The sequence below is a fragment of the Pezoporus occidentalis genome, unplaced genomic scaffold, assembly GCF_034315485.1.
Source record: "Pezoporus occidentalis ecotype Australia unplaced genomic scaffold, CSIRO_AGI_Poc_V1 ctg81, whole genome shotgun sequence".
NCBI lineage: Eukaryota > Metazoa > Chordata > Aves > Psittaciformes > Psittacidae > Pezoporus > Pezoporus occidentalis.
In genome coordinates, this window is record NW_026916170.1 from 6,131,138 (window position 1) to 6,192,085 (window position 60,948).

The 60,948-nt window shown below is 41.7% G+C and overlaps 2 protein-coding genes across 2 annotated transcripts; one reads left to right on the forward strand and one right to left on the reverse strand.

The window, feature by feature from the left end:
• The first annotated feature begins 4,595 nt into the window (after window positions 1-4,595).
• On the forward strand, window positions 4,596-28,239 carry BMX (BMX non-receptor tyrosine kinase). Its single transcript, XM_062603760.1, is given in 13 exon segments — window positions 4,596-4,657; window positions 4,659-4,726; window positions 5,716-5,850; window positions 9,041-9,102; window positions 13,230-13,408; window positions 17,858-17,928; window positions 17,931-17,981; window positions 20,381-20,523; window positions 20,801-20,856; window positions 24,387-24,505; window positions 26,678-26,695; window positions 26,698-26,834; window positions 27,827-28,239. Coding segments are annotated over 13 exon segments (1,176 nt in total). The 3' UTR covers window positions 27,902-28,239.
• Window positions 28,240-31,247: 3,008 nt separating this feature from the next.
• ACE2 (angiotensin converting enzyme 2) lies at window positions 31,248-58,706 on the reverse strand. Its single transcript, XM_062603735.1, has 18 exons — window positions 58,318-58,706; window positions 55,806-55,964; window positions 53,844-53,937; window positions 53,119-53,262; window positions 52,201-52,313; window positions 51,554-51,662; window positions 50,726-50,823; window positions 49,047-49,216; window positions 47,817-48,043; window positions 46,854-46,998; window positions 41,493-41,591; window positions 40,749-40,871; window positions 40,222-40,394; window positions 39,320-39,378; window positions 35,139-35,239; window positions 34,096-34,212; window positions 32,652-32,846; window positions 31,248-32,013 (listed from the first exon to the last, which is right to left on the reverse strand). Exons 1-18 carry the CDS (start codon window positions 58,498-58,500, stop codon window positions 31,893-31,895), a joined length of 2,430 nt encoding a protein of 809 aa, XP_062459719.1. The 5' UTR covers window positions 58,501-58,706; the 3' UTR covers window positions 31,248-31,892.
• Between the last annotated feature and the right edge of the window lie 2,242 nt (window positions 58,707-60,948).

A 60,948-nucleotide genomic window follows, 5' to 3' on the forward strand; every position in this document is an offset into this window, starting at 1 on the left:
AGGTCCTGGTCCCATTGATGACTGGTGGTGCACCTTTCTGAGGACCAACCTGTAATCCCTCTGCTGTGTTGGAGGGCCCATGTCTTTCATTCACTCAACAAGCTCACATGTGTACATGAGGCTGCCTAGCTATAAGACACCTATAAGGCGCTCCTTAAAAGGTCAAATGGCCTTCCTGTCAGAAATGGAGAGCCAGGAAAGATCACCTTTAACACCAAACTAATGCTATGCTACCAGGAAGGCCTACCAATGTAGTGTAGTGTTAACATGGCTTGGGCACACACAACACACCTTCAATACAAAATTGACCACAAAATAAACTTCTTTTTAAAAAAAAAGCCTATGCTGAATACCCCTCTCTGAAGTAGAAGTGGTTCTTCCTGAGTCCTTTTTCTAAATAAACATGGTTTTTTTTCTATTCAGTGTGTAGCACACCTTACTGCTGCTTGCGGATTTTTAGTGCTGTTGAACCGTGCCATCTGCTGGCTCTCCTGAGAAAGAAAGACTGCTGAGAGCTCAAAACCACAGGATGCTTGCCGGGCTGAAAGGGACTTCCGGAGAGCCTGCTGCCCAAATTCCTGTGGGAAATGATGGCCTTGCATATGTCAGACTGAGTCTTGGCTATTTCTGGCAAAGAAGATCCACCATGATTTCAATATTAATTCTTATCACAGAGAAGTATTTTTTCCTTACATGCAGATGGAATTTCCTGAGACCTGTTGCTTCTTGCCCCATCATTATTCATCTTTGTGAAGAATGTCTCAATCTTCTCTATAAATACCTTTCATTATTTGATATTTAGTATTTGATTAATATTTGAAGGATGTAACTAGTTCCCTCCCCTTCCCTTTCCTCTATATCAGGAGGCAATGAGGTTGGTTATGCACTGTTTACTCTTGGTAAATCTGACTTAGCTTGTTCCAGCCACCTTCTTGCACTTCAAAAGTAAGCAAACAGCTTCCACGAGGACATGTTACATACTGTTCCCAGGGTGTGCTCACCAGCGTGCAGTTTCTTTCTGTGTAGTTCTTTCTTTTCACAGTTGGGAATAGTACTTTGTCCTCTTCCTGTTGTCCACAACCTTCCTCTGGTTTCTGTGACCTTTCAGAAATGGTAGAGTGGCTTTGCAATTACATCAGCTAGCTCTCTTAGAAACCTCAAATACACCCCCACATGTCCCACAGACCTTTTTAAATATATTTTTCTCTAGTTTGTACAGATTGTCCCCAGTCAACTTAATACTACTGTTGGTGGTGTGCCATGTCAGCCTTACACTTTGGCACAGAGGAAATGCTGGTGGCTACATGCACATGTAAGTCTGTTATGAAAGCCTTATTTAAAACCTGAGTAGAACAATGTCAAGGCACTTCGTGATTTGCTGAAGTCTTTGGCTACTGAAATCAGCCGTATATGTGAAAACAAGCAATTCTCACTGACAACAAAACTAGATTCCAAGTTTGTGTAAAAGAAATTAAAGTGACCTGAAGGTGATAAAAAAACCCTTCAATTCTATTTCTTTTCTTTTTAATTTCATGGTTATTTGATACCTGACTGGTACTTTGATTGCTTGGCAATAATATGAAGATATTACATCATACCTGATACATAAATTACAAATGTATATAATTTATATTGTTAGCTTTATTTGTCTAGATAAGTGATCACTGCTTAAGAAATACTGGAAAACATCAGCAATCAAAAAGATACTTTATCAGGGTAATGGACTGTGCTTTTTAAGTATATTAAGTCCATACTTCTTTCAGAGAAAGCTCAGGTCACAAAACTAGTAGAGTAGCACTCATGCAGTATGAGATCACTAGACTACTTCCTGAAACACTGTCTTATGTAAGCAAAGAAAATTTTAATATCCTCAGTACAACCGCAACTGTTCGGAACACAAAACACACATTTCAGCATGCAAAAGTAATCAAAGATCCCTAGATCCTTTACGTCTCTTCAACTTATATGGAACAAATGTTTACAGTTAATTCCGTATGGCTTTTTATTTTATTCCAGAGAGAAATTAGCTTTCACAGTTGAAGCACTTTAGCTCCACCCAGCAAAGTGGGAGGATACCATACCCTGCAATTCTGTAAGTAGGCAGAATTTTGTACACAGCACAGGCCACTCTCCGCACTTTCTCCACTGAAGGATTATCACTTCAGCACAACTGAGTGGTTAGAGCAAGCACATTCTGACTTGCTCGGAAGAGTCTGGTTACAGAGGAAGGGCAGCCTGGGCAGTGAAAAGGCAGTGCAAAACGAGCAAGTTTTATTCCTTCAACTGTAACCTTATTTTAAAAAAAAGTAAAAGAAAAAAACAAACCAAAACCAAATCCCAGAATGTTGATTTGACGTAATTTCAGCTATTACAATTTCTTGTCCACAAGAAGGCAAAGAAGAGTAAGCAGTGGATCTGCACAAGGATTAGCTTTGCTGTCAATATTTTTTTTGAGTTTGAAATTGTTTTCTATCTATCTTAAATTGTAATGAGAATTCAAAGTCTGGAAAACGTTTTTTTAAACTTGAATCAGAACACTCCAGTAATGAAGTGGCTTATATAAGCTGCAACATAAGCAGCTGCTCCCTCAAAGACTGAAAACAGTATTCTATTTCAGAGAAACCAAGGGATGTAATAAACTTACAGGCTATTTTACATTTTTCTTTTAATCTGTACCTTTAACCATCTATTGCACCCTTAGAAACAGGTCATGTGCTTGCCACAGATCCACAGATAACAAGATAGAAGGTTTACTATTAGATCACAAGGCAATCCAGGATGTCATATACTATGCAAGGACATATGCACAAACATCGTGTTCCTAAGTGGAACAGACTGTTATTTTCAGCTAATTGTTTCAGAAAGAAGAGTATGTGGGTTTGCCTATATTAAAAAAAATGAAAATAATATATATATTACAAGTATTTATATTTTTGTTTAAGAAATATGTTTAATAAATCTTTCAGGAGTTTAATATTTATTTCATATTTTGTATTTGATATATGTAATATTCCTGTATTTGTAATACCATTTATTAACAAATAGGTGTTACAAGTTATGATTTATAGAACGTAAGGTTCTAATACTTAAATGAAATTATAGACTGTGATAAATCCTTTTGTCTTTACCTTTTTCTTGGTATGCACTCATGGCACAACTTTGTCAAACCCAGAGGTTGTTTTGTTAGTTCTTCTACAAGTAGTAATGGAAGTACTTGTTCTTTTTTCTAAGCCACACCAAGTATAGACTGCAGTCACTCCATGTGACTTCAGCTGATATTCTCTGGGCTCTCAGTCTTTAGAGTCCTTACTTCTGAAAGTCTGACTTCTCTGAAATGTTTTCAATTAATTGTGATAGAATGTAGATCAAATCTTGTTTATTTATGCTCAAAGGTCTATCAGATATAGAGGATTAGAAACCTAATCTCACATGAATGATGTTATCAGTCCTGGCAGTTCAGGTAATTGCTCAGAGTAATTCAAGCAGCAGTTATTTAAGAAATTTTGTAAAGATCACAGAGTGACAACCCTGGAAAAAAAGAGCTACAAATAATGCTTTAAAATATGGTAGCTAAAATTCCACCTCACCTATCCTGTCTCTTAGCCTCCAGTAGGTTAGTAAAGCCCCCTCTTTTCCTCTTCAGACTGTTTCTACTAGATATTTGGTACTTTCTGGTGTTGGGTGGGATTCAGTGGAGAGATCAAGTGAGTATGATGAGCATCATGAAAATTTTCCTTTCCTGCTGGGCTCTCTGAAGTCAACATGGACAAAACTAAGTGGGTTGCTTAGCTCAGCACTCCCCCTTGGAGCTCCACAATGTACAGGGCAAAAGACGTGACCTACATTCTTCACATTTCAGTAAGATAACCTGAAACTGTATTAAACTTGTAGAAATATGGTGGATCTCATCCTTCTTGGCATTTTCCATTGTATGTTTATCAAGGCTAAGAAAAAAATACATAGCTGTAAATATATATGCATATACATACCTTGCAAGAACGTTTTTACTTTTTGATCTTTCTGTGTGTCACCATTCTATAAACATACATTTATTTCAGTTGAAAGAAAGGAATGAGAAATTTTTAGTTCAGGGAACACAATTGTCAGCACTAGGTATGTTTTTCTGGTCTGTAAATAGAACGGTTTTCTTTCTTGTCATTCTCTTTCCTGCTGTAATGACTTGCATGTTATGCTGCAGATGTAATACATTCGTGGATAAAGCAGACTATGCTCTTTGCCAGAAAGGGTGCATGGTCTTAAAAGCAGAGATCCTCAAGACAATAATATAACAGAGATTCTTTTTTTAGAACTACAGTATATCTGTAGCTTAATTTTTGTATACTATTATTGTACTATATAAATATAATAAAAGTATATTTTTGTATACTGTTATTTGCATACTATTAATACTGCTTAAACAAATAAGGTTATTTAGTTTATTCACTCAGTAAATTCATTTAAGCAGTATTAAACACATGCTTTGTAACCAGATATTAAGTAAAATTTTATAAAACATATAGAATACAATGATTCTTAATATATTCTTTACAGTTTCTATAGTTGATCTTGCAATGCTTATTTATAGTAGTAATACAATGGAGAAGAAAACAATTCTAAAAGAACCTCTTTTAAAGAAATCACAACAGAAGAAAAAATATCACTAATTAATTACAAGAAAAGTTTGTTCAGACAAAAGCAAACCTTTGTTACTATGAATATGACAAAGGGATAAGAAACATTTTTTACATAAACGTCTAAGATTTTCTAGTGTCACCTTACTCCTCTGTTTTTCTTCTGTGAAACTTAATTAGACATTATGTGTTGTAACAACAAGTGTACTTTGTTCTGAGTAGAATTATAGGGTATCAGATCCTAGTTTCAGTTCAGGAAAACACTTAGCTGCAGGCTTGAGAGTGTCTTCATTCAAAACAAATCTTACAGTGATTACCATTGAGCATCTGTTTGTGTCCTTCCAAAGAGAACGTAAGCAAGTAATTAACACTGGCATATGCTTATGTTGCCTTGAGTAGGATGTTTCCTTTTTCAGGCTTCCCTCTGAACTGATGTAAATAATGGGCTTCAGAAGTTACATGTATAAGGAATAATTAATTCAGAATCCCATCCGTCAGCTGCACAAAGCAAATGGTTGTCCCTTTTTTCCTAAGGAGTGACTGTATATCGTGAAAGAGTGGCTTTTTACTCAGAAGATCTCCCATGAGGAATGCAAGTGTATGTCCCAGGCAGCTTATCTTGAAGTTTTTGCTCCTTTAAACACATTTGGACTCCTCCTATGAGATACATCCCACTGCAAAACTGCAGGGAAGCTCAGTGAGAATAAGCTCCGTTACCTTAACAAAATTATGGATGCTGCTGCTAGGCTTCTGGTTTGCAATTAAAGTGTTTTCCTCCTAATTTCTCCTTCTTCTTTTCCTCCTAGTCCCTCCTTCTGCCCTGTACTCCTGCAGCTGCAGCAGATGCTTTCACAGATGTGTGGCTGTGTTCTGCAATTCTTGTAACTGACTTAAAAAGGAATTTGAATAACATTATATTATGGTACAAGGGAGGATTTTTACTACCTTTATTTTAAAGCTTAACAAAGCCAAAGCTGTGGCTTATACAGCTTGAAAAATGAAATTGAGTGAAATCATCAAAGTAGAACACTTTATACTGTGTTAATATTAGTTTACAGTCTGCTGTGTTTTTTCTCTCTTAGAAAAAAAAAAGAAGCAAAAAAGGGATCAATTGAGAAAACACAATGTGTTGAAACAATGAATCTTGAGGAAGCACCACCTCCTGCAAGACAATATCCTTTTCAGGTTAGCCATGAAATCTGTTTAATTTACATTTCATGTGCAAGATGACAGTCATCCTAAACGGTTGCACTTAGTGTTCCTGTCCTGCGTGGAAATAGCTGACATTGCTGAGTGCTAATGATACTTAATGGTTAGACTTGATGATTCGAAACGTCTTTTCCAACCTAACTGATTCCATGGTGTCCTGGGTTCAGCAGAAGCAGTCATTTTTCTCCTTCTTAGTAGCTGGTGCAGTGCTGTGGTTTTTACTTTCAGCCTGGGAACAGTGCTGATAACACCGATGGTTTTAGTTGTTGCTCAGTAATGTTTAGTCTGAATAAGGACTTTCCAAGTCTCATGCTCTGCCAGGGAGGAGGGGGAGCCAGGAGGAAGCAGAGACAGGACACCTGACCCAGACTGGCCAAAGAGGTATTCCATACCACAGCACATCATGCCCACTATATAAACTGGGGGCAGTTATTGGGAAGGGCTTAAGATCACTGCTTGGTCAGGCTGGGTGTCGGTCGGCAGGTGGTGAGCAGTTGTATTCTCTTCCCTTGTTATTTCCCTTATCGTTATTATTATTGGTGGTAGCAGTAGTGATCTGTGTTATACCTTAGTTACTGGACTGCTCTTATCTCAACCCGTGAGAGTTACATTCTTTCGATTCTCCTCCCCATCCCTCTGGGAGCAGGGGGAGTAAGTGGGGGGAGTGAGCAAACTGCTACGTGTTACTGAATTACTGGATGGGCTTAAACCACGACATATGGTTCTGACATTTTCAGCAAATAGAAAAGCAAACCCTATTACTGAAGTTATGACTTTGACGTAATATTTTTAATTGACTGTGATAGAATTTAGATCAAGTCTTGGTTCTATTAAGTTCAAAGGTCTATCAAATATTTGCCTTAATATTATCTGAAATATATAGATCACTATACTATGTGATTATCACTTTTTTGAGGCAGAATTAAGCACTTAAAAATTCTTATTTTGATTTTCACTGCCTCTTTCCACTTCTGTTTTGGCCTTAATACCAAGTGCAAGATTTTACTTCTGACTGCTCCATTATCATTCAGATGTGCCACAGTCACGAAAACCAAGCCTATGCCCTGTATCAGAAGATGGAGCTGCACAAAGCATTACACGTTCAAGAATTAAATGTGATGAGAAAACCATAACTTCAAATTTGCTGCCTTTCATCTGTTTCAGTTACCCAGTTCAGGTTCCTCCTAAAGACTCCATGAATCTCAGTTCTACAGTCAGTGAAACTAGAGTGCCACTGACAAACAGTACAAGTGCCATGTTTGGGAGAAGGAATGCCAGTTTATGAGTATTTGTGTTTCAGCCTTTTAAAGCTTGTTTATTTGAAACTGTGGAGCACTGGGAGATCCACTAATTTCAATCATGGTTGAACTTTGGTCTTACATATTTACAGTCACAATAAAAAAAATATGAACACAAAATTAGAAGTTAAATCTAAAAATGTAGGTGTGAGCAGTTAGGTACCTGATTTAGATCTGTGAGACTTCTTGTAATAGGCATTCATTTTTGAAAATTTAAATGAATTATACAGGCTTATCTACTATTACTACAGGTTTCATCATTATGGAACACTAAATAATGTAAAGAGTGGTCGGTTGATTTATATCAGTAATGTTAATAGCTTCATCTAGCTTCAAAATCACTTGTTTCAAAAGCAAATAAGGAGGCCATGAAACCCCCATCAATTACAAGGACAAGGCAATACCTCATTACCGGTCATGGATGATTTAACCAAGACAAGAATGATAAAGAGAGTTTTTTTATATTGAATGCTTCGTTTATGTCTGAGATAAAAAAGCATGCAGGATAATGTGCTGTATCTACTCTAAATTTGTTCCTAAATAAGTTCCTAAGGTTGTCAACAGAGATGTGCAGAGCACAGGGAGACTGTCTATGTAGAGATGACTCCAGATAGCCTCAGTATTGTAACCACTGGGTAGTTGAAAGTAGTTTTTATCATTGCTTCATAGACTAAAAATGTCAATGAAACAATTTCAAAGAACCAGAATAAAAATAAAGCATACATGTGTTTCCTTCTGAATGCAATCAAATCAATCACAAAGTGAGTTTTCAGTTCTTGGAGAAATAAAAAGAGGGGGGTTCAGCAAAACTGTTACATGCAGAGGGCTGAATTTGTCCTATTTAGAAGCCTGGTTGATAGCTCCTTGGGAAGCAGTCCCAAAGTGCAAAGAACTCTAGGAAAGCTGGAAATTCTTTAAGAAATAAATCTTAAAGGTGTAGGAATAGGCTGTCCCTATGTGCCAAAAGATGAGCCAGTGGAAAGAAGACCAGCCTGGCTGAACAGAGAGATGGAAATCAGGAAAAAAAAAGGGGAGTTTATGATGTTTGGAAGAAGGAAAGGGCCACTCAGGAGGACTACAATGATGTCGTGAGGTTATACAGGAAGAAAATTAGAAGGGGCAAAGCCCAATAGAGCTTAATCTGGCTACTGGCATAAAGGACAAAAAAAAAAAAAGTTTCTATAAATACATTAGGAACAAAAGGAGGCTAAGGAGAATCTCTATGCTTTATTGGATGTGAGGGGAAACATAATGACAAAGGATGAGCAAACGGCTGAGGTACTTAATGCCTACTTTGTGAGGTGTATGTTGATCTATTGTCCCAAGTAACAAGCAACAGGATGAGAGGAGGTGGCCTCAAGTTGCACCAGATGAGGTTTTGATTTGCTATTAGGAAAAAGTTCTTCACCTTCAAAGGGTTGTTGAGCATTGGAACAGGCTGTCCAGGGAAATGGTTGAGTCACCATCCCTGGAGGTATTTAAAGGATATGCAGGCATGGTTCTTAGGGACACGGTTTAGTGCTGGATTTGGCAGTGCTAGGTTAGAGAGCAGACTCAATGATCTTAAAGGTCTTTTCTAACCGAAGTGATTCTATTATTCCAACTAAGCTAACAGAACTGGGAAAAATACACAGCTAAATACAATAACAAATTTCTCTGAATTCACATTTTACCATAGATTAAAACAATGATTGATGAGTTTATTAAGGATATTGAGATGGTGCTTGAATTAAGAGAATGTTGAAAACACAGAGCTAGAGCATGTCAGAATATCAGGCAGATGAAATGTCAACTGTCATGATGCTGTTGCTACCACTATATAGATCTGGAAGTGAAGGAGCCCCAGGAGATGAAAACCCACTTAAATTTGTGGGGTTTATTTTAATTCTCCCTCTCTTCTAGATGTGACTCTGCGTTGTACAACTGGGTCTCTAAAACCACTGCCTCCAGTCCTTCAAATGCTGGTAGGTGAAAACATTTGATTATCTGGCTGGAGGGAAAGACCTGGTATCCAGGTGGTAGGAAGGGTGTGGGATGGAATGGAGAATTGAAATAGCACTCACTGGAAGTTGGTGTAAACTTCTAATCTGCAGTGCAGCTTCAGAATCTTTGTGTCCAGCAGTTTGTCAGACATAATGACTCATCTCCCTCCTCCATGTGGCAAACTGGGAAAGTATCGGCCACATTCGATTTAATATGCTGGTGGCAGTACTGGCTACAGCCCTTGTATTGTATATATCTTTTACTTTATATACTTATTTTCAGTGGGATCAGGGAATGACATCAAACTTAGCTCTCTAGTTTGTAGGTGGTCCCATTCCTACAGATGCCAAAAACTTCCCTCCACCACACTCCCCAGTGAAAATGGTGCTCACAGTACTTCGAGAAAATATTGTGACTGAAGACTTCAACAAATATACCTGCTTTGTGGGGGTGAGAAATGGTGGACGAACTACATTTATCTCAGGCAAGTCCCAAACTGTGCTCCTCTGGGGCTGGGTCAGGAGTACAGATGCCTTTTTAATCCAACTTTACAGAGGCAGCCTCTAAGTTAAGAAATTGCAAAGTTCATCTGAGCTTTTTATCTGCTCTTGCCTTTATCTTGACTTTGTATCAGACAAAAGCCCAAGAGTGTGGTGTCCCACCAGCACTCACTGGGCCTTACTGTCCATCTGAGAAAGGCAGGCTTTCACAGACCCAAAGAGACAAATATAACACTAAGATGCCAAAAGGTAATACTTGGGCTTCATTCATCCTGAGTCCCCTAGCACAGCAGTTGCTTGATGAAAAAGGTCAGCAGTTAGAAGGGTTAAAAAAAGTAAACTGGAATATCTGCTTCTATGCTTATTTCCTCATCTATCTCCTCCTGTAAAATACAAGAACAATAGTGATATCTTTGACCTTAATTTTACTGCCCAGCTAAATTACTGACCAAAGTGGCTTCAGTTATAATGTTTTTATCTCTTAAAGAAATGTCTAACAGTATGGTTGGACTGTGTATTCACACACTGTTACACAGCCTCCTCCAAATTTAACCAGTTTGGGTCTCAAATAATGAGATTTTAAAATCTGTATTTCCTGCTTTATTTTGTCTTCTGTTTTGTATCTTTAGATCTGGGTCTATATCTTAGCTTTTTCTGAAAGCTAGGGCTTTAAGAAACACATAGATTATCAAAAGACAGAAGATAAAACCATAAAAGCTGTAAAATGGAGTTTTACAAAAAATAATAATAAAGCCTTGTAAAGAAGCTATGAACAAAGAAGCTTTTGACATTTTTTCTGATAATGAGATTTTAAAGTAATAGCATTATGAACAGGCAGCAGCTTAACTTGTTTCGAATACTGAGGTCTGTTTTGCCTGACTTCTGTCAGGAGATGCTTTGCCTATCTGGAGAGATCACCAGTCATGCAAATCTGCTTCTGAACATACTGCCTTCTGCTAGGCTTTTATGATTTATTTTTATTATCTGCTTGAGTTCAGAGATGATATTTTGAAAAGGAAATTTAAAAAGCAGGAACATGACAGTTTTCAGATGGGTACTTCTAAATCAGGTTTAGTAAATGTAGGTATAATAACTACCATATTTGGTTAGAAAAATTTGATTTCATTTTCCCAAGCAGTACAATATAATCAGGTTAAGAAGGCTAATACTGACTTCTTATGGTAAGAAAGTCTATATTTAGTCACAGAGCTACTTCTATAAGATCTCAGCACATTTTCATACAGAGCTACTTCTATAAGATCTCAGCACATTTTCATTATGCTCTTTCATCTACTCAGTTAGGTCACCAGAGGTACTACTGTTATCCCTAACCTTCCTTCTGCCTACTTTTCAGTTCATGTTCCTCACCTATCCAGCCTTGTAAGTTTTGCTCCTTGCTTTCTTCCCAGCTGATCAGAGGCATCACTTCTGTGTGTGGCTAAAACTGAGTAGAGGCACTGCTTTTTGCATGAGGCATTACTTTTGTATGCTTACATCCTGCATCCTTGATGCCTCTGTCCCTTTCACCAGTTCAGTTATACCTCAAAGTCTCCCACAGTGGAGCTGGTTCCTAAAGAGCGATGGCATTACAAAGAATAGCGGGCACAAAGGTCCCTCCACAGGAACCCATAGGCACATCCCCTGTGCTTTGGTAACAGCTTCTTGCCTGAGAAACACTTTCACCTCTGCTGATGCCTGGCATCCACTGTCTTTGCAATAGGAAATGGTTCATGGTGGACAGACCAATAGTGCAGTAGATCAGATAGAAGTTCATTGAGTGCACACACACATCTTCTTATGATTATATATTGGACAGGTTTTATGGAAGCTGAAGTGCTCCAGGACATGCTTCCAGTTTTATGGCAGGGGTGCAGTTCTGCAGAAAGTAACCATTGCCTATATGGACATCACAGCCGAATCACAGACTGTCACCTGCATCTCTCTCTAGGTAAGAGTGTCACAGTCATCAATATGAAACCCACAATAATATCACTGCCAGCATAAAGGAAATAATAAGGTTCACCAAGTTACTGTTAGGAAATGCTCTGGACCTTTCTGCTAGTGCTGGAAATGGAAAGCTGCATATAGGGACACAAATGGGGACATTCATCTCTATCAGGTTACAGATGAAGTCTATCCAGAATACTGTAACAGACTATTGCAAACAGACATGTTCAGAAGGACACAAATGTCATGGGCTCATCTTTGGCTGTTTCTTTTCCCTGTCCCTGGTTGGACAAAGCAAAACTAATTTCTTTGATAATAATTCTTTCTACCATTTACTTTGGTCAGTGCTTTGAAATTTCTTCTGTTCACACAAAAAGATGAAAGCTCCATCAAAGAGTGACACTCTGGTCATTCCACAAGTGAAACACAGGAAATTAAGAAAGAACAATTTAATCTCAGAAAATTACTAAAGCCAAATACAGGAGGGGCACATCAGCTCATAAAAGCATGTATTGAGTATCAGCTTTCTCTAACATCATTAGATGCTTTAAAGAGAAAACAGTTCAATCTTTGCATTATAATTTTCTCCATCTTTCTGAAAACTACAGGAAACACTAGTTCTGTCATTATTCTACAAAACAAACAGCCAATCTAAAACCTGAATGATGCCTAACACATACCCTCAAGCTATAAGCATCTTTCCACCAAAGTCAGATATGACAAAAAAGGAACCACTCTTATTGGGTTCAAGTAGTAGTAGCTGATGAGTAACAGATCTTCTTCTGTTCAAATGAAGATGACTCTGCTGTGAGTGATATCTTTTAAAGAATGAGTATCTCCACTGGAGCTTAGTGGCATCAGATGAGGCTTTGTGTGTTTGCAGGAAGAGATCATGTGTGTCTTCTGGCTCAGTGGACTCAATCAGGCATTCACTTGGCTCTTTGGTTTCTCCTTGTTTAAATAAAATAAATAAATAAATGTCAGTGAAGAGAAAACAAGCAAACATACAATGCTATGTTCACTTGGACTTGATTTAAAGAAATCACAGCCTGGTTCAAGACACTTGGCGTTCTTCCCTGGTGTTTCATTGCAGTGGTTTTCAATAATAAATAGGTGTCATTTGGAACTTTTTCTCCTAAGTCTTTCTTATTTTCCCTCATCCTTTGCTGTCAGTGTAGTTATCTCTGCTCTTAAAGAATTGTGATGCCTGGATTTTCTCAGTTATGTCATTTCCCAAATTTCTAAATGCATTTCATTGCCTTAATTTTACATGCTCTTTTGCCTATGGTTTGGGTGATGTCCCATAACTTTAATGCTAGGCTTCTCCTTCAAGTAATTTGTATAGGCCTCTTCAACAATCAGTGATGAGTGATAGACATTTCTGTAGGATGACATATTCCACATGAAGTTAATTGCTTCTGTTGTCATTATCACAGAACTTGGTTCTGTTCTCACCTGTCTCACACGTATGGACAATATTTGGGACGTGCGTCTGCATGGATGAGGAAAGAGCTGCTTGTCTGTGGCCATCTTTTTAGCTTTAATTAATTTGACTAGTATCATTCTACATGTTGAATATATAAATGATCCTGTACATGACATGTTATTGCTGTACTCTATGCTGCATCCCTTTATAATTTTATTTCCTCTGTCTTCAGAAGTGGAAGCATAGAAGAGTGTCTCAAGTGCCATCACCACACAAGTCAGTCCTGAATATGGCTGTGGCCCAGTGCAACTATGAACTCAAAGAAAATTCAGCTATCCACCTTGTCAGAAGCAATAAATGCTATATATTGCAAGAGGAAGATTCTGACTCATGGAATGCAAAGGATTTGGAAAGGCAAGTGTGCCCTGCAGAATACTTTTGTTTCATGACCATGGTCTTCCACATACCTCATCTTCACAGACAACACTGCAGGCAGTCCTAGTACCTTTCAGGATCTATGTCAGAATTACCTTAGTAGTTTTAAATGTTGCTTTAGAAGCCTCATTGTCATCTGTACAACTCCATTTTCATTACCATCCTTGGCTGCCAGGTTGAGTAAGATTTACAACAGTCACTGCCTAGTACACTAGCAAAGGTGGTCTTAATTTTGACATGTGCCTGAAGAAGGGCTTATGTACACAGAAACTGTAATTTTTTTCCCAATTATTTAGTTTAAATGAATAAAAAGATAAAATCTCAGAGATGTTGCCTGTGTCATACACACAAACCATCTAGACCAACACCATTACTATTGCAGTAGCAGTAGGGGAGACCAGTGAGAACTGCTGAGGCATGAATTACTTATGACTCCAGTCTCTCCCCAGTGTTGGCAATACTTATTCATGAAGAAAGGGCACCCAATACCACACAGGGTTTAATTATTCTCTTTGAGGTTCACAAAATGAGGAATCCCCTTTAGCAACAGAAAAAAAGAAAAAAAAGAAAAGGTATTTTTCATTAATATCCAGCTGAGGCAGAAAAGAGTGTCTCTTCCCAAGTTATTAAATAAGAAACAGCTTTAGGAGTACACTGGAGGCAAAGGCAAGGCAACAAACAGAAGCTGCCTGGAAGAGATAAGATTCCTTGTCTGTCTCACGTTGGATGCTAGCTGAGTTTGATTTTATATAATTGATAGAAATGTGGAAGGGAAGAATTTTTGAGCTAAGGGATGCCCAAACTGGTTTGGAACAGAATAAAATTACTTAATCCACTCACAATTCATTTATTTGAGTTTACAACTGCAGGAAAATCAGCAACCTTAATTTAAGCTAAAGTGTCTGCATTTTATATCTCACAAGCTTAGCATACTGTTCTGGATGAAGAAAGCAGCACACAATGCCAGCAACTCAGAGATGTTGTAAGCTGAGATACACTCTTAGGTGTATTCACTGGACTGCTTATGGCTATGTAAAAGCATATGATAAAGGGAGCTCTGCTTATAAAGCCTGAATAGAGGGCTCTAAGATCAATGGAGGAGAAGGGAAAGGTCAAAAGAAAGGGAGGACATTTACAGTTTTTTCTTTGGCTTGAGAAACTTGAGAGTTTTGCATTACTGATTCTGTAAGGACAAATCACACATACATCATTAGAAAACCTTTAAATTCTGCTTGAAAAGAAAAGATATAATTTTGTTGAATGTAATAGAAATGAACAGCAGAAGTTACCTGTTTCGCCTGTTTTCATGCCTTTTCAGTTTTCTTTTCACTTCACTGAAATCTGTGCTAAAGAAACTCTTTCTATGTCTATCTATATTCAAAGGTACTATTTATTCCCCCTACTTGTTTTCCTCTTGGGCACAGCATATAGCCCACCCCTTACTACTACAGATGCCTGCTGCGCCCCATAACTTAGGTCTATCATGCCGTGCTGCCAGATGCTTTTAAGTGCTAGCTCAGCTGTCCATCTTCACTTAGCTTAGCTTCTCAATTGCATCTGTCATTGTGTCAGGAAGAGTGCTGAGCCTACCTATTGACTTTCTGCAGTCGACCTTGGATGCTCTGCTGGCACCCATTAATCACTGGCATCCTTCATCGCAGCAGCTGAGATGACATGTAATGATATTGTTGAACAGCTGCTCGCATCGTTCCATATGATGAAACCAATCACAGGGGAAGAAGCCATTTCAGTGGCTAGTGAAAAGACTATTTCATTGAAAGGTAACTTTCTAAAACAAATTACTTCTCTATTTTGCTATATGGTAAGTAAAAGCAGAAATGTTTTCACCATGATCATTTCAGCCAGTGACATTCTAAAAATTGACTTTCTGATTTACTTTCTGAATCCCTTTATTTATTTTAAATGACCAAATTTAAGATGCTAACTGTGAATTGTTTTTTTTTTTTTTGTGGAAATGAAGATTTTGCACTGAGCACTTACTTGAGAAAGACATCTCTGAGTGCTGATGAGCCAAGATGAATAAATATGCAGCCTTAATGTTTTCCTTAATGTTTAATGCTTAAATGTTTTAAATGTTTCCCTCCCCCCCCCAGTAAAGACAAGGCAATATTTTTGGAATATTTTTCTTTTTAAATAACACTGAGTTTCCTGAAATGTATAGAATCAGATACAGTTTGTGCTCCTGACTCATGCAAAAAAACCCATCAGTTGAAAATACTGATTTCATTTAAATCAATACAGTTTTGCCATTGACTTCAGCGATGCTGGCATTTCAATCTTTTTACTCATGGAAGTGCTAGCAAGGCACTAAATCAGCCTTGCTAGCACTTCCATGCCTTTGTATGTATGTGAGTAGTCCAGTACAGGATAAAGGGAGTCCAGGTCTGTCAAGGTGATACATCAGATTCCTCTTTCCCTTTTTAGTAACGTGACATGATGTTGTAAGCATTAAAGGTATGCCATAAATGTATGACAGATTATCTTACCATAAACCATACTGCACAAGATTCAGAGGTTTCCTTAAAAAAACCCTACTTTTACAGTATCCTGTAAAAGGCAAGCATAAATCAGTATTATTTTTGCATAAGAGGTTATTTTAGGCATCTCTTTTTCTGCCACTGTTTTCAGCCATACTAAGAACACTTTTTGGAAAGTCTAGCGCTTTATATGTCTGCCATGTAAATTTTGAAAAGGTAGATGCACTCTTCATAAGGTCACTAAAGTGATGTGTAGTTTCGTAGCCTGTTACAGTATGCAGAGAGAGTATTTGGCTTTCTGACACATTGCACAGTGGAGGGGAAAGTCTGTGTGTTTATCAAGTCCCCCAAAAAATCCAAACAACTAAACACGTCTCAACTTTTCAAAATATTCGCTGTAGACCATGGCATAACCATTCAAAAAACATACCTAGTATGGCTTTTAACCATAGTTATTTTTCGTAACTGATTTTTCATAATTTCAGCATGTTGTTTTGGTTTGCAGGGAAAACACCAGGGTCAGTGAACAAGCATTGGCAGAAACAGAGTATCATTAAGCATGAGTGAGTATATAGAATATGTCTTCATAAGAATCCAAAGGATTCTTTGGGCAGAGATTGCCTTTCCACTTTCAGTGTCTGCTATACATAGAACAATGGTATCCTACATATGGCTGTCATAAAAATTATCATAATTGCAGATATTGTTATCAGCAACATAACAGCCAGCAGACTTTCAAAGGCATGAATGTATTTGCTTTCAGACAAAGTCATTAGACGCATCAGTCTTGTATGATAAAGGGCTGCTTCATGAAAGTGAACTGCTATTTAAAAAGTTTCATTGAAGCTTCCAGAACTGATCTGACATAGCATGTTTGGCTTGTTTCCTCCATTTGGGATCTCTCAGTTTACTGAAATATTATGATAACTAGAAGGTTCAAGATTAGAAAAGAATCATGCACAGCCCAGCTTTTAGAGAGACAGCTATGTCATGGTCAGCAGGAGACAGAGTAAATTACTTCTGGTAGGGATCCTAGCAGAACTTTAGGGCAGCAGAGTCCTCCTCTAACAAGCTACTGTAAGTCAGAGTCACAGAGTGAGTTCAGATATTTCAGGGTGAGGAGAGCCATTGGAATAAAGGAAGCAGATGGGAACTAGCAATTTCTCTTTAATGTCCTAAAGCCACATATGCAGGACAAGTCCCAGGTCTACCCTCTGGCTTTTAAAAGCAGTTTTGAAAATACTTACAATGACTGGCATTTTTATGTGCCTGCTGTGCCTTTTTCAGAAATCAGCTGTGAATAACAAGCCCAATATTCCTCTTTGAAGTCGGTATGCTGGTAATATCTCCTGTGCCCAGTATGAGCAGCTGCTCCATCAGAAGGACCTACATATCCTTTATTCTTTATATATGAACAACCATGGAAATGTTTGTTGAACAACAATGAACATTGAACAACAGTGAACAACAGTGAACAACAGCAGCTCCAGCCAGTGACAATCACGGCAGTCAGGTGAAGTTCCCAACGACTGGAAAAAGGGGAATATAACCCCTATTTTCAAGAAGGGGAAAACAGATGACCTGGGGAATTACAGACCAGTCAGTCTCACCTCTGTGCCTGGCAAAATCTTGGAGCAAATTCTCCTGGAAGGCATGCCAAGGCACGTTTAAAACAATGAGGTAGTTTGTGACAGCCAGCAGAAATCAGATGAAGGGAAATGTAACAGTCTTCCTGGTAACATGTACTAGATTGTTATTTGGGCAGCTGGAATGTGGCAGTTCATTCAGTAACCAACTGATCTATTAGCATATGGGCTGGAGGGCACTTTCCAAGGTTTTGATATGTGCTACACTTTGGGGAGTTGGACTAGACGACTTTTGAAGGTCCCTTCCAACCCAAACTGTTCTATGATTCTATGCTTTTCTGAAGTAAAAAGGGAACAGTCAAACATTACCATGTGCATAAAACTCCTGAGAACAAGTATTACCTCACTAAAAATTACCGTTTGAATCAATTCCCAAGGTTATACACTACCATCAGCACAACTCAGATGGTAATCCCATATGCTCTTTCTAACTTAAGTTGCTTTGTCTTATGGTATTTCTCAGCATTATGGTGACTCTCTTCCAATATTGAATACTCTAAATATTGAAACACATTTTAGGAAAGTTTGGGTGGAACTTGATCTAACATCTTCACAATCAATACAGTTGCTTTCCTTTGATGTACTGAAGAATTGCACAGCTGCAGGCAGAGGTGACCCCACAGCTGCAGGCAGAGGTGCCCCCACTGCTGAGTGGACACAGCTGGCGGAGCTGCTTCATCCAGCTGTATCCAGCCAACACCACCCAGCCCCATTCTCACCACTGCTGCTGCTCCTGCTCTGCTGCCGGGTGGTACCAGCTGTTCTGAGCAGCGTGGAAGCACTCCCCAGGCTGGCAGCAGAGGGAAGAACTGGCTTGGGTCTCGCACAGCTCTTTCTATGCCCCTTCCCCATGCACAGACCACCTGAAGGAGTCACCCAGCTGCCCTCCATCAAGCTGGTGCTCAAGGAGCTGAGTAGCCGCAATTCTGTAAGTGTCCCTCCTGCCACTGCTCTGCCCCAGGGGCTGCCCCACCCCAGCATCAGCTGCATGGCTCCTCATCTTCTGCTCTTTTCCCATTGCCTAGGATTCAACACTGGATGCCAGCAGCCTGGAGAAGCTGCTCCAGCACCAGGCTCAGGTCAGGCTCACAGCCTCTCACACACAGCCAGGGCCTGATGCAGCTCACCAGGGGCCTGGTCTGCTGCAAGGCTGCTTGGTGAACGCAGCACATTTCTTGCAGGCTGGTGCCAAGCAGGAGCCACCTCCCATCACCTCCGGAAATTGAGGTGGATGTCTGGGAGCACTCTCCCGATGCTTCTCCTCCACGGCTCTTTGCTTTGTTCCCCTTGGCAGCAGTGGGATCCGTAGGAGCAGAAGGAGGCTGACCAAGCCATTTGTGTGGCCAGGGACCTCAGCTGCAGTAGAGGCACTGGGGCCGCCAGGCTCTGCTGGTGCAGAGGCTCTCTTTGGCTGGCACCTGGCAGCTCTCTGCAGACAGGAGAGCATACTGCCCCAACCCTTCCAGGTAAGCCAGCACGGCCAGGGGGTCCCCATCCCACCCCACCTCATCCCATCCCATCGCATCTCATCCCATCCCGCTGGCTCCTCCAGAGAAGGGCTGTCCCCAGCACCTACCTCAGGGCCTGTCTCCAGCCCAGCAACTCTCCTCTGTGCCCACAGGACCTGCTGGTTCTGCTGAAAAAGCATGGACCATCCACAGAGGGGATCTTTTGGTGGGCAGCGAGCGAGCATGCCTCCCGTGAGATCAGGGAGGCCCTCAACAGCGGGGTTGAGGTCCACCTTGAGAACTAGCCTGTGATGCTGCTGGCTGTCAGCTTCAAGGTGAGCCCTGCTGACCTGGAGCCCAGCAGCCCCCAGCTCTCTTGGTGCTGATGGGCACCTGCAGGAGCACAAGCAGAAACCCAGTCACCTGCTCATGAGCCAGAGGGCCTGGGGATGCTGCAGGTGCTCCTGGGGGCAGTGGCCAAAGCCTCACATGGAGCCCTTGGCATTGCAGGATCTCACCCGCAAGATCCCCTTCAAACTCCTTGATGTCCAGCTATATAAGGAGTGGATGAGTGCCCTTCAGAAGACCAGCAGGCAGGAGAGGCTGGCAGCACTGAAAGAGTAAGTGTGGCAGCAGCCTGCCTGCTCCTCAGGGACTGGCACAAGCCAGGACTCGTCTGCAAAGCAGTGGCCTGCCTGAAGTAGCCAAGGTTTATGCAAGCCACCTCTACTGATGTGGGGTTTGGATCTGGGGAGAAAGGGTGACAGAAAATCTTTTCTCTGTGGGAATCACTTTCTGCAGACATTGGAGCTTGCTCCAGCAAGGGCCTCTTTCAGAAGGGCAGGGAGGGAGGGAGGTGGCTGCATCTCAGGGAAGGCAGTCCCTCCACTATAAACCAGGTGGTGGCCTTGGGTGAGATCAGCCTGGGAGACCTGTGTTGTCAACACCAACTTCATGAAGGTTGTGCTTCTGTTCCCTCTGGGTGGCCAGCAAGTTATCTGAGGCCAACATGCTCCTGCTTCAGCACTTGCTGTCCCTGCTCCATAACATCACCACGAACCTGGCCATGAGCAAGTTGACAGCTAGGAACCTGGCCATCTGCCTGGGTCTAAACCTCATCAGCCCCCACCGTGAGCTCCCCCCGGATGTCCTGGCAGGAGACAGGGAAGGTACACTGTGTTCACCTCTCAGCTACAGCCTCCCCAGCTGACCTTAGCCTTGCTGCTCAGAGGGCCCTGGCTGCCTCCTCCCATCAGCAGCTGGGAAGAGCAGCCACACAGCTGCACCTTCCTGCACAGAAGTGTGGATCAGGCTGGAAAAGGCTGTTTGAGCCCTTATCAGCCTCCTTGGTGAAACCAGAGCTCTGCTGTGTGCAGGTGACGCAGCTTGTGCAGCTCTTTATTGAACACCAGGAAGAACTCCTTGGGGAGGAGGTGGCTGGGCCGGCTAGTGAGGGGGATGAGGAGCCACCAGCACCTCAGACGGCACCAGAAACAGCAGAGGTAAGTGAAGTGCACAAGCAGCATAACAAAAAACTCCCCCCTCAGAAGGTGGGGCTGCTGCTGCAGGGACAAGCACGGTCATCCACCAGCCTGCAGCTCTGCCAAAGCGCAAAGCAAGGCTGATGCAGGTTGGCCATCCCTCTTTGTGCTGTGATCCCACCACAGCTGGCTCACCTGACCTGAGCAAACCCACCCAAGGGATATGCCTTTCAGAGCTAGGGCAGCAATTGAGCAGGGAGGTCGTTGCCCCCTACTAACTTACACATTGCCATTGCAGGTGCCTCCCATTGCTCCCAAAAGCGAACACCTGAAGAGCTCTTCTGGGGAGAGAAAGTGAAATTACCTTGCTTTCCTGGGTTCAAGGTAATCATGGCTTCACCTGTCTAACTATGCTATTGAACAGAAAGGTTGCCTGGGTCTTCATGGGGCACCAGGAAGCGAAGAGCAACCTGTGAAGAGGGGAGCAACTGGCAACTGGTCATTAAGAAGAGAAGGCTGGCAACCGAGCTGCCAGAGATGGGCAACTGAGTAAATCCAAACAGGGGAAGGAGAACAAGGCACCTGGGTGTATAGCAGATCCTGTTTTCAACCTTTCAAAGCTCTGAGTATAGGAAACATCCCTGAAGTGAACAGGATGAGTCCTAGACAGGGGGCATGTACATGCCCCTGGGGGAACATGGATGTCAGGTGCCTCTCCCCTGTATCCCCTTTTACAGCATACTTCAAAAAAAAACAGGAGTCAAGTTCTGCCTGTTCTTGCCCTCATGGCTTCATCAGCACTTTCTGAGTCTGCCCTTGCAGGTGCCCATTTCCTTGTGCTGCTTGGATTCCCTGGATGAGCTCTGCCTCTTGGGCTTGCAGTTCCACCCTGCTGCCCCAGCACCACCCAGGCGGCAGCAAGGACAGCATCACCCTGTCCTTCTGCTCTGTCTGGAAAGTTCCACCAGCTCGCTTCAGAGTCAGAGCAGTGCCTTCAGACCCATTCCAGACTTTGCAGGAGGACTTGTTGGCTCACTTGTCAGCTCTGCCAGCAAATGCCACCCTCTGGCCCATCTCCCTGAGTGGGGAGCTGGCCTCTGAACTCCATCTCACACATGGCCTTGAAGATCATTTGAGTGGGACAGAGGGCACAACACTTATGCTGGGACACTTGTTTATTACTGTGTTCGCTACTGTGTTTGTTAATATGTTTATTACTGTGTTCATTACTATGCTTATTATTATGTTTATTACTATGTTTGTTACTATTATATATTACTGGTTTTTATTACTGTGTTTATTACTCCTTTGTTTCTGAAATAAATTTTAGGATATACTTTATCATATATTTAGGATATATTTTTAGAAACATGTCATAGGATATAGGATATATTTAGAGAGTAGTTTAGGAAACATGTTATAGGATAGTATTTATTTCATATTGTTTGAGTACACACTTCTAGAGTCATAGAATAGTTAGGGTTAGAATAGGGTAGTTAGGGTTGGAAAGGACTTCTAGGAATTTCATGTTATGTCACAAGACTACTCTTAGAGTGATTTTTCAGCTGTATTATTAAAAAAGAAGAAAGAACTACAAAAGTCATGTCTCTATCTTGCCATCTGCGTCCTGTAGAATGTAAAATGGAAAAGAAAGTATACTTTGATTGTCTATGTATTAGGAAAGAAATGACAGAAAGATATTTATGAAAGCAGAAGAAGAATGGTAACTTATCACATATCAGACTTGACACTTCTGAGTGGGTGTTAAGAAAGTGTATAATGCCAGCATAGCTACACTGCCTTTTGGTATGGGAACAAACCACTACACCTTGAAAAGGTTCAAAAAATTCATTCTAAGCAGAGAGATGCTGAACAAAAAAAAAACAGAAAACACACAAACAAAACACCTATCAAAGAAAAAAAACCAAACAAAACCCAAAAAACTGACCAAAAAAACTAAAAAAACCTGAAAAATCCCACAAAAAAGAAACCAAATAAAAAAAAACCCTAAATTATTTTTTGAAAATAATAATAATAAAAAAAATCCTTAGATCTCTCTGCACTCAAAAGTGAGAAACATCAGCTCTCAAGATCTCAGTGGGATCTACCATAGATGTCCAGTGTATATAGTGATACTTTATAAACAGAAGGCTATCTAAATGCCATTGGGAAATTACAGCAGGCATCCCATCCATCTTCAAACAAAGCTGTCTTAAATCTGAGTACCAATAGAGCGATTTGTTTGTAATAGGGCTGAGTGACAACTGCTACAGCATGGCATGGGAGAGAGGAAAAACTGACTTGAAACCTGCATCCATGGTTCAGGCTCTTCTGCTCTTTTTAGAGGAAGGTTTAGGGTGTGTTTTTCACATTTAGATGTAATTTCCACTGAAGTTTCAGAATGGACTGAAAACCACAAAGTTGGCAATATCATGATAGTCTTGCAAATACTTTGCAACAAAGGAAGCCTGAAAATATTAGAAAATCTAATTTCCAAAATTCTTGATTTAATACAATATTATTGGTACTCCTCAAACAGCTCAAACTCTCAACATTTCAGATCAACAAAAGGCGATAATTATTTTCTTCAGCCTGAAGTTCTGCAATTTATCTGATTTCCCAAAGATATGAAACTCACTATAGTGCTCTATGACCATCTGTGTATATATGTCACACGTGTGTGCGTATGTATTTTCCATTCTCACCATAATTATTTCAAATATTTTACCCAATTTTAACTCTATTTCATAAGTTTCTACATTTTTACAAGTGTTGAAGAAGTAAGTCATTATAGACATAGGTAGGGAGTTCCTATTCCTGCCCCAGAAGAGAGAAAGGCTTTTATGCAAGCGCTGACACTGCAGACAATTCACATAGGAGGTGAGCCTGAAGGTGTGAATTCATAACAAATGAAGTATCATCTACTCTGCTGATGGAAAATCTACCAGGTTTTGGAACTGCCTGAAAACCAATAGATTAGTTCTCTGAGAAACCAGTCTTGGCTATAAGTTATCTTGAGACCATTTTGTCTTTCCTGGACAGAGTTATCTTTACCATCCAGACCACCCTGAATGTTAACTGGGTTTAGCTTCCTTTTTGAACCTCTAAGATGTCCTTTGACATAGAAAAAAATCCCATTAGTGATGCTGAAGGGCTCAGTTCTTCCTTTCCCACCCCAGGACGTCTTTTTTTTAGTTCGACTCCCAGATGACCTTCTCCCACCTGTCCTGAATCCTATAAATATTTTTCTAAAGCCTGCTGGGTTTCTGCACCACTCCACAACCCAGTTCAGCAATACACAGTAACCTTAAGCTGCTGCACCGAAATCAATACTCACGTGCCTAAGTGCTTCACTGTAAAGGGGACTGGATAGCCATAAGGCCATTGCCTTGTCACTCCATGTAGAGTGATTACTCTGCTATGCAGTAGAACTCTGTAAATGTAATCTGTTCAGCACAGCAAATAAATACCTCTATTGGAACATTCACGTAGGGCTTATTTGTGACATGTGTGAATGTTATTTATTAGAAAAATTAAACATTATTGCAGCCAATTAGAAAAGCACTTTTTATTACTTGCAGCCTTTGCTGCTGCCAGTGCCTCATGTCTTCCCTCTTAACACCACTGTTATATACTGGCTCACTTAAAAGGCACAGGGAGCATGCCCAGCTCTGCAAAGGTTCTGTAATCTGAATTCCAGGTGTGATGGTAGTCTGATTTCAGCTATGCTGCTTGTGCTAAAACTCAAGCAGACATGAACACAACTATTTGCAGGATTCAAATCTCCACTTGGACATTTGAGCCATTGATCACTCTTTGGGTGCAACCATCCAGGCAATTCCTTATCAAGTTAGTCACAGCCAAGTTTGGTTCTTGCATTGTAGGTATGTTCTGGATGACTAGTATATAAGTTCACTAGGAACCAAGTTTCCAGTAAAGTGGTCAGCACCAGAAGTTTTTCATTACACTAAATTTAGCAGCAGGTCAGATGTTTGGGCCTTTGGTATGTATGGAATTTGACTTATAAATATACATGCATATATGCCACTATGTTTGGATTTCCTCAGCTTACTAAGCAGAAATGATAGACATTTACACACTTAAGGAATGTAAAAAACATTTACAGCTTATGTTCGTGTTTAATAGTTTTATGCATCCAAGCCCCATACTCTTCAGATTTTTCTAACTATACTGTTTTTCTTCTAGGCACATTAAAACTGCCTACTCCCCATTTACCATTTATGTGTTTTAATATGGTAAACTAAACTGTTGGCAGTGGAGATCAAACAGTATCTTTGGTGTATCTAGACAACAAATCAATGCTGCTCAACTCAAAGAAGCTTTTCTGTTAATCACAGAGGTCAGAGTGGACTGCGTGCATGAGCCAGCTGTGGAAGAGAGTGGGTGAGCTAGGACTGTGTATCTCAGCAAAAATAAAATATGTTTGCAGATCACTTTCTATCCAGGAATTTCAAACATTTGAACTTCTACTTCAGTGCGTTTCAAGCTATGATTTACAAATCCCTGGAGCCTGTTCCCTGTTTCTAAAAGTCTGCAAAAGGTATCAAAGGGAGCCTTTTGTGAATGTGATTAAATTCTGCTTACATCCTCCTAAAGCAGGAATTTTTTTTTTGCAGCTGTCAAGTTGATGAAAGATTGGCAATCCACTTTTCTTGACATTGAACAATGGTGAATAAAGCAGATGAAACTATTTCCAAATACTGGGCTTCTTCTTATCTTTAACTTCAGCTAGTCTCCCAGTATTAACAGCTGCAAGAGAAACAGCTCATTCATGCCCTTTACAGGTTATTTATAATATATCCGATTAAATCAGAAGTTGGATTTTCTGGTGATACTTTTTCTTTTTTCTCTTATCAAAGAAATCCTGGCTCCAGGCTATATTGTTGTTAACTTCAAAATTGGCATTAATTTCAGTGAGAAACATTAATTTTCTCTGGAAGCTCTTTCCGCGTTTAAAAACTATCCGTTGATGCAGTGGAAGCAAGGGGAGAGCAGGATACATCAGTTCTTGTTTGGTTGGTTTTAACTAATGAGTCTTTAAAGGGCTAAAGAACTGATGTATTCATATCCCAAAAGCAGATGTCAGAGAACAAATAACCTTGTTTAAATTTTCTCATCACAGAAAGCTGGCATTCAGATACCATTTTATTCTGATCCCACTGTACAATGCTCCACTCTTCAGAATAATTGCTGATAGTGCACCTGGGTCTTGAATAAGCCAGGGAGTGTTTAGGTGCAAGGTCGGGCTGGGAAGCAGCCTGGGGAGTGATTGTTTATAGACTGGAATTTACAGTAACTGAAAACAGTCACTGGGAATGATGTAGCTGCTGTTTGGCTTTATGGCTCAGATCTGTATCTGCATGCTATGTATTACCATGCTTCGGTGAATAAAGAAGAGCTAGTTGTGAAAGCAGTGTGTGTGTGCATGTGCATGTTTAGCCTCTTTCTTTACAGATGCTGCAATCATTGCTGACAGTATTGCATATCACTGTGAAATAAATATTTCATTTTTTTTCACTTTAGGGTTGGCGTGATTATCACATATGTTCAGTTACAACAAAAATTGCTTCTTGTAAAAGCTATCATTATGAATTAATGATTATGATGTTATCCAGTGTTTCTATTGCTTCAGTATAATCCTGTTTTTACAGGTATGTGTAGCTGACACTATAATGTATTTGGCTATCTTTCTGTTATGTCCCACAGACAAAAAAAAAATCAGTAGCAATCTTTCCTATTATTCTATAAAAACATAGATACCTATAGCTGTCATTTTGGTTTTTTTCCCCTCTTTCTGTGTACATTCACATACATAAAGGGATGTTTGAATGGATTTTGTAAAAAGCTCAGTCCATGGATAGCTATATCTTGGGATTTCTCCATCATTGACTACTTTATCCATCATTGACTACATTAGATATATTTTATAACTGTCTTTATCATTTAACTTTACCTTATTCTGCAGTAGAAGTTGTTTTATATTTATGTACAGAATCACATTTGTCAGTCATATCTGTACTTTTCTTTGGACTGTATTCTCTGTGGAGTCTGACCAGTCATATGTTGCATGTGTGTCTTGTTCTGGGAACAAGGACTAATCTTCTATGTCTTGACTTTCATTTTTTGTCTTCCATTGCCATGAAAATTTTTGCAGGTATCTTAATGTGGGAGATGTCACTTTGGGAAAGCACCCCTACAAGGTTTATGATAACATGAAGGTGATTGAGAAAGTTTTTCAGGGATACAGACTTTATAGACCGCAACTGGTTCCAGACATCATCTACCAGATAATGTACAACTGCTGGCATGAGGTATGTAAATCTCCACATACAAACTGGAGAAAACAAAATAATAAAGGTCACTAGGAACCCCTCTTGATAGCTGAACTAATGTTCATAGTGGAAAATATCCCTTATAAAAGCCATTGATTGTACGTAGTACATTCTATATATCAGTCTAATTCAGGACATTGTTAGTACAGGAAACAGGTCATGAAGGAAGATTGGCTCCCTTTTATCAGAACCATGTATTTAGCAAATAACAATAAGTGCACTTCAACATCAACATGATACACAGAATGAGATTCTTCTCATCTAATTTAATAGTTTAAAATTTGGGTGCTGAGCTAGCTAACTGCCTTAATTCCTTCCATGGTTACAGGACCATTACTGGTACCTGTCCACGGTCATTTATCTTTTCTATCTCAGCCACCACAGAATAAAATACCTGCTTTCTTATACAGCGATCTTAAACAGCAAATGTAGATGAAACGTCTGCCTCTTTAGACAGCTTAAGTTCTGTGAAGCAACCCCACCCTTAGAATGAGAAGGATGTGCTACCCTATCAGTGAGTCTTCTAGGAGTTGTAAGTCAGATGCTGACCATGCTCATTTTATTTTGACACCTGCATCTTCTCTACCAAGACTTATCCTGATTTATTGTTCCTCTTCATCGAAATTTTATACAGCTGTCTGTGGACCATGACTTGTGTCTCAACAGCAACAAAGAACTGTTTGGCACATTAGTGGTGATACCATGAAATGACAGTGATGTTTGGTGTTTTTGTAATATAATTGTCAGAAAAATAAGAAAAATAGCTTACATTTGAGGAAATGTTAATGCAAAGAAAGAAGTTTAAACTATCACAGCATAAGACATATATAAAAAGTAATTTTTCTTATCTCATAGTCATCACTGTCTCTGCAAATTTCTGCATGCTAAAATCAGGAAAAACTAATGCAAATTCCAGTTCCTGAATGATTTCAAAATTAAATAACCTTATCCATCATCTTTGCTTCATTTAGCTACCAGAAAAGCACCCTGCCTTTTATCAGCTCTTATCTTTTTTTGAGGCACTAAGAGAAGACAACAGAGCTTGAAAAAGAAGACTCTGCATACTGGTTCCATATCACCTGTCTTCTATATGAGAGCTAAGTCTGAAATCTGCCTGACATTAGCTATCCCTATTATTCTGTATGTTAGCGTTCTTCTCATTTAATCAGCATTCTGGGGAAAGAAGCATATGGAGAAAGCTTTTGTAACACTCTGTAGGTGACAGAATTTGCAAGGATACTGAGGTAGAATATAATTCATTTTGTTAACATTGTCTCAAAAGACTTTTCAGACACTGAGATATATATTCCATTTGTGTACACTCCTTCAGTGCATCAAGCAGTCATTATTTGGCCTTAACTGCAAATGCAAACAAGGAAATATATGCTTGTTAGGTTTTTTTCTTATCATAACTCACCTGAATGTGTTTTTTCTCTGTAATCACCTGAAACTGATGCCTGAAGTAGGTCAAATTTAGAACTGCTGCGAGTGACAGAAACACAGGTTATAGTCTTGCTTTCAATTACTAAGAAATTACTACTGGTAAAATATTATATGTTTGCTTACAAGCACTATTGACTTAAGTTTCAGTCCTCAAGGTGTACATTTGATTTCAAATTATTCTAAGCTACATATCTAAGATATCTGCAACTTAGCAGATGAGGTATTTACTAGAGCGTTATTGCTTCCTGCTGCAGGTAAAAATAGAGAAAAAAAAGTTTTATGCAGAATTCCTTAGTCATTGCAATAGCAAATGGTAAATTTGCTGATCTCTATAAAACCTGAAGAAAATTAAAAATGCTATTAACATAATTACTTTGCCAAATACTTTACTACTGAGGAGGTGAAATTTGGCTCCTGGCTTTAACACTTAAATAAGAGCACCCGACTTTCAAATGTGCTCAGCACTGCACAAATTAGTGCTAACTTCAGTAAGTCTAGAGTTACCAAATACATCTGAAGCTAAAAAACTGAGGCATCTAAACTTAGACACTGGCGTTTACAAAATGCTGATCTAGTATGTATAAAATAAGGGGGGTTTAAAATAAAGGCTGAAAAACCACTCTCCTCTCTCCTTATATTCCAGCTAGTTCAGTGTGTGATGCCTCTAAGAGTCCAAGTCACATCTGCTTGCCTTTTCTGTGATGGAGCTGGCTCTACCCTATCAGGGACACCTCTACAGGTCCAGTTTGAGCTCAACTGAATGTAAAGAGTAAGAAATGCAGGGTGCAGACAGGTAGGGAGTGGGGAGAAGGAAATTAAACCAGAGGTTCCAGCACCTGTGCTCACTGGTGTTGCCTGGTCCCAGCACTGTAAGGCGGCTGGCAGAGCACATCCCTGTCTGCATTGGGAGCTGTGAGCAAATCTGAAGGAAAGCAGCATTTAGGGTCATTCAAATGACTGTGGGGATCTACACAGGCCTGGAAGGCCATGGGAAGCTGCATTTAATGGAGAAGTAGGGGCATGGTATGATGCTGCCTATGCATCAAGTTGGGCCAAGGAGTGCTGGCCCAGAGAAAGGGACAGGAAAGAGTGCTGACACAGGCAAAATCTGAAAGGAGTCTGCCCTTGCAGCACAGGGGATATGAGGTATTGTTGGGGCTAATGCATGTGGTTGATTTTTTCAATATAAATGTTTTATTTCTGTTCTTCTAACATCCTGCTGTATTTTTTTTAGTGGCTTTATGTGTTGACAGTTCTGAATGGTGTTTTTTGATTCATAGCACAGCTTTTAAAATTAATTGCTTGAAATGAAAGCTTTGCTTTAATGGAAATATTAGTCTTAACAACAGATCTGAGGACAGCTGGCATGACTAATTATGTTACTTGATTGTTTCCAGCTTTGCCATTCCCTTTTTCCTTTACCGCACATTAAGTGGGAAGACCACATATAGTTGAATTATTTATCTCAGAAGTTCAGCTGAAGTACTAAGATTTGGGGACGTTATGGCACTGGGATATATGATGTAGGTAGAAAACTTAGAGAAAAATTATTTTTATTGCTTTACATTCCTGTCTAGTTTGCAGTTAATCAGTATCATCTGCCTACCATCTGAATTGTCTCATTTAAGGGCTTTGTCTCTTAAATATGAAGTGAGAGTGAAACATTAGGATAGTGTTTTATGAGTCCACAGAGTCCAACTGTATATTTTCAGATAGGTTTGCCAGCTTTCTACAGTTTCTGGTTATTTTGGAGGCACATTATTTTAAAAGTCTATGTATTTGTTGAATGCTTTCATGCAGGCTTGTGTTTGCTACCAGCTTTTTGTCAGAATGCATGACTGGGTAGATACCTTGTGCTTTTCAGTGACCCTGGTGTGACAGAACAACTGCACTGGCATGGTGGCAGGAATGGCATAGGTCCTACAAGAGACAGAATCACAGAAATGCTGGCTGGAAGGGATGTCTGGAGGTCACCTAGCGAAACTTTTCAGTCAGAGTGGGACTGTCCCCACTGCTCGGTCAGCCGTTCCTTTGCCTACCTGAGTTCTGGACACTTTAAACATGAAGATGCCACAGTCTCTCCCAGAGCATGGAACAGGGAACCTGTTCCAGTATTGCAACACTGTCCTGGTGAAGAGCATTTTCTTTTTCAGGTGCAACTTGAACCTCTCAAGCCCCAGTCTACTGCCCCCTGTATATAATAGTGCAATTTGTATTTGTAGCATGCAGTATTTGTAATGCAATATTTGTAATAGTGGTGGTGAGGTACTGAAAAATAGAAAAACTTTACTGTCCTGGGTTCAGCAGTAGCAGTCATTTTTCTCCTTCTTAGTAGCTGGTGCAGCATTGTGTTTTGACTTTCGGCCTGGGAATAGAGTTGGTAACGCTGATGTTTTAGCCTGACCAAGGACTTTATGAGCCTCATGCTCTGCCAGGGAGGAGGGAAAGCCAAGAGAAAGCAGAGACAGGACACCTGACCCAAACTGACCAAAGAGGCATTCCATACCACAGCACGTCATGCCCAGGAGGTAACTGAGAGTTAGCCGGAAGGGCTGGGGGACTGAGGGGTTGGAGGAGGTATCGGTCGGTGCTTGGTTGGGTTGGGGGGGGCAAGTTATTGGTCGGCTGGTGGTGAGATGATGTATTCTCTTCCCTTGTTATTTCCTTTATCATTATTATCATTGGTGGTAGCAGTAGTGATTTGTGTTATACCTTAGTTACTAAACTGTTCTTATCTCAACCCGTGGGACTTGCATTCTTTTTGATTCTCCTCTCTGTCCCTCCGGGAGTAGGGGGAGGGCAAGAAGGGGGGGGGGAGTGAGTGAACGAGCTGGCTGGCTGGGTTTAAACCATGACAATAGTTTGGTTTTAAGAAAGTTATTCCATTTTTGGATGATAACATAACACAGAGATCTTTAGTTATTTTTTTTTCTGAGGGAGCATGGGCTATTTGTCTTTACAATACTTATCAAGCAAGCAGTTAGAAAAATAACTTATGTTGCAACTTCCTAACAAAGTTCCAGTGCTTGTTAGCCTTCATCTAGTATCCATTTCACATTGATATAGATTTCCTGAAGGTGCAAAAATTGCAGTTTCATAACAAATTGAGTTCTTTATCACTACAGATCTTCTGGTGATCAGTGGGCTTTTTTTTCTCACTGTCTATTAGACACCCTTTTAAGGTCTCTGTCTTGAATGATCAAGATTTTCCTCACAGGCATTAGGAGTGTGTGAACTATTGTTATGTCTGTCTTGACCTGTATACAACTGTATACTTCCAAGTTTTTGCATCTCATTATAGAAGAAGCAAAAAGAAGTTGGATACAGCACACTTATGGAAAGCAGCAGTGTATAACATTATGTGCATAACTCATAGAAAAGCCACAGGACATATATATCTTCAAATTTGCATTTTTTCTAGTTACCACATAAACAATAGATGTAGTTGATGTTGCCTATGAACCAGTAAGTTAATGGTCAATCAGAAGATGCTATGCATAACACTATGACATCCATAGTATTTTGGTCCTTGCTAGGCACTACTGCTAAAAGTGAGATGAAAAATCCCACAAATCCTTAGTGTACCCACATCTTCTAGAATGATGTTTGTGTCTCTTCAGATGGCTCAAAACCCATGTTGCTTTTTCCTTCTTCAGCATAAGGGTTCACCTCTTGACAGTTTGATCCTGCTTCACCTCTCCTTTCTCTCTCTTTCCTGTAATGAAAATGCAGTTTCTTATTAGAAGCCTCTGTTCAGTTCAAGTCCTTCTGGATCCCCAGAATCCCCTACTGTAAATAATACTGTGTTTAAACAGGAATCTTTATATAAAAGGAATTGTGTCGGTTTTAAGGGAACTGTAGCAAACCTACTACATTCTTAGAAACACCATTAATGGAGACACACAGAAAACCAACCCAGCTATATTGCTGTTAATGCAGTAATATTTAAAGAACATTACATTACTGGACAGCCTCCAACAAGATTACTGAAAACTGCCATTGGTGATGAATGTGGGCAACTCTGCTCTCAGAGAAGGCACTGTGTTCCCAGCAGGCCACACCATCAATCTTGCAGTGAGGCTGGCAGAAGCCTAGCTCCTCACAACTCCCTGAAGCTACAGCATCCAGCTGTGATGATGATGGGGAAATTGCACTAAGCTGCCAAATCTGCTGTGCAGGAAAAGCAGGAAGCTGAGCCTTTAGCTATCACTAGCTAGTGGGAGGGGAATTCTAAGCAGTAATTCTTTAACTTGCTTCAGTTAGATTTGGCAGCCTATTTGTGAGCACCCTGGCGATTCAGTCATCAGGACATCTTCCAGCGGTCATAATCATAGTATCAAAAATATTACTCACTTTTTGCGATCTCTCTGACCAGTGATGATCAACACAATAACTCCAATGACAACCAGGCTAATGACCACCCCAAATATAATTAACCAGATGGTGACTGGTGGTTCATAAGGTGTGGCCAAGGTTGGAAGTATGCCCACAAACTCCAGCGTGTTATCATCCAGTCTGAAAGCCTCATTGATACGTCCCCGAGACATCCTGCCATTGAGAGAAAATTCAAAGAGTTTTGCATGTTTATTGGAAGCATACAAACAGTTTTCAGTTGATTTATAAATCTCCAGTGTCAGCTTCCCCTGGGCTGCTCAGTTGGAAAGGCTGCAAAGGTGGTACTGTTAAGCCCATGTTCCTTCTGGCATAGGTCAGTGAGTGACAACCACAGTAACGTAAGCTCTTAATGTATTGAAGCTTAACTGGCATGTTCAGACACTGAATGAACTCTTAACCTCAGTCTTGACATTTATAAAAATGAGGCAAACAGCCTTCTGATCTCCCTCTCTATTTGCATTTCTCCCATGATTCTCTTTACCTTAAGCTATCTGTAAGTTTCTTCAACGTGTGATAGAAAACCACAGCTTTGAAGAAAACCACAGAAGACCTGGTTCCCTCCTACAGTGTTCCATAGTTTTTATTCTTGTGTTTTTCACTGGCCTGAAAACCCTTTTTTTTGGTGTATTTTCTGTGCTTTGTTTTTCCCTGAACTCCTGCTATTGAGTGCTAACCAGACAGTGACTATCATAGCCATATTCTTCTCCCTTGGTTCACCAACTTATCTCACTGCTTTTTCAACCCCATCTCATACTGCATCTGCTTTTAGATTTGTGCCCTCTTCATTTCCCACTGTAGATTACCTGTGACAAATTGCAGAATTGCAGTTTTACTTATCATTTTTACAGCAGTGACTTACAGTACTGTCATACTGTGCTATAAGGAGCTCTTCATTGATCCATAAGTAGGAATAATCTCCTGTTCTGACCTCTTCTTTTCTGTATAATTGAATACATCTGGCTATCTTTCTAATACATCATTGTTCTGAAGTCCTTACTGACAATAAATCTTCCACTGAATTTTCACTTATGAGAGGAGAAAACACACATGCATTCACACACAGTTACGGTGCTCTGTATTTCAGAATATAAGATCCTGTTAAAGTTCAAGCAATATGATATTTTCTGGCAAAGTATGATGCAATTAGGTGTGTTACAGCAGTTTTACAAGCATGCTGAAGCATTTTACATTGGCTGTTGTCCAAGACATCATCAGATAGATGGACTGTTTTCTTTCTGTCATAACAGTTTCTCACATCCCACTATTTCTGCTGACTGCATAAATGACTTTCTTATCACCCCTTCTGCCTCAGCTGACTTGAGCATTGCTTTCCTTTCCACCCTTTCACCTGGTTGTTTGGCTGATGAGGTTTTTTTTCTTTCCCCAGAGAGCAAAATCTCACCTGATGGCATTTTCCACATCAGCTTTGGGCACAATATCACTGATATTGCCTGGCATGCTGACAGTAAGGTAGAAGGAGATCCTTTGTGTCTGTTCCCCAACGTGAATGTCTGTAGTTCTGAATAAGAAACAGAATTAAAAGATTTTTTTTTTAATTGCTGAGACAAAATTAGCTTTAAATTTGGGTAAGTGAGCAGATGTGATGGACAATGCCAGGGGTTAGTTTATTTAAGTGAATTTCAGTTATATAAGTGAATGCTTCCTAGTGACCTCAGCTGGAAACTGAAATAAATTTCCTCACAGAATTTCTTTTTCTATGTACTATTTCTTTACTCAGATGGAGAAATTCTACCCTGTGCCTTTTCCAAAGCACATAACCAGCTGCAGAAGAAAGTGTTCAAGGCAAGTCTTGTGAATGAGGTGATGTACGAAGTACCTAACCATTTTTCCTTATATCCTGCTGGTCATAGGTCCTAAATATTAGGTGGCTGATGTTCTATAAAGTAGCATCAAACAGCTTAAGTAGATAGCCTGAAAAATTTTTGAGAGACCTAATAAAAAGGGTTGTTTTCCTACCAGAATAGATTTCAGATGATAGATTTTGTGTGTAAGTGAACCTAGATAAAATTAGTAAGTCTGCACAGAATTCTAGTGTTTTGTAATTAACAAATCTTTCCTTGTCCCAAAACCTCTTGTATATTTAGTATCATACACACGCATTGTCATAAATGCATCTTCCCTGATATTCCCATATACGTGTCAAATTCTCAAGTCTCGCTTCAACCAAATAACTGTGGGAGGCAAAGCCTTCTGCATCCACTGAAGTGACCTAAGCTTCGCACATTATTCCTAACCTTCAGACTCTTGAGTGAAAAGACAGCATGTAACCAAGGTGGCATTTTACCTTTTGCAACCAGCTGATGTTTAACACTGTTTGCTATCACCTTACATTTGACAGAAGGCACAATTAATTCCACCAATTCATGCTGCTAGCGAACCAGAAGCAGTATAGACATAGCTGGCACAATTAAGCAAGTCACTCACTGGAAGTTAACTTCCTGTTGCTTCACCTCTGCAAAGTATTTTCTCATGGCATAGGCGATGGATGACTTGAATAGGAAGAGCTCACTTTCGTCCCATTCATACTGCAGAAACAGCACAAGTGAAATTCATGAGAGATGGCAAGTTACCTGACACCAAGAAATCATTCTGAAAAGAAATAGCAATCATAATGCTTGGCATGCACTTCAGTATTATTTATTTGTGCCATGATAGCACTTCAGGAACCTCCTCAAACCTTTTAGCTCTGTTAATCTGAGTGTTTTTGCAGGAGAATAAACATGCAGGCAGCCCTGCTGCCAAACACTGCATGAGGCTGTCCCTCTGCAATTTCTGGTACCTTTACATGAGGTCCTGGAGGTGCTGCAGTCCCAGCTCATCATTTTATTTGCAGACCTAGTCTTTTGAGGAGAAACTTTGGGGTGGGATTATTATGTGAAGGTGATTTATTTATTTGCCTGGTGAGCTTGGATTTTTATTTGGGGTTTGGTTTATTTCAATAAAAACTCTTTTCATCGGTATTTCTGAAACAGGCATATAGTTGCTGTTTTTCCCTGAAGAATAGAGGGGAGATATAAAAAAATGCACTACCTGTGTGTGGACTCATCCTGATCTGCCTTATGAGTCCAAAGTTATTTGCAATGGAAATCAAAAACAGCTTCTCAGGGCCAGGAACTGAGAGCTGTACACAGGACAAAAACCATCACAGGAGCTGATAATGCAGCCTGCTCTGTTGTGCAACACTGTGGGCACAAAGGGAAAATTCCTGTCTGAACTCTGTAGCAATTTTTTTATCCCCTAGATTTGCCTAGATTTGACTGTGTTTATGGTACCCTAGCAGGAATCCCTATAAATGTTGCCAGGGATAGTTTTACATAGCTCCTGACTCACTCAAGTGTCATTCTGGAAGGTGTGGTTGAAGGCAGCTCTGTTGTAACAGGTTTTATAAACCCCATATTTTAACCTTGTCCTCCTCTTGACACTGATATAAAATGAAGAAGGAGACATACAAGGGAAAAAGCAGAAAGAACCTGCTGTTGTCAATTTGTGCAGGATCAGGCCCCAGGAATACTCTGGTGTCCCAAAGCCACTGCTAGCAAAGCAGCCTCATTAGAGAGCGGAGGGCAAGGGCTGTGCCAGCTCTGGGTGTTCCCACCAGCAAGGGTTGAAGCTGTGAATCGCCTTGGCGAATGCCTGTGGCTTTCTCCTGTTTGCTGAGTGGCAAGTAAATCCCTGTGCTGAAGCACTTCTTCTTGTTACCGCAGTTATCTCCAGCAGCTGGCAGTGTTCACCATCGCAGCCAAGGATGCTGCTGTGGGAGTTTCTCAATTTTTCATTTATCCCCAACATCTTTAGACTGCAGTGTTTTTGGTTTTTGTTTTTTTTTTTTTAAACCAGGAGCTAATTGAGCTTGATTCCTCTACTGCTGCTTTCTTGCTGCTTTCTGTACTTAGCATTTTAGCTTCTTAATTATTTATTCATTTCCATAATATATATTTTGTTTTTTTTACTCTAATGTCTTTTAATTGCCACTATGCCTCTCAAGTGCCTTTATAAATACCATTACTGGTTGTGTGGATGGGAAGTACCTGGCTGGCTTCTGATCTGTGTTTGAGTAATGAGTACCCACACAACTTCCCTAGGCATCTCAGAAACCTACCTTGGTGCTTGGTATTCATTACAGAGGCTGCTTTGCTTTCAGAACAAAATGAACTTTGCTAAGTGCCTCTGCTCTGTTATAGCCTGTTCCCTCCAAGATCCCATGTGCGACTTAAATGACAGTGTAAGTCTGGCCTCTGATTCAAAATGCATTTTCCACTGTAAAATATGTCCAAATGCCCGCAGGCTGACAGCTCCCCATTCCCTAACGCTGTCTTGTGTGACAGCTTTTTACAGTGTAATCAGATGTATGACATTGACCCAGTGGAGGATATTGAATCAATGTTTGAAGAGGGGTCCTGTTGTCAAGTTGTGCTCAGGGGACTGACACTCTGGAACCCTTTAATTTAAATAAGACAGACCCCATGTGATAAAGCATGGGGTCTTGTAGCAGTTTCCCTTGAAAGGGCACTTTTCATAAAGGGCCAGCTGAAGCAAAAGCTGTGGGTGTTTCAGCCTCACTGATGATCCAGCAAAGCTAGGCTGCAGCTTTAATCTCATCAGCCTGAAAACAATTAGCAGGGTAATTGCAGTAGCACACACTCTGGTACAGCTGTTGTAAACCCATCCGTCAGTCTGGGAGTTTAATTTGCATAATTTTGGCCTACTGAAACATCTCTGCTGGTAATAGCCAGGGTATGTAGTTGTGGGGTGCAGGACTGCCTGCATGAGCTGCAGCTGCCCCAGGGCAGCTCTCCCTCTGCTGGGAGGGGGGATCTTTCCCTTTCTGCTCAACTCAGTGCGAAAAAGCAGAAATATTAAAAGATTTGCTGGTATACTCAGACTGTTTTCTGCTGTCATAATGGTGCAAAGCAGCTCGAAATACATCTTAAACAAACAGTTGCATCAGGTTCTCGGCTTCTATACGCTCTAAGGTGTGTAAAGCTGCCAAAACATATTGCTTTGTGTAGCTGGGCTGAGATTCCTGCCTGAGGTTCTCCCTGCCTTTTCTCTATGCCAGTTCTTGCATGTGCTATTACCCACTGCTAGCATACAAATATACAGAGTGATGTGCCTGGGAGCTCAGCATAAGAGAAATTTGTGGGGAGGCAGAAAGCTACTGTACAAAAAAGGTTTCTTGAAAGTTAGTAATGTGGACTGGTTTTGAGAGGAAAATGCATGGCTTGCTCTTTGGAGCTTAGGAACCTACTGTCCATACAATAATTCAAATTGAGTAATCTGCATGAGATTATTTTACAGCTGCTCAATTGTACAACAAAAGACTGTGATGGCAAAAAGCAGGCATAAAAATGGTATTAAGCTAAACATTAACCATAATGACTAATAAATGTGTTGTAATATGGAACCTTTTCATGCTCCTAATATCAGGTTTGAATTGTATCTAACTCGACTCAGTGGTCTAGGAAGCAATAAAACTCCAGTGGGGTTTGCATGTGAGACAGCAATGGAAGCAAGAGCATCCATTCATATGAAAAATGAGTCCATGGTATTGTGTCTTTGCTAGTCCAATAGGCTTCAACATGCCGGTCTAAATGATCTGCCTGATGACGTACTCATTCCTGGAAAATCACTAATGTTCTGCAAGGTGAAAATGGCTATTGACAAGAATGAAGTGTCTGCACTTAAGCCTTCTATGTCACCCCTGTGAGATTAACATAAAGAGGCACAGCTAGAGTAGGGAGCAAATTTTCAGCCTGGGTTTAGCAGCTGGGCTAAGACAATGCTCTGTTTAAAATCATAAAAGCCATCTTTGGCTTTGATGAGTTTTTCCAGTTGCTGTAATACATTTTATTGGACCAGCTGGTATAACCGGGGAAAGCAGACAAGCTCTTGGGAATGATAGCCCTTCTTGTCTGAAACAGAAGCAGCTGCGCTGCTCCCCGCAATCTTAATAACAAAGCTGTCTCTGCGTAGGAGTTGGAGGGCAGGGAGTCAGCCAAATATATCAAGGCCTGGAAAGATTACAGCAAACAGGCAAACAAAAATCTACAAAGAAATGCTGACAGAAGGGTTTCAGCATGAAATCAAGAGCATTTGAGACTAGCTAGTGGAATTCAACTCCTCTGCGTTAAGCCCCACATTCAAATGTGAAATAGCTGCTCTAATAGCAATTTCTGAAGGCAGCCACAGTACCATTCATAAAGAAAATTAGAGGAAATTAGATAGAGGCTTTGCTTAGACACACCAGCATAGCTGGGAAAAATATAGTCATTTTCAGGTACACAACTTCCCCTACACTACTGGCATGTCCTGTAACAGGTAAAAATGGACCAGTATTTCCACAGAATAACTGAACTCATCTAGCTGAGATGTTTGTCTAAAATGGGTAGGATCACTCCCTGGAGAGGTCCCTCCACCAACTGTAGCAGGAGTCTTGAGCACAAACTCAGACAAGACACCTTTTACGTGATAACACTTCACCTGAGCTGATGCCACTCTTCAGATGCAAAGATAAGCTATACCCTGCTTTATTTTCTGAGAACCATTAGCACAACATCTCTGTTGCCCAGGCAATGCAAAGAGTGCCACAGCACAAACACACTTACCGCCTGGTCTCCCAGTGCTGACTTCAGGCTGATGCGTACTTTGATGGCATTGTTGGAATCTGGTTTAAAAAGAAACAAGGGCTGTGTCACAGCTGTAGTGACAGAAAGTCTGCCCCTGGGAAATGCTGGGGGGACTAGAGTTTCCTTATAGGTTCCCCTGCTCCAAATGGCCAGCTTGGTGGGATTGATCTTGTTTCCCTTCAACCACCTTTACTGCAAACATCAATGCCTGAGCTGTCAGTCACCCAAGTTTGGTTTTGTAGTAGACAGAGCGAGCACATCTAGAGCGCAGTCCTCTGGTCTTTAAACATCTCCCAAAGGAAGTGACTCTTTCCCACCACTAGGAATGAGCAGCTCAGATGCAAATATTGGTTTCTGTTTGTCTGGTTAGATAAATCCCACCATTGGGCACATCACTGTGTTATGGTATGCTCCAGTACTGGCAGAGATTATACGTATATAACCTGGGTGGTTCAATGCTCAATGTCATCACAATAGGCTGAAATATGCAATTCCTCCCCTTGAGCTCCCTTCTTTGACTAGCATGTGACAGCACATGTGGCTCCCAGCCCTGCAGAACAGCCACACTACTCCCAGGCAAGCACCAAACAAGTCCAAGCCTCTGATCTTTCTTCCCTCTGCACAGCCATCCCACATTCTTAGTGCTACTACTACTCAATAACATAAACTATTTCTGAAAACTGATGGAGCTGTGACAAACTTTGGCCATGAGGAAGCCAGACTGCCTTCCCATGAGTGAAACTTACTGCTCAGTGTGTATTTCCCAAAACCCTGCTTCCCTAGGAAGAAGAGCCTTCAATAGCTGAGAGAGAGGGAATTTGCTGATCAAGAATTGTGAGGACTACTGTGTGGCCCTAAATCCATCCACAAGCCATACATACATGGAGCCCAGTCTGTTTTCCAACCAATGTATCTGCCAGAGTTGTTTTTTTGCAGCCAGTTATATAGAGGTTCAAAGTACTGGAGCAACGGTGATGCATTCATGTATTTCTCTCCTGTTACGCTTTCCAGTGCCTGAGTCCAGGGCTTGGATCTACCTAATTCAAGCAGTTGTCTGGGTACATGGAAGGAGAGGCAGTGTATGTTATTGCTATGTTTCATCCAGCAATCTAGCAAAAAAATCTGCAAGTAGTATCAAAATTTTCTTTTTGCTTCTGAATTCCCCCTTTCCTCCCATCACTCCTATTAATAAAAATAAATTATTTTCCCATTAATGAGCAATTAAACCTTTGATGTTTAGATCCTCAGTAGATATAAACTTAGTCAACTTATCAAAATAAACTGAGTAGATAAATGCTAAATTTTTAAGCCAGGTTCATTCTAGGTTCATTGACTCCAGAAGCTTTCAAGGATGAATTAGGCTTTGTTATACTCTGATTTATTATGTGCGAGAAATTTGTTTTGTTACCTCAGCTTCTGACCAGCTGCTCTGGAGTTGGTAATGTCACATGTGTGAAGAGGGCCAGTATGGTTAGCTGCTTTGCAAAGTGCCTCCTGAAACTGGAACTGATAGATGGTCCGGGTGTAATACCTAAAGGAAGGGAAAGGATAAGGAAGGCACAGTTTTCGTTAGTCATCTGGCAAGGAAACCTATAATCCCTTTGCCTTTGGAGAGCTCCGCTATGTCAGCTGGTGCTCCTGCTGATATTTATAGGCTATGCTAACTCAGATTTAACAAAATGCCAAGATCAGATGCAGCAGAAGAATCCCAGATTCTTCATAAACCAGGAGCAAGTAAGGTTTTTAAGGCCCAACTGTCTGCTCCAGCTCAGCATTCTGAAATGAGATGGCTGGGGCATAGAGGGACATCCAGAGTTAGTTTCTTCAGGGCTGCATGTGCATAGCCCAAGTGACAGTGGTACAGGGTACACTGTCTCCTCAAAAGGCAAGCACCTCCTACAGATGTGCTCCCAATGGTTTGATGATAGCACAAAGCTTCTCTGCCCCACAAGAAGCTCAGCAGCCTCTTCACTGCTTAGACGTTGCTATGCAGCAGCCCCTGGTGTTCACGGAAAAGCTTCCACTGAAATCAATGACCCAATCAGGACTTTAAACCAAGTAAGATTGTCCCGAGACTCCCCAGCAGATGTTTTAGGTAGCTGGGGCTTGTTCTGTACCCAAAATGTAAGGCATTAATTAAACACTGAGCTACCTTATGAACGAGTAATCATTAGCCACATGAAACAGCACTGCAGGGTCACAATAGGTTTCATCATGAGGGACTGGTTCAACAACACCAACTATTTCTCTCCTGGGATGAAGAAAAAAGACATGATTTCTGTTAGTAGATAATAAGAGGGGGGGGGACACAGATGGGATGGGACGGGGACGACCTGACTCTGCTCTTCCTCTATATTTTCAGATACATATGGACACCTCTTTCACTTCCAAACAGGAGTCAAAAAAAGCCAACAAAAAAAAGGAGGAAGAGGACAATTAAAAGCAAGGGGCTTCCTCCTAAATCTGATGTCCCCACCCATCACTGCTTCGTAGTTCTGCAGGGGCCTAACGAGGAAACACACACCTCACCACATGAACAACCAGCTGATGCACCAGTAAAAAGGATCACTACTGGTGCCACCAGGAAAAAGCGGTGGGACATAGTAGTAGGGGACTCTACTTTGGACAGGCACAGAGGCAACCATCTGTCGGCCTGACCCAGCCTCAAGGGATGTGTGTTGCCTACCAGGGGCCTGGTTCAGTGGTGTTGCAGAGAGGCTGCCTGGTTTAGTAAGTTCCACTGACTATTACCCACTTCTAGTGATCCATGTGGATGCTAGTGATATAGATAGCAGTAGCTCAGAGAGCATTAAGGACTACAGAGCCCTGGGAGAGGTGGTTAAGGGCTCTGGGGCCCAGACAGGCTTTTCATCAATCCTGCAGGCCAGAGGTGAGAACCTTAAGAAGGGTAGATGGATTTGGCAGGTTAATAAATGGTTAGAACGGTGGTGCCATAGTAAGGGGTTTGGGTATTTAGAACATGGGACTAGATTTGAGAGGCCAGGTCTAATGGAGGCTGGTGGAGCTGGTTTTTGGTAGGAGGCTTGCCAGGCTGGTCAAAAAAGCATTAAACTAGATGTGTTGGGGGAGGGGGGCATCACTCCATCCCAACACACCCGGTCAGTTGCCAGCACCTATAATAAATGCTCTGAGCAATGTAGAGGTATTCCAGCTGCTCCAGCCAATGAGCTGGCTTCAGTTGGAGCTCGGCTCAGACGTCTCTATACAAACACCTGTAGCATGGGGAACAAACAAGAGGAATTAGAGATGTGTGCACGTCTGCGGGGGTATGGTATAACAGGCATCACAGAAACATGGTGGGATGGCTCCTGTGACTGGAGTGCTGGAATGGAAGGTTACAGGCTCTTTAGGAAAGACAGACCCAGCAGACGGGGAGGGGGAGTTGCCCTTTATGTTAGGGATAGGCTGGAGAGTATGGAACTCTGTCTGGGGACAGGTGAGCAGTCCACAGAGAGTTTGTGGGTCAGGGTTAAAGGGAAAACAGCTATGGGAGACATTACTGTGGGGATCTGTTACAGACCGCCTGATCAAGCAGAACCTGTGGATGAAGAACTCTATAGACAGATAGGAAAAGCCTCACGCTCGCAGGCCCTTGTCCTCATGGTGGACTTCAACCACCCTGACATCTGTTGGAGCAACGGTACAGCCTGGCACAAGGAATCCAGGAGGTTCCTCGGTTGTGTGGAAGACAAATTCCTTCTGCAAGTAATAGAGGAGTCGACAAGGAGGGGTGCCATGATCACCATGATGGTGATGACCTTGTGATCACCAACAGGGAAGGGATGGTTGGAAATGTGATGCTCCAGGGTAGCCTTGGATGCAGCGATCATGAGATGCTCGAATTTGAGATCCTCAGGACAGTGAGAAGAGCGTGCAGCAAGCTCACTGCCCTGGACTTCAAGAGAGCAGACTTTGGCCTCTTCAGGAACCCACTCAGTAAGGTTCCATGGGATATAGCCCTAGAGGGCAGGGGGGCCCAAGACTGTTGGTTGATATTCAGGGATCACCTGCTGCAAGCTCAGGAGTGTTGCATCCCAACTAGAAGGAAGTGCAGCAGGAGGGCCAGGAGACCTCCTTGGATGGATAAGGAGCTGCTGAGGAAACTTAGAGGGAAAAAGGAGGCTTATAAAAGGTGGAAGCAAAGACAAGCGGCCTGGGAAGAATACAGGGAGGTTGTCCAGGAAGCTAGGGACCAGGTTAGGAAAGCTATGGCCCAGTTAGAATTAAACTTGGCTAGGGATGTGAAAGAGAACAGGTAGGGATTCTATATTTACACTGCAAATAAAAGACAGACTAGGGACAATGTGGGACTTCTCTGGAAGATATCAGGAGAACTGGCTACCCTGGACTTGGAGAAGGCTGAGGTTCTGAATGACTTCTTTGCCTCAGTCTTCACTGGCAAATGCTCCGACCACACTACCCAAGTCTTTGAAGGCAGACGCAGGCACTGTGAGAACGAAGACCTTGGGCCCACTGTAGGAAAGGATCTGGTTTGAGACCATCTTAAAAACCTGAAGGTACACAAATCCATGGGACCTGATGAAATCCACCCACGCATCCTGAAGGAGCTGGGGAATGAAGCTGCTAAGCTGCTGGCCATCATATTTAAAAATCATGGCAGTCAGGTGAAGTTCCCAACAACTGGAAAAAGGGAAATATAACCCCCATTTTCAAGAAGGAGAAAATGGATGAGCCAGGGTACTACAGACCAGTCAGTCTCACCTCTGTGCCTGGCAAAATCTTGGAGCAGATTCTCCCGGAAGGCATGCTAAGGCACATGAAAATCAACAAGGTGCTTGGTGACAGCCAGCATGGCTTCACTAAGGGGAAATCCTGCCTGACCAGTTTGGTGGCCTTCTATGATAGAGCTACAGAACTGATGGACAGGGGCAGAGCACTTGGTGTCATCTACCTGGACTTGTGCAAAGCATTCAACACTGTCCCACAAGACATCCTTGTCTCTAAATTGGAGAGACATCAATTTGATGGATGGACCACTCGGTGGATAAAGAACTGGCTGGATGGCCGCACACAAAGAGTTGTGGTCAATGGCTCAATGTCTGGCTGGAGACCAGTAACGAGTGGTGTCCCTCAGGGATCGGGGTTGGGACTGGTCTTGTTCAACATCTTCATCGCTGACATGGACAGTGGGATTGAGTGCGCCCTCAGCAAGTTTGCCGATGACACCAAGCTGTGTGGTTTGGTTGATATGCTGGAGGGAAGGAATGCCATCCAGAGGGACCTGGACATGCTTGTGAGGTGGGCTGATGCCAACCTCATGAAGTTTAACCATGCCAAGTGCAAGGTCCTACACCTGGGTCAGAGCAATCCCAGGCACAGCTACAGGTTGGGCATAGAAGAGATTCAGAGCAGCCCTGCAGAGAAGGACTTGGGGGTGTTGGTCAATGAGAAAATGAACATGAGCTGCCTTCAGTGTGCACTTGCAGCCCAGAAAGCCATCCGTGTCCTGGGCTGCATCAAAAGGAGTGTGACCAGCAGGTCGAAGGAGGTGATCCTGCCCCTCTACTCTGCTCTTGTGAGACCTCACTTGGAGTATTGTGTGCAGTTCTGGTTCCATAAAAAGGACATGGAACTGTTGGAACAAGTTCAGAGGAGGGCCACAAGGATGATCAGGGGACTGGAGCACCTCCCATATGAAGACAGGCTGAGAAAGTTGGGGCTGTTCAGCCTGGAGAAGAGAAGGCTGCGTGGAGACCTCATAGCAGCCTTCCAGTATTTGAAGAAGGCCTGTAAGGATGCTGGGGAGAGACTCTTCATTAGGGATTGTAGTAATAGGACAAGGGGTAACAGGTTCAAACTTAAACAGGGGAAGTTTAGATTGGATATAAAGAGGAAGTTCTTTACCATAAGGGTGGTGAGGCAGTGGAATGGGTTGCCCACGGAAGTTGTGAATGCTCCATCCCTGGCAGAGTTCAAGCCTGGGTTGGACAGAGCCTTGGGTGACATGGTTTAGTGTGAGGTGTCCCCGCCCGTGGTGGATACCAGGCTGCATCCATAGCCTGGTATCCACCCCTGCCCATGGCAGGGATGTTGGAACTTGATGATCTTGAAGTCCTTTCCAACCCTAACTGTTCAATGATTCTACGATTCTAAGTCCATACAGCTCTCAGTAACCCCAAATGAGTACTGCTCCACAGCTGGAGACCACAGAGAGGAAGCTGCTTTGAAACTGATAGTGCAAGAAAGGGATTTGTGTGACAGCAGAGTGTGAAGGGAGTAACTAGTGGAATGAAATAATCTACAAGACGTAAGCTTCATGTGTACACCTCATGCCCTGGGCCATCCCCACTTTGGAGACTAACACTTGTGCTTTTTGTGCTGTATGGCCTGTTGTGCCACTAGGCTGGAGATTAAATTTCTCTTTATTTTCCTCTCCTGAGAGTGTGATTTATGGAAACAAGCCCATTCCCTAAATTCTGAAAATGGTAATAAGCTCCCATGGAAATATTTTCCATAAACCTGCACTTCGAGGTCTTGCTCCAGCAGAGAGCTTTGTGGTGCTGCTACAATAGATGTGATAAGCTTCCCTGAACAATTTGTCATTCTCAATTTTCTGACATCTCTGCTACTTTTGAATAAATTGAAGCTGATTGATTTTTACAGTGGGTCAGGAGGTTTGCTTATATCAAATTTTGTTATAGATTTTGTTTGCTGGTGGAGGCTGTTTTTTGGTCATGTTAAGAGTTCAGACTCCATTTTCAGCGTGGGCTTGTTAGGTTTCTTTGCATTTTTCTGCCCCCATATTAACAAACCTGGGAAATTACAGTCTCCAGTTTGAATCAAACTGCTTTTTAATCTTGAGCACCAGGGTACTGAAAATAGGTTGGCTGGTGGGCATTATCTGAAAAGACACCTCTGGACTCTACTTGCCAAGGGAACTGTATTTCCTTGATCGAGAAAAGTGGTGTCTCAATAAGAAAGTAAAGGATCAGTCTGGAGTCTTTCAGACAATTTGCCTCCAAAACCACGTGAGAAGGGGGAGATAAGAGTGTACAGATATTTGGTAAACTGAGGTCCCTATGTTTCTCAGGCTGGCAAGCATGATGAACTTCACTTTCCACTTGTCCTTAAGGCGGTGGGAAGCAAACCAGAGTTTATGGCTGATAAGACTTAGGAGAGGTGTGTGTCAGGGAAATGGCAGGGTCAATCCTGGGATCTGGAACATCTCATGTGAAGGCCAAGGGCTGTCTTTATCAGAGGAACTGACATTAGAAATGAGGGGAAAGTCTGCTGAGAGGCAGGGTACACTGCTGGGGGCTATACACAGTGCTAATGGGGACACATTGCTTGTGAGATGTTGTCTGTACCACACTGAGCATTTGTAGCTGGTATTCTACCAGGCAATGTAGAAACAGCCTGAAAGACAGATCCTGCCCTGTCGGGGCACAGACACTTCACTGCACTGAGTAACTATGAAGGGCTGGTTTTGCAGGTTCATTTGCAAAAAATTGCTTTTGTTTCACAAACTTACTTCATCTCCCACCACCGCTTCGTCCATTCCTGCTTTGTAATCTCACCACTAAATACCATCCACCTCCACTTCTCCAGCATGTAAGTAAAAGGCATTGTTCCAACAATCGTTAGTGCTTGTTTGAGCAGAAAGTTGATTTCCGTTTCTGAAGAGAGAAGTAGTTAAGGTAATGGTTATGGTAGCAATTAGTATCTGATTAGAAAGCTAAAGTTGCTTCCTTTTACAGCTAATGCTTACATCTGGTTTGAATTACAAATTTTCACTAAAGAAAAAGTGAATACTACTGAAAAAAGCAACGCGAGAAAAGATCACTTAGGTATTGTATCACTTTTGCCTCTCTCTCCCACCCCCACCCCCCCCCTTAAATAATCTAGTACTTTGGCATTTACATTTCATTATATACCACTGGAAATCTTCCCAGGCTCTGGGGAATATCAAGTTGAAGACATCTCAGAATGTACAAAGTGTACATCTCCATCTTTATAAGGTAATATTCAGAGAAGCCAGACAAAATGCATTATAACGAAGGCTTACCTACATTGTCTGCTCAATATTCACTTAAGTAGGAGATGGAAATCTCAAGGTTTCAGTTTCATTTGAACTGCTAAGTACATGCTTGGTAGAAATATGTACAGATTCATGCAACAGAAATTGAAAAGACTATTGGAGTCTCATCTAAATGAACAATGAAGATTTGGGAATAAGTTGTTCAGTACTGAAGATAATGAAGTGCTAGCTATTTGTTTCTAAATTATGTAGCAGCATTATAAAGTAGTGACCCTTGCTTCATGATGTGATCTAGGGAAAAAAAAATGGTATTTATGGTATTTCTGGTAAGTTAGTGGGGTAAGACTTTCAGAAGCCTCTGAGCTGCTCACTCAGTTTGCAGACACAATCTTCTGCTACAAAATAAGACCTGCAAGTGTTTTCACATAAATATATAATATTTATGTACGCATTTACCTTCATCCTCTTGGAAAGTTTGCTCTAGGAGGTCAAGAGATTTCAAGTGCTGAGGGGTGGCTGCAGAAAGTGACATAATTTCACCCACTGCTTCGTGGAAGCCCTCATTGGCACCGCCTCTTAGCAGGTAGGGCTGCACAGAGTACGCCATGTCATACTCGATGTGGCCCATCTCATGGTGCGCGGTCAAGAAGTCATCCATGGTCACTTTGGTGCACATCTTGATCCTGCACACCAGAGCAACATGTTTGTGTTTAGAGAGACAGTGGTACAGCCAGCTGCTGCCCAAGCCCTATCTACAAAGCAGCCTCCACAACTTGCAAACACCCTTTGCCCCTTGCAAAGCCTGGGCAGACACATCTTAGCGTGGGATGCAGTTTCTCCTGCAAGAGCTATACTTGGATGGGGAATTCAGCAGAACACTTTCACCCACCTTGGAATTGTGTTGGGGGTAAGAGAAAATTGTTGTTTTGTGAGAAGCAGATGCACTTTGAATCTTGGCAATAAAGTCACTGTGTTAGAGCGAGTACCCACCATCAAGCTTAGGAAGAGAGTAATGTAAAAAAACTGTGTGCCACTGACTCTGGCTACTTCAGCCTCCCATTGGCACTATTAAATAACGGAATTTCTTCCAAATGGCGTTTCCTTTCGGCTTCCTCAACTGGTGAGGTGTGAGGCTGGCAGCTTTCACTAAGGCTCTGCTGGGAACCAGCCCCTTTCCCCAGGTAACCGCAGGGAGGGCACAGAATTTGCCCCAAGAGACTTCCCTGTGTGGGAATTTGCTGTCCCTCTCCTTTCCCAAATATGGAAGAGATTGTTGGATTTTCACGAAACTGGATATATCTGCTAAAGAAGAAGGTGGGCTCTCAGGTTTTCACTTGCTGTTTAGGAATCGTGTCCCATTGCTGCTGAGTGGGCAAGTGTCCCCAAATCTCACTGGTATCCACAAATACCAGTATTTATGCTTATTCCTTAAGCTCTAGAGCATAGCCATTTCTGTAATTCATATAAATTTGAGAGTAGTTATTAGATCTTCATAGAAAAAGTTACACAGAAAGGTTTACAGTCCCACAGGAATGCCTGCTCTTTTGTCTTCCTTTCCCATCTTATCAGCTAGAAGAAAATTATTAATAATGAAAAAATATAACTTATACCAGTATGGTGTACCATTAGTGAAAATATGAGTGTTTTATGAGATGGTATAAAAAGGGGTTTTAGTAAACACAGTACCTGTAGTCATTTTTCCCCAGATCCCATGCTGTAGGATGGCAGACAACTTTCCTGTTGTCTGCTGGCTCTGTGAGCATAGAGTTATTCCAGAAGCCCTCAGTCATTTCGTCGAGGCCAATGGAGGTGAAGAAGGCCTCAGCAGCTTTAAATATTCTCATTGCATCCCACTGCTGAGGGAGACAACGCCACCATTAACCATTGCTTCCCACAGAGCCTGTTCCCTGTGGTGGGCTTAACACAGGGCAGCTGCCTTCATATTTATCTCCCATGAACTTCAGATCAGCACCTCATTTTCTGGGAATAAGATGGTAGTGTTTGCCTTTGGCATTTCCGTAAATTCTACTGGTAACTGGAATTAAGTGTTTTCTCCACAAACAAAACAGGTTTCCTCACTCAGAGGTTCAGCAGATAGCACCTGACACAGACCAGAGAAGCCCTCAACCAAAGATAAGGCAGTGCACATAAAAAAGGCATGCCTCTCAATAACATGTCAGATCTGGGATGCAACCCTTTGGCTATTTCAGCTGGGGACTACTGATTTGAGAGAGCAAAGCAGCACTCCAAGAATATGAGTATTACAGGAGATCTCAGCCAGAACCATAAAACCTGGCAAATGCATCTAGAAGACTTCTCAGATTATAACTGCATGGTAATGTTCAAAACATTTTTGTCATTCAGCAGTTTTATTATTCTACATAGGAGGACCTCTGCATGTACTGGACTGAGTTTTCAGAGTCATTTAGGTGGCAGACAGATCAGTTGGATGAGAATCCTAAATTGGGTACATCCACTAACAAGGATGAGTTCAGCCTTTGCCTCAAGGCTCTGTAAATAATGCTTTCCTCCTCACAGTGGTACTTTAATATACATAAGTTTATGACTACAAGGGGGTCAGTACTGTAAAACAGAGGTGAGATTGATGCAGACTTGTTCAAACTGCTTATGAATCAAATTTCTCCATTCCTTCTCTTGCCAGCATAACTTTTGCATGGAGTGCTCCTATTGAAAGGGAGGTAGATTTCAGGTGAATAATCACATTTTAGAAATTAAATTCCACCAGAGCTTCACTTCTTTTATCTTGTAAAAGGAGTGAATCTTAGTCAAGACTACAGAGATTTATCTTCATCCATGTTCCTGTTTTGGTAAAGGTGTTGTCACAGCTGTTAGCACCACAGATCTCAAACACAGACCTTATGGTGCCATGCAGCTATCAAAAGATAACAGGCAGCACTGCAGTTCCTAGCTGTATTCAAATAAACAAGGCTGGGAAAAAAAAAAAACACAAACCAAACAACAACCCAAACTGCAATACACAAACTATTTGATTATGGTAATGGCTGGCAAAGGTCATATTTGAAACCAGCCAACTCCATGAGCTCTGAAATATTTATATGTACAAAATACATCTCTTAATGGATGGAGGTCTCTGAGGAAAATAGATGTGGAGCCAAGATTAAGCCAGCCAAAGAGACTGGAGAAGAAAGAGAAGAGAACAGCTAAGGGAAAAGGTACAGTGCATGAACACATTAAGGTGAAGAGCAAACAAAAAAGGATGCTGAAAGCAATGTTTTGCCTTAGGGCAGCTATGGCTTTCTAAAAAAGCAGCTGAGATCTGCTCTATAATTGTTATTCCATCTAGATTTCTTGCGTAATTTGTACTGCATAAAAGCACGTCTTACCTTTTGAACCATTGTAGAAGTTACATCAATGTTGGGTTTGGCTGGATAGGGAACTGTCAAGGCATACAGATTTGTCCAAAATCTACCCCACATATCACCTTCAAATAAAGAAAGAAACAAAGAAATAATTTAAATGATTGATTATATATTGTTCAAAAGTGCTAGACAGTTCTAGAAATTGTGCAGTGTCATACACAGATGTCCTATACATGTAAATAGGTCTGATTCCGCTGTGGAGGTCAGAAGTTCTAGGAAGTCATGCATAGGTCAAAGTCAGATCAAAGATCCTTTTATTCCACAAGATCAGCTATTATTTTAAAATGCAGTTTCAGAACAGGTCACCTTCCTAAAGGTCTGTTCACAACTGAACTTCATGTTGTTAGTCCACATGATTGTTGATGCCGTGTTCAGGTACATTACAGTTACAGCAACCTGATGCTTTGTGCTTTGGAGGCAAAGTTGTGGAAATGCAGGTCCTTAAAATACGATTTAAAAGGTAATATGGGTCTCTCTGAAACTCTCATTTCTAAGTAAGACAAGTGCTGCAGAGGAGAGGGAAATGTCCCACCCAGTGCTGGAGTTCTGAGCTGAGAGTTACCAGCTCCAGCAAGGATGAGAACACCTGCCTTCCCTACCTGCCACTGCTGCTAAGCACCTGTGTCATCTCTGCCAGGGACTTTACTCTGTTTCTCCTCTCCCTTTCTCTTATCTGTAACCTGTTTGTTAATATCCTGATTAAACAGGCAGATTACTCTCTTCCCTTATGCCTTGAAGGGGTCTGCCCTGTGTACAAAGTCAGGCTTGCGTGGCACAGCCGCGTTGACATACCCAGCAAGTGAGCAGGCAGGCATCCTGTGGAGCTGATGAGCTCGGGGCCATAGACCTGCTCCAGCTGGTGCCTCACATAGGCATGCAGCTGTTGGTACAGAGGTTTTATCTGGAGGCAGAGGAGAAGAAGGAAACAAATTATTTTCTCTTTGCTCTACGCCACTCATCCCTCTTAAACAGAGAGCCTCAAAAGTGTCTGACAAAGTTCTCCTGGCAGGTAAGTGTACCCCAAACCTGCAGCCGAGCTTTGCCTCAGGGCTCAAGTGCTGAGTCCAGATCCTAACCCCAGAAGTCCTGCTCAGATATGAGGGAGGGAGAATTGCTAACTTTACATGAGGAGTATCACAGATGCCATCTACCCATGGGAAACACAGTTTCCCACATGGGCCCTGCCTGGAGGAGAGACATCTCAGCTCTGCAGAGCCCCCTCTTTTCCCAGCCTTTGGCACAGCGCAGCCAAAGGGGACCAAGCTGATCTTAGAATGGCTGCAGAGATTAAAAAGTTTATGTTTCCCAACATCTGTTAACCCCATGCAGACTAGGATTAGTCAGTTTAAAGCAGATCTTCCTTCACAACATTGACACATGAGACCTCCATCACAAAACACAACCCTGTGGCTCAGATGAGAGCTTTTTCCTGCCTCTACCTGCTCAAATGTCTTCTCCACATCTCTGACCAGTTGGTCACGGCTGTATTTGTATTCTTCTGGATAGTCTGCTTCATAATTTGCTCTCCAGTAATCTCCATAGTCAGAATAACCTGTAAAGCACAGATGCATCAAATCAGGATACCACACATGGAACCACGGGGGTCTGCAGAAGTGCTGCTCCCTGCTGATCCCATGCAGACCTGCAAAGGGTCTAGTCAGGGGGAGAGTGCTCATCCATGGCTCTGTTCCATGAATATGCAGGTATGGTAGTGTTCCAAGAAATGCAGTTATTGCAGTCACGGTTATCTGCTAATTAAGGTCATTCCAGTTGGAGGTCAAAGGAAATTGTCACTCCTGACTGGAGCACCTGTGGCTATGAGGGAGGGCAGCCTCTGTCAGGCTGTGTACTAAGGGGTTCTCACTGAAGATGTAAGGTGGTGGACACTGAATATGGGCCCCCCCTTCTAGCAACGAAATCACCAGGGCAGGTGTAGATATCAGGACTGGAACTCATCTCCCAGTTCCACCAAATCTTCCAGTCCACTGAGCTCCATTAAGCCTGGAGTAGAAATGTCTCATAGCTGAGGCCTCTTCCTTAGTGATATGGAGAAAGTTCTTTATGATCATTTCTTAATATTTGATTTTTTCATGTCTAACTATTCAGGCTATAATTTCTTATTCCTTATGTCTAGCTCCAGCTTAACACTTTTCACAAAACAAGGATATAGGAAAGCAGGTGATACAGGTGCAGTTTGGCCAAGAGACAGATAATGTAGCTACTTCAAAAGATATTTTAAAAGAAAACTAGCAGCCATCTGCCATTGTCCCTTGAGAAAACAGTTCCAAATTGTGCAAGACTCATGCATGTTTGTTACTTTCTGGGTGCCAGAAAAGAAAGATAAAATTGCGACTTACTATTAAGCTTTGCAACCTCATTTTTAAGTTCAACATACTCTTCATATAATGGTCTCATCGTTCTGCCAACGCCAGCTCTCCAGCCTTCCCAGGCCCACAGCCTCTCATTATAATCCGTGCTGTTGGCCATAATAGTGTCAAGACCTGTCAGAACAGAAAAATAAGTACTAAGACTTGAAAGAGCAGAATCTCTGTTTTTCTTTCACAGGAAACAAATTAGCCAAAGCAAAAGAAATTTTCAAGAACTCACTATTTTATTGCATCCTTTTCTGATTTGAGCTTTTCCTGTCCTTCTCTTTAAGAGACATGGAGCAGATCATGAGTCCCTTATATGCTCTCTTTACATTAGCTTCCCTTAAATGGGCAGTGTTCTTGGGACTGGCCTCAATGTAATGTTGAGTCCAACAAGACTTTGATGATGGGGAAAAAAAATGGACTTTCTGTGACACAGGCAAACTCCAGGTGACAGGCAGACTGTCACACAAGCTGAAAGCTCTCTTCAAATTCTGTCTACTACAGGTAGGAGACAGTATGTCTTGTGGGCAGCAGGCCCGCTGGAGGTCCCTGAACCACACGATGCAATTAAATTATGACTAAGTTTTAGATAACAGAATATATCTTTGAAATGACAGCCTGGTCTCTTGCAGTCAGGAGCCACTCTTGGGCTTTTTGGTTTTGAACCCTCAGTGTAAAGGACAGAGTAGGGGCTATGGTTAGTACTGTACCTGGCTCCAGCACCAAACACTCGGATGGTTCGGTGATTTTACAGACAGTCCCAGTGCTGTAGATGGTACTCATTGTATTTAGCACAGTGCTCAGCTGCAAGTTAGGTGTGAGATTGTTAGAAACACACTTTGTGCAAAATAACAGCCAATTATGCTAATTCCTTAAAAGCTCAATTCAACACTTCACCCACCAGTTTAGCATTTAAACAAACGGTTAAACTCAGTAGAGATTAATGAAAGAATTTTCCTAAATGCATTACTGAACCAGGACCTAGCTGGAAAAGGCAGATAATCTCCCAAATTTATGATGTAATATTCAGGTCCGTAATATACAGTCAGAGAGAGCCCTGGATTTAATGATTGTCATGACAGCTAGCAATGTACAGTAGCAATCAAACAATACAGTTTAGCAACATGCTTCCGTAAGCATGGATGCACCTAAATTGTTCAGGTAGGTCATGGTTTTCAGTGGCAGCAAAAAGGGCCCCTTCTGCAGATGCTGCGACGCTCCCTGTTACTTGCGGCTTTTAACATCACGTGGCACTGGTTGCATAGATCTGCCTATACTTCATTACAGGGAAGTTACAGCTTATGTCTTGGGTCAGCTGAAGGCCAAGTTAATCTGAAATCATTCAGCTCTACCTCCGAAACTATGCTGATAGCTCTGGTTTGAGGTGTTTTTTTATGTTTCAGATTTTCATACCTCAAAAAATCCATGTACCACTTTTAGCTTCTCTTTTTGGACTACGTTATTTCTCATTTAAACCTTTAAATCATAACTATGTAGAGCTGTCAGTGGGAGGGGTAGTTAATGACTAGCTCTAACTTTATCTCTGTCAGCATTAAAGTAAATTGGTGCCTAGAGAAATTTTTGTATTGATGAATCCCATCGGACTGTACAAAAAGTCACTTTTCAAGCAAAAGCCAATTTCACCCCCAAAGGCCATTTATCTGGGAAATTGCAGGCATCAAAACAGGGAGGATACTGAAAAAAATCCTCCTCAACAGAGAAAGTATTGCCATCAGTGCATTGCTGTGTTCCAAAATAAACACAACTTTGTAGGAACTGTCAGCATTCCCACCAAGGTAATCTGCCCAGAAACACATCTCATTTGGATCAGACAGGAGATCCATCCAGTCTGCTTTTCTTGCATGGTGGTTAACACTGCTGATCTTAGCAGAAAAATCTCAGGATCCTTCTAGAATCAGGACTGCAGGATCCCCAAGTTCAATGCTCTTTCAATTTAATCTGCAGCAAAAGGAAACTAATTTAGCCTTAAAGTGTTTGGTTATAAATCCCTTTTGAGTCTGCACAGCTATTTCAACTCCACATATAGTCATTATCCATGCACACGCCTCTTACATAAACTTGTCAGTGGAAAAATCAAGCCTTACTATGAATCTTGTTAAATCCTGATGGCCTTCAGCAGCTTTCTGTGGAAGGAAGTCACCAACCCTCTGCAATTTCAGGCAAACCAGTGTGCCTGCTGCATAAAACACCCCCTTTTTCACTGGTTAATAATGAAACATGAGCAAAGAAAGAAAGTCTTCCTCCACCTTTTTGACTCATTGAATGTCCTTTGACCCATCTCTTTCTGCTCATTGCTCTAGGTCTGGACTTAGCCAAGCACTTCTCACAGGTACTCTTTTCCACTTAGGACCAATACAGCTATTTGTCAAGGACACCTTTGAGGCGTGTGTTCATGTTCGAAATTCATTGCATGGATTACACAACGAAACTGCTGACTTGGATGGGAACCAGCTTCGTAAACCAGACCTCCCCATCAGTCCTGCACTGCTATGAGTACCTTGAACAGGTACACTCTCCATTCTGGTGCTGGAAAAAGGCATCATCCTGAGACAAGCAGGGTGGCAACAACACTCTGCCCTTGCTTGGGGGTGTTGTGGCAGGCAGCTCAGCTCACCTCACCTCACAAAAATGAGCTACATTCATCAACTTACTCTGCTGTATTTTTCTGGTGACAGCACAGATGATCCTCTGTCCTGGAGAGCCTGAATCTGAAGCCTCGTGAGAGCATCCTGGATGCTGGATAACGGGAAGCTGCTGGCATTCCTGGAGGCCTCCTCGTAAAACGTGGACCACTTGGCGCCTGCCTCATTCTGAAAGAGGTTCACACAAGCCCTGAATTACTCTGCCGAAAGAGTCCAGCATCCTGAAATACTCAGTAGGCAAGAATGCTACTTCTGGGAAAACTTCCTTTGTGGAGACCACCTGGGGATTGCAGGCTGAGCATTTGCACTGCACAGTGAAATGATTGAAGAATGCTTTGGCTTTGCTTTGTTCGCATATCCAGATAACTTTTTCTTTGGAAATAGCAAAAAGCAGACCTGTCACCTCACACCATGCTTGTTATAATTGATCCAGCATCACCTACCTCTGTTTCCCTGATACTTTAAAACACCATGTGTTCTTCCTTTAGTGCTTTTTTCCACCCACCTGTGCCTAACAAAAACCAGATACAAGTCAGGGCACGAGAGGTCTGTATCCCAGATGTCATTCCCCATTTCTGCTTCAAGTAGCAGTGACAGACAGCAGCCATATGCATATATCAATTTATATATCAATAATATCATAATAGATCAATATATATAAAATCAATAACTGTATGCAAATATCAATTTCTCCTGAAGTTCCGGTAAATAAATTATTATACTTGAGCTTAGAAGCCCAGAAATAGGTGCCTAGATTGGGCATGCAAAACCTCAATGCTTTGCATGAGGTTGCTTTTATCACCGCTACAGTTTTATACCATGAGATGTGAAACTCCCCGATTTCAGTGCACAAAGTAGCCCCATAAAGACATTATTTGGATTTCGGATTGTGTTATTTTTATTCCCCTTTTTAAAATGTGTTTGTACATTGCGTATCAATACCCACCCCAAATGGTAACAAGAACAGTACTAATTAACCTGGATCCTCAGGACATTTTAATTATTTGTGCTCATGCCAGAGCTTCCTGGGTTGTGGAGAAGGCACCTGTAACATCTCCCTCAGCAGAGCCCCTCCCTGCTGAAGCATCAGGAAACACCAATGTCATATTGACTCTGAAAAGCTCTTTCATGCACACTGTGTAAATCTGTGTCTGAACTCCTTGTGCTGAGCAGGGATTGATAGGTGCCTTAGTAGCAGTGGGGCAGAAGAGGGGGCTCTTTGGCTATAAAAGCTGGGGGAAAGAAGTTAGCTTGCTGTCTGATTTTTCCTCAATTAGAGGTACTGGTTGAGAAGTCAGAGGAATAGTTAAGGTGTTTGTGGCACAGTTTACAAGGAATATGGTTGGGAAGGAGCCAGAAAAGACAGTATTCATTAACTCTGATTCTCATAAGTGGGCTTATTTCAAGTGTTACTGAAGAGATCAAGTGAGAGAAAATGTTCTCTTTGAGCACTGAACTAATTGATTCTTCTTGCTGGTGTCTTCTCATGTATTTTATTATCATCTCACTAATGCTGAAGCTACTATATCGGGCTTTTATTTTACATGTTTGGAAATGTTAAAGTACCTGGTGCCTCAGAAAACATTCCAGGTTGACAATGATTAGCCATTCAGATTTCTTCCAGCAACCAGTCTCCTTGCTTTAATTAAGAAATACGATCATTAAACCATGTTTTAATTAAGCTATAAGACCACGAAGTGGAAGAGTTAAACCATTACGGAAAATTGGATGTAGGATGTTCAGCTTCATTTTTCTGCTCTGAATTGTTTTTCTGTAAAGCTTGAGTTAACCTTAAAATACACACAGCTACAAAATTCAAGGTGTCTTTGTCCATTTGAAAGGCTCCACTGTTATGAGATGCTAGGCTGAGGCATGGCAGCCATGACCTTGTAACCACCTAGATCATGGCTGACTGCTCTTCATAAACACGGTACCTGCCTACAGATCCCATCTGCCTCGACAGCTAGAGGTTGAGAAGCAGGGAGAACTGTACTGCAAGATAACATAAGTACAAATGCTGTGGTCCTTCCTGCTGCAAGGCAGCATCTAGCCTGGGCCCTGGAAGAAGACCATGCCTCCAGCCTGTGACCTCTCCAAGAGGAAAGGGGTCCTACACAGGAACGGTGCACCAGGAAGCGCTGGTGGTGGTGGACCCCAATCAGAAGGAAGCATCTCTCTCAGATTTCGGGGCAGAACATGCACCACTTCCTTGCCTTTCCCCTTCGCTCACCAGGGTGACTCAGGGTAATGGCTAGGGACAAGTCCAGCCTCTGACCATCCCCATGTACTGCATAGGCAGCCTGGGCACCAACCCTAAACTGTAGAGGCTGGTAGTGGCCCAGGCACCTCCAGCGAGGCATTGCTGTGTTAAAGCAAGACCCTCTACCCTCCTGAAACTAAACCACAGCTACCAAAGAAGTAGCAGTCCAATTTCAGCCAACTTAACTGGAACCAAAATAAGCTAGAAAGTAGCTGTCAGATTCCTCAAAAAACAGTAAAACCCGTGGGATGGAGCACTTACCATTTGCCTGGCAGTCTCCTCAGTGATGTTGGTGTTGTAGTTCCATGAGGCAAGGGAGCTTTCATAGCTGATGTCTTCTGCCTTCCTGTTAAATTCTTCTAGAAACATTTGGGCTTGTAGTGTGACATCCTGGGGGGTCACGACAGCGCTCAGACCACAGACAAGCCAAAGGTGGACCAACATATTCTTGTCTGGGCTAAGAACCACTCAGTGAAGTAGGTTTCCTCAGGTAAGCTTCTGTGTCAGGCTATATCTCATCAGCCTTCAAGCATGACTAGAGTGAAGAAAAAAGGCTGAATCCAATTTGTGGGGCCTTTTATGGGTTTTATCCATTGTAGGAGAGAAAGGAAAAAGTTTTTTATAAAAAGACAAATAAACAAAAGTCAATTATTAACTTTGGGAAAACATAATTACTGCTGCCATTTTATGGCCTTCTTATAAAAGGCTTTTACTTTTGGTTAATGTTTCCCAAATGTGCTGTCAATGATACCGCTGGCCAATTTATCTATAGCCTGCCCTTGTCTTTGGTAGCTCAGAATCTGTGAATCCTTTAACAAGTTGGTGATAAGCTGTAAAAATATTTAGAAACTTCACTGAAACACCAAGCTGTGAACCTTAACTCCCAGGCAGGAAGAAACCCCAGTTAGCCTGACATAGGGTATGTGGCTGGGGGTTTAGGTCCATGTTTTAAAAGCCTTTGCAAAGCCCAAGTGGTTTGGATGATATACCTCATTTTCAAAACATCTGGGGCATATAAAACCAGATTTTTTTAATGTGTTCACTGAACTATTGAAAAATAGCAAGAGATAAGTGGGATCACAGCGTCTTGCATAGAGACCTAATCTGAACTATAAATCAACTGGATTTAAGTACTATGGTGACTCTGACTACTAATATGACTCCAGTTTAACATCTAAATACCTTTGCTAATCTAGCTTGGAACCTAGCACTTACTGCAGATCAATGGGAAAATCGATGCACGAATTAGTTCTGGAAATGCAGCTTGGGTTGAGTGTTATGGTTCAGACAATATCTTGGTATTTTTTTAAATTAGCCTGTTTCTACCCAGGATCACCTGGCTGCTTTTGGTTTGGGTTCTTGGTTTATTTCTTGGCAAGGGGGAGTTTTCTGGGACACAACTCTGCAGCCACATCCATGGGTTTGGTTTCCAGTTCCCAGCAGAGCCCCTCCAAAACCACTGAGTCTGTCTGCATATCAGCAGCAGCAATCAGCCCCTTCATTGCCAAACCCAAGAAGGTAGCAGCAGCCTTCCATCTGCAAGAGACTGAAACTAGCACAGCCTCAGCAGGGCAACCAGCAACAGGCATCCCCAGCAAGCAGAGCCAGAAACTAGGGACCTTGAGGAAGCACCTTGTTTCAATATTGTCTGATACATGTCCCATGGACCAGGTAAAAGTGATCTCTCATCTGTGTACAATCTTTTAACAATCTTTTAGCAATCTTCTTTTTTTTTCCAATAACATTCACTCAACCCTTCCCCACGTTCCCTAAATTCCATGTTACTTTTCTCAGCGCCATCCAGACTCACTACATTTTGTGCTTTCTCAGCAGTCATGTCCACATTTGATCGTAACTGAAACCTTATCAATGATCAGTAGTGCAATCACCATCCATATCTTACATGATGTACCTTGCTGATACACACCTTCTTTCTGGCAACATCAGCCAACATTGACTCATATTGCAGTTGTGACCTTTCCAGTAGCGCTGCTACTTGCTCAGTTGTTCCTTTTTTGTCTCTGTACCTCTGGTTCCAGGGTGGCACTAATAAGCATACTTTGAATTTGTCTTGGCTGAATCCATAGCAATGATTTCAGACCAGTTATCCATTTTTTTATGATCATTTGGAATCGTTAATCCTTCAAAAGACTTCCACCTGGCAATGCCGCAAACCTGTTAGGTTTTCTCTTCCCTCATCCAGATTGTATGGGATACAGCAAGGCCCAGGAGTTATCACTTAAAATGGCCCCTCTTCTTGACTGATAACTGTAAAGCCTGTTTTTTAAAGCAATTATGCGCCTTTTGTGATTCTTGTCTAGCTCATCGTTCCTTAATTTGTCAGTGAGTCTGTCATGTACTTAAATGTTGATAGGTTTTTGTGTTGTTTCATCTGCTGTCTGTCAGAGCAGGGAATTATGTCTATTATTACCTTGATACGATTTCTTCTCTCCCATTAGTCAACAGGGATTATGTTGACTGTTCACTTTAACTCTTATTTTCTCCTCTATGCTGGTAAATTACCTGAACACTCATTGGACCCAGTACTTCTTCAGGTACTAAAACAGTGAGCTGAAAATGGTAGCAGGGAGAGCCACACTGAATTACGCTGCAGATTTTCAGCCTTCTTTGTAAGTTCTTTTCTATTGCATACCTAAATGCAACACTTGATATCATATCTGAGAAATAATACAAGAATTACACTGCATCTTTCTTGCCATTGCCTTAACACAAGAGAAAAAACTCTAACCTGTGAGATTAATTAGCACAAAGACATGTTTTGAAAAACATAACAGTGGGGCTCCACACACATCATACTTTCATGGATGGATTTGTTTCCGCAAGCAGACACATGGAAGACCACTGGATACAGACTTGTTTGTGTCAGCCTTA

Bases quoted from the DNA above. Each gene is read 5' to 3' on its own strand.
- ACE2 (XM_062603735.1), bottom strand. From the start codon at position 58,500: ATGTTGGTCCACCTTTGGCTTGTCTGTGGTCTGAGCGCTGTCGTGACC. The intron at 55,965-58,317 runs GTAAGTGCTCCA...AACCTCTTTCAG, and splicing joins AGGAGACTGCCAGGCAAATG to AATGAGGCAGGCGCCAAGTG. The intron at 51,663-52,200 runs GTAGAGGCAGGA...CTCTGCCTCCAG, and splicing joins TGGAGAAGACATTTGAGCAG to ATAAAACCTCTGTACCAACA.